Source organism: Phyllobates terribilis, unplaced genomic scaffold (assembly GCF_046119375.1).
Source record: "Phyllobates terribilis strain yellow unplaced genomic scaffold, ASM4611937v1 Scaffold_115__1_contigs__length_5345438, whole genome shotgun sequence".
NCBI classification, from domain to species: domain Eukaryota; kingdom Metazoa; phylum Chordata; class Amphibia; order Anura; family Dendrobatidae; genus Phyllobates; species Phyllobates terribilis.
This window is the reverse complement of record NW_027362875.1, coordinates 4,146,716-4,218,804: the sequence shown is the minus strand read 5'-3', so window position 1 is coordinate 4,218,804 and position 72,089 is coordinate 4,146,716. Positions and strand designations below refer to the sequence as shown.

The following is a 72,089-nucleotide window of genomic DNA, read 5'->3' as shown; positions in this document are numbered from 1 at the left end:
ACCTAGAATATAAGACATATTTACAGTTGCTTCACACTTTTTGTTAAGTATATAATTCCACATGTGTTAATTCATAGTTTTGATGCTTTCAGTGTGAATGTACAATTTTCAAAGTCATGAAAATACAGAAAAATCTTTAAATGAGAAGGTGTTTCCAAACTTTTGGTCTGTACTGTATATTTGCGCTGAAAATACTGCCATTTTTGGCCTCCACTCAAATTATTTTTCAGTGTCTCAGCAAAGTTTTTGACACCGGTTTGCTGTTCAAAATAGTTACCTACAGCCAGGTATTTAAAACTGTGGTTTCTCCGTCACACGGATCACATTCACATATAATTGCACTGAAAATACTGCCATTTTTGGCCTCCATTCAAATTTTTTTTCAGTGTGTCAGCAAAGTTTTTGGCACCTGTTTGCTGTTCAAAATAGTTACCTACAGGCCAGGTATTTAAAACTGTGGTTCCTCCATCACATAGATTACATATAACTTTGCTCCAAATTCAGCCATTTGTAGTGAGCGTGGAAGATATTGTCCTCCATTTAAAATGGGCAAGGCGCGTGGCAAGGGACAGGGAACTGGACGTGATGGTGATGGTGCATACCGAGGCCGTGGGCTAGCTGAAATTGTGCCACAACAAACACCCACACCTTCTTGCCCAACCTTCCTGTCCCAATTCCTAGGGGACTGCAGCACACCACTATTGAACCCAGAGCAGTGTCAAAAAGTTGTTGATTGGATAGCGGATAATGCTTCCACCACCACCACCCTGTCTTCCACACGGTCAAGTCTCAGTAGCCGTGAGTCTGGACCGCATATTCACCCTGATCCTCCTTCCTCCCACCAGGCCGAGTGCCCGAAAACAAATGATCCCACACTTGGACACTCTGCAGAGCTGTTTACTTTTCCATTTATAGATTCGGGCCTCTCGCCCGGTCCACTTGAAGTGGGGCAAGAGGAGATCACATGTAGCGATACCCAAATATTTGAGCAGCCACGGTCACATGAAGGCGACGGTGGGAAAGTATCACAAGAGGTGGACGATGATGAGACACAATTGCCAGAAAGTCAGGAGGAGGACCAGAGTGCGGAAGTGGAAGACGAGGTGATGGATGATATAGTAGTTGACCCAACCTGGCAGGAGGACATGCAGAGCGAGGACAGCAGCACACAGGGGGAGGGAGGCAGAGCACCCCAACAGGCAGGAAGAAGCAGTGTGGTGGACGCAGACAGAAAGCAGGCAACCATTTCCCATAAGACCAACATGAAGGAAGTTGCCAGTACAACCGTTAGGTCTTCCCGAGTATGGTTGTTTTTTAAAGACTCTGCTGATAACCCCAAAAAGGCCATTTGCACCACCTGCCAGGCCAGCATCAGCAGGGGTGGCAAAGCTAGCAGCCTGACCACCACTAGCATGATCAGGCACATGGCAGCAAAGCACCCCACTTTGTGGGCCGAACCCCAGGGTCCAGGAACAGTGTCTGCGGGTGGCACCATTGCTTCTTCCGCTGTTGTGCATGCAAGCCAATCCCCTGTCCATGGTGCATGCGAAGATGCCTCCTGCCCTGCACCTTTCGTTGCACACTCTCAAGTAGCAGCATCAGGAAGCACGTCCACATCCTTGTCCCAGCGCAGCATTCAGTTGTCCATACCTCAGTCCTTGGAACGCAAGCGCAAATACGCAGCCAACGCCCCACAGGCCACAATACTAAATTCCCACATTACACGTCTGCTTGCGCTCGAAATGTTGCTCGTGGAGACAGAAGCATTCCGCAACCTGATGGCGGCGGCCGTCCCTCGGTACTCGGTCCCCAGCCGCCACTATTTCTCCCGGTGTGCCGTCCCCGCATTACACAAGCACGTGTCCCAAAACATTAGTCGTGCCCTCAACAACGCAGTTACCGGGAAAGTCCACCTAACCACAGACACGTGAACAAGTGCTTGTGGGCAGGGATGGTACATCTCGCTGATGGCATACTGGGTTAATATAGTGGAAGCCGGGACCCAGTCGGACCTTGGACGGAACACGTCCTCCCGATGGAAAGGATTGCGGTCCCTAGGTCAATCAGGTTAGCTCCCACAGTCTACAGCTCCTGCACATCATCCTCCTCAGCCTCCTCTTCAGCCTCCATCTCCAAAATGACCACATCGGTCACAAGCTGGAAGCACTGCAGCACTGCCTCAGCCAAGCGGCAAAAAGCTGTGCTGAAGCTAATATGCTTAGGTGACAAACCACACAATGCTGAAGAGTTGTAGACAGCTCTGATAGAGCAGGCAGATGTGTGGCTCACACCGCTGAACCTACAGCCAGGAATTGTCGTGTGTGACAATGGCCGGAAGCTGGTGACGGCTCTGAGGCGAGGCGAGCTCACACACGTACCATGCCTGGCCCATGTGGTTCAGTGGTTTCTCAAATCCTACCCGTAGCTGCCTGTGACGGGAGCTAGTTACCCCATTCGCAGATGACCAATCTTCTTCTGCAGGCCCCTGGCATTGAAAGGCTTTTCTTACACTGGGATATATAAAATATGACTATCGCACAGTGTCTCCAAGATGAACTAAACTTTTATTCTCACAAGCAGGTTTTATAGAGAATCACACAAGCTATTTTTAGCACCCATTGTTCTCACCAGATAATACCCACAGTAGGCTCCCAGACAGCAGTTAGGCCAGGGCCGGCTCCAGGTTTTTCTGGGCCCCGGGCGAAAGAGTCTCAGTGGGCCACATTAATACATACCACGATTCATGATGCACAGATACCGCAGAGAAATATATATATATACTACAACCCAAAGATTTCACTTCTTACATTACATGAGCGATATCTATTGTAAATTCCACAATAGCTCAGAAACCAGCAAATCGTACCACACAGAATACTGCCCCCATACGGAATACTGGCCCCCATATAAGGCCCCATACGGAATACTGGCCCCCATATAAGGCCCCATACGGAATACTGGCCCCCATATAAGGCCCCATACAGAATACTGGCCCCCATATAAGGCCCCATACGGAATACTGGCCCCCATATAAGGCCCCATACGGAATACTGGCCCGTAATAAGACCCCATACGGAATACTGGCCCCCATATAAGGCCCCATACGGAATACTGGCCCCCATATAAGGCTCCATACGGAATACTTGGCCCCCATATAAGGATCCATACAGAATACTGGACTCCATATAAGGCTCCATACGGAATACTGGCCCCCATATAAGGCTCCATACGGAATACTGGCCTCCATATAAGGCTCCATACGGAATACTGGCCCCCATATAAGGCTCCATACAGAATACTGGCCCCCATATAACGCTCCATACAGGATACTGGTCCCCTTATAAAGCTCCATACAGGATACTGGCCCCCATATAACGCTCCATACAGAATACTGGTCCCCTTATAAAGCTCCATACAGGATACTGGCCCCCATATAACGCTCCATACAGGATACTGGTCCCCTTATAACGCTCCATACAGGATACTGGCCCCCATATAATGCTGCATGCAGGCTATTACCCCCCACATAATGCCCCATACAGGCTGTCCCCCCCTTATTATGCTCCATGCAGGCTGTTACCCCCCACATAATGCCCCATACAGGCTGTCCCCCTCTTATAATGCTTCATGCAGGCTGTTCCCCCCACATAATTCACTATGCAGGCTGTCCCCCCCTTATAATGCCCCATGCAGGCTGTTCCCCACCTTATAATGCCCCATGCAGGCTGTCACCCCTCCTCTTTATAATGCCCCTTGCAGGATGTCACCCCCCCCCTCTCTTTATAATGCCCCATGCAGGATGTACCCCCCCTCTTTATAAGGCCCCATGCAGGCTGTCACTCCCTCTCTCTATAATGCCCCATGCAGGATGTCACCCCCCATCTCTTTATAATGTCCCATGCAGGATGTCACCCCCCCTCTCTTTATAATGCACCATGCAGGATGTCACCCCCTTCTCTTTATAATGCCCCATGCAGGATGTCACCCCCTCTCTTTATAATGCCCCATGCAGGAGGTCACCGCCCCTCTCTTTATAATGTCCCATGCAGGATGTGCCCCCCCTCTTTATAAGGCCCCATGCAGGCTGTCACCCCCTCTCTCTATAATGCCCCATGCAGGATGTCACCCCCCCTCTCTTTATAATGCCCCATGCAGGATGTCACCCCCCCTCTCTTTATAATGCCCCATGCAAGATGTCACCCCCCCCATATTATGCCCCATGCAGGATGTCACCCCCCCATATTATGCCCCATGCCTCCATACATTTAAAAAAAAAAAAAAAATCAAATACTCACCTCCCTCCTTCTCACCTACTGCCCGCTGCTCGGGTCCGGACTCCAGCGTTGCCGGAGTCGTCCCGCTCTGCGCTCCCTGTGACGGTTCAGGGGAGCGCGCGGTGGAAAGTCATCACCGCGCCCTCTGACCTGAGACGTCACAGGGAGCGCAGAGCAGGAAGACAGCGGATCTGCGGAGGCACGGGGAGAGGTAAATATCCGGCTGCCGGGGCCCTGAGCAAGCGGCGGAGAAGGGCGGGCGCTGACACCGCTCTCCTCCGCCCATAGCCCAGCGGGGTGCGCGACCGCCAGTGGGCCCCCCTGCCTGCTCAGGGCCCCGGCATTTCCCCATGTGCGCCGGGTGCTGACATCGGCCCTGAGTTAGGCAACAACCCATTAATCAGCACATTGTCTGTTTGCCCCTGCTAAGTGAGCACAGGAAGGTGGGGGCCAGGATTGCTTCGGTCACATCACAGAATGTCCAACAATATGCGATCCACAATATTCACCCCACTTTATAACATTATGTCCCATTAGCTGCATAGGCGCTATGACAACCCCCATGTGGCAAAATCTTGGAGTACGGGGTTGATGAGTCACAATGCTCCCCCTTCCCGGACAGGATCGGCCTACCCAGTCTGCTCCCTGACAGATCAGCTGGAGGAGGTCCACGATTTATGAGGTTGGTAGCAGGTCAGCTTGTCGGCTTAGTCCATCGGCGTTACCATTTTGCTTGCCGGGTCTATAGTGGATGGTGAAGTTTAACGGTTGTAGCGCCAAACTCCACCGTAGTAGTCTGGCATTGTCACCGGAGACCCGATTAAGGCATACCAGGGGGTTATGGTCCGTTATGAGGGAAAACTGTCTTCCATACAAATATGGTTGGAGCTTCTTGGCAGCCCATACTACTGCCAGGCATTCCTTTTCGACGGCCACATAGCTGACTTCTCAAGGCAGTAATTTCCGACTCAGATAAGCTATTGGGTGTTCTTGGCCATCCGGCCCAACTTGGCTCAGTACTGCCCCCAACCCAAACGTAGATGCGTCCGTGTGAACCAGGAAACGTTTAGTTGGATCGGGTGCGGCCAATATCGGGGTATTTGTGAGAGCGTCCTTTAGCTGGCGGAAGCCTTCCTCACACTCGGGGGTCCAGGTTATCTGGCGGGGGAGGTTCTTACGTGTCAGATCAGTGAGGGGCTTGGCAATGCTGCTGTAATTAGGGACAAATTTCCTATAATACCCCGCTGTCCCTAGAAAGGCCATGACTTGGGTTTTAGTACGTGGGGTGGGCCACTTGGCTACGGCCTCAATCTTGGCGGGTTCCGGTCGTTGTTTTCCACCCCCCACCCAATGTCCTAAATACTGCACCTCTGCTTTGCCTATGTGACACTTGTTGGGGTTCAGGGTGATTCCAGCTTTGTGGATCCTATCCAATACTGTCTCTAGGTGATTTAGATGCTCATCCCATGTCGCGCTGTAGACGGTGATGTCATCCAAGTAGGCACAAGCATAGTACTGGAGACCATCCAGAAGCCGGTCAGCGAGCCTCTGGAAGGTCGCGGGGGCATTCTTCATCCCAAATGGCATAACTCGAAACTGGAATAAGCCAAACGGAGTGACGAATGCAGACTTGGGAATAGCATCAGGACTTAGGGGGATCTGCCAATAGCCTTTGCATAGATCGATGGTGGTCAAATACTTTGCCCCAGCCAGCCGGTCTAACAACTCGTCCACACGCGGCATGGGATACGCATCCGTCACAGTTTTCTCATTTATCTTGCGATAGTCTACACAAAACTGGGTAGTCCCATCTTTCTTAGGCACTAACACTACAGGGGACGCCCAGGGACTATCTGACTCCTCAATGACCCCTAAACTCAACGTCTCCTGTATCTCTTGTCTCATCCCTTCTCGTACAGACTCCAGGACGCGGAAGGGGGGTTGTCTCAGGGGGGTCTGATCTTGTGTCTCAACCTTGTGTTGTGCAAGTCAGGTGAACCCCGGTCTTTCTGAAAACATTCTCTGCGGCTGCCTCAGCAATGTCTCAGCCTGCTCTCTCTCCCGGGCCCCTAGGTTTTCTCCTAAGTGTACCTGGTCCCAGGTTTTCGACTGAGTCCTCTCACCTAAGACATCAGGCAAGGGGAGTTCGGCTAAATCCTCTGCTTCGGGTGCGCAGATGGCAGCTACCTCTTCAGGGCGCTCCCGGTAGGCCTTCAGCATATTCACGTGGAACATGCGGATAACCCTGGGGTCGTCACAATCGGAGACATTGTAGGTGGTGTCGGCTATTTTCCCCACTACCCGGTAAGGCCCCTCCCATGCGGCCTGGAATTTGTTCTGCCTAACCGGTTCTAGTACCAGGACCTTCTGTCCTATCTCGAAGGTGCGTCTATAGACTGTCCTGAGGAAGTGGTGTGATCACCACGAAACACGTAGAAATAAAGTCTATTTTATTATTACATTGACTTGGATTCCTCTGGTACATAATTCTGACAGGCGAGCAGCGGAGTTTGATGCCCCATTCTCTTCACCCAACAAAGGAGTATGTTAGGTAAGGCAACCGCTTCTGCATACCGCGTGGTGTAATCTATCACTGTCAATATATACCTTTTCCCTGACGGACTGGGTTTGACTAACGGCCCTATCAGATCGACCGCTACTCGGCTAAATGGCTCCTCCACAATTGGAAGGGGGTGTAATTTGGCCTTGCAGCGATCTCCCCTCTTGCCAATGCGCTGGCAACTGTCACAGGTCTGGCAATACTGACGAACATCATGGGATAACCCTGGCCAAAAGAAGTTTTGTGTCAGACGATGCCAGGTGCGGCTGACTCCGAGGTGCCCCGCCAAGGGTATGTCATGAGAGATTCGCAGCAACTCCTGCCTATACTTTTTGGGAACTACCAGCTGTCGTTGTACAGTGGGGCTCGTCCCTGAGTGAGTTTGCTCTGTAACCCTGTAGAGGAGTCCCTGATGCCATATAAACTGTTCACCTTCCAGTACCCCTCTCCCCTCTTGTGCCTTCCCGCGATACCCCTGCAATGAGGGATCCTCTAGTACCTCCCTCCTAAATTCTGCTGGGGTGTCCCATGAAATGTGTCTGGCTATGGGAATACGTGAAGGGCTGTAGTGTCTTACCTGGGCCTCCTCTGAGTGTGATTCCGCCTCCGCAGCTCGAGCTTGTCTCCGGGTAGTCACAGGATATGTCTCAGCCAGGGGGGCAACCGAGAAGGAAGACAACATGGGCCCCAAGTCATTTCCCAGCAGGACATCTGCAGGCAAATCCTTCATCATGCCGACCTCGACAAAGCCATCCCCGGCCCCCCAGTTCAGGTGAATCTTGGCCGTGGGCAGTCAATGTATGGCTCCCCCTGCTACACGGACCGCCACTGTTCGACCCGTCTTTTGGCCTTGGGCGAGATGCGACTTCACAAGGGTCAGAGTAGCTCCGGAATCTCTTAATCCCTGCAGCTGTTTCCCATTAATCCACACCGACTGTCAATGTTGTTGTCGATTATCCGCCTGGGCTGCCTGCACAGGGTCCACTTCATGCAGCACTCCCTCTTTCTCTTCCATCCCATAATTAGCCATAGCCACCGATGCCGGGTCGGCTTCGCCTTGGTAGCAGCGTACAGCGGCCCGGTTGAAGGTAGCCGTTTCCGGTTTTGGCCACTGGGTGCGCTGGGTCTGGTTGGGATAGTGTCTCTGCAGGTGACCCAGCTGATGGCAGGTGTGGCATCGCACCCCAGGAGGACTCTGGTAGGCCGGGGTATTGGTGGGTCCCCCGCCAAGCTTCTGTGGTTTAGGGGCCTCCAGACCCATGGGAGGGCCCCTTGAGACAGTTTTGGACCCTGACAATTGGGCCCTCCTGGCATCATAATGTTCATCGGTCAGCCGTGCAGCCTCCTCAAGAGTCGTCGGTCCCGAAGCCATTCTTGCGTCTCGGGAGTTAACCCAGTAAAGAATCGTTCTAACGCGATGAGCTGTTGGACGTCCTCCTTCATGTCTGCTTTGCTACCTTGTACCCACTGTAGCAGTGACCACCATAGTTTACAGGCCCATTCAGCGTGGGTATCCGTTTCCCGTTTTGTGGTTTTGCGGAACTTTTGACGGTATGCCTCTGGTGTTAGTGCATACCGGGCCAAGATCACTTCTTTGACTCGCTTATAGTCCATACAGTCCTTATCCGATACAGTGCGATAGGCATCCGCTGCCCGGCCTGTCAGCTTGCTGGCCAGAATCTGGACCCAATCCTCCGGCTCCACTTTATGAAGGGTACACTGCCGCTCAAAGTCCTGCAGAAAGCCATCAATGTCTTCCTCTGCCTCCCCCAACTGTCGGAAGGCATTGTATTGGATCTTTTTGTGGCTTACCCCTGCTGGAACCAGGGAGGAAGCCAGGGCTCCCCCTGCTCGCTGTATCTCCTCTCTCCGTTCCGCCATCTCCATCTTGGCTAGCTCTATCTTGGTCCTCTCTGGCATCTCCATCCTGGCTAGCTCCATCCGCTCTGCCCTCTCCATCTTTTCATCCAGATCAGTACGCACATCAGCCATCACCTTATCTATGATCTGTACTGCCGGGTTGGGAGCATAAAGTGCCAGTCTGCTCTTTACCTCCCTCTGGAATTCAGTCTCTTCCACGTTCCCGTTGGAGGTTGTTGCGTTGTCGAGCTCCATAATGGCTGCTATCAAATCCGCTTTTGTTTTGTTGCTGGCGGTTAACCCTCGAGCTTCCACAAGGTCCTTCAACGTATTCCTCTTTAGCTTCCGGTAGATGTCTTCCATTCAGTCCTTGGTTCCTGAAGAAGATGGACCGAATCCCACCGCTGCCACCAGTGTGACGGGAGCTAGTTACCCCATCCGCAGATGTCCAATCTTCTTCTGCAGGCCCCTGACATGGAAAGGCTTTTCTTACACTGGGATATATAAAATATGACTATCGCACAGTGTCTCCAAGATGAACTAAACTTTTATTCTCACAAGCAGGTTTTATAGAGAATCACACAAGCTATTTTTAGCACCCATTGTTCTCACTAGATAATACCCACAGTAGGCTCCCAGACAGCAGTTAGGCAACAACCCATTAATCAGCACATTGTCTGTTTGCCCCTGCTAAGTGAGCACAGGAAGGTGGGGGCCAGGAGTGCTTCGGTCACATCACAGAATGTCCAACAATATGCGATCCACAATATTCACCCCACTTTATAACATTATGTCCCATTAGCTGCATAGGCGCTACGACAACCCTCATGTGGCAAAATCTTGGAGTACGGGGTTGATCCGTCACACTACCGTATCTGCTTGTTAAAGTACGCCGCCTGTGTGCCCATTTTAGAAAGTCACCTACAGCTTCCGCCACCCTTGCCGTGTTTCAGCAGCATTTGCAGCTTCCGGCTCACAGACTGGTGTGTGATGCCCCACGCGTTGGAAATCTATGCAGCAGATGTTGGGTCAGATTTGTGAGCAGAAGAGGGCAGTTGTTGAGTACCAGCATCAACAAGGCCGTCGGTATTCAGTTCAGACTCAACACATAAGACCTCAGGAGTGGACATGGATATCAGACATATGTACCATCCTCCAAAACTTTGAGGACTCCACCAAGATGGTGAGCGGCAATGTCACCATAATTAGCATCACCATCCCGCTTCTCTGTCTTCTGAAACGCCCTTTGCTGACAATCAAAGAGGATGCATTGCAGGCGGAGCACGATAAGATGGAGCAAGGAACCATACAGTGTGATTACACACAACCCAGCCTCATCTCATCCCAACGTGGATTGGGTGACAAAGAGGAGGAGGAGGAGGAAGAACAGGAGCTAGTTTCATGCGCTATAGACGGTACTACCTGCACAACTGTAATACTGTCTGTTCAGCGTGGATGGCCAGAGGACAGACAGGAGGAGGAGGAAGAGAGCATGGTCAGTCATCCTTTTGGTGAGGACACGGTCTTGCCTGTTAGCAGTCTGGCACGCATGGCTAATTTTATGTTACGCTGCCTTTCTCATAATCCTCGCGTTCTCAAAATTTTGGGTGACAGTCATTACTGGTTGGTGACACTTCTAGACCCACACTACAAGGAGAACTTTATATCTCTTATTCCTGAGGCGGACAGGTCTACAAAAAATGGGGCTGTACTAGAAGGCCCTTGTTGCGGAACTATTAAAAAATTCCCATCTGAAAACGCCGGCGGCAGAGGTCACAGTTCGTTGGACAACGAAGGACAACAGGTGAGAGAGACACAACTTCAATCCAGCAGAGGCAGGGGAACACTGTCAAAGTTCTGGGAGAATTTTCTCAGCCCCTCGCATCGCACAGGCCCTGAGGTGCAGGGTACTCTCATAAGGAGTGCAAAGTTTGGGAAGATGCTGAGGGAGTACTTTACCGACCGTACCAACGTCCTCCGTGATTCCTCTGTGCCTTATAATTATTGGATATTCAAGCTGGATACGTGGAATGAACTGACTCTCTATGCCTTCAAGGTCCTGGCCTGCCCTGCCGCCAGCGTTTTATCAGAGCGTGTTTTTAGTGCCGCTGGTGGAATTATAACTGATAAGCGCATCTGCCTGTCAACTGAAAATGCTGACAGGATGACTCATAAAATTGAGCAAGGGCTGGATTGGGCCAGACTTCTCAACACCACCGAATGATAGCAGCGTAACATAAACTCAAATCCAGTGTCTCTTTTTGGGAGGTGTATTCCCATGCACCTTCTCACACCCACACATGGGTATACGCTTCCTGATTTTGGCTATTTGCTCTTGTCCTCCTACTTCTCCTCATCCTCTACCACCATATCACCAGGGTGACCGTGGTCCGTGATGCAACACCCACATAATTTTTTAAAGGGTGTTTATGATGCCCGTAAAAAATTTTTTTTATACAGTATGTTCATGTATACCCCCAGGGGTAAATGTTTGTCAGCCCATACATTTAGTGCATGGGCATTACAAGTAAGGAGGCCTGCTCCTTTCTAATGGGAACATTTTTTTATGAGGCCCTCCTCCACATCTCTTCCAAGGGGCATTGGAGTGCCTCCAAATTTTTGGCAACCTTTGCATTCACTGCATAGGCAAACACAATGGGAGACCTACTTCCTAATAATGGGAACATTGTTTTCAGGAGGCCCTCCTCTAAGTCTCTTCAAAAAGGGTATTGGGGTGCATCCAAATTTTGGGCAGCCCTGCCACTAACTGCATACGCAGCAACACTATAGGAGACCCAGTCTTCAGTAATGGGAACAATAAAACATAGCCGGCTGATGGCTCTCTAAGAATAGTGAGGGCCGATTGCTGGTCCTTTAAGAATAATAAAGGGCACCTGATGGCCCTATAAAAATAGGCTTTGTGACTTTCAGAGTCCCTCCATCATAAATGAAACACGATGTGTCTGATGATATCTCACACACCACATGGCCAGATAAGGTTGTAAAATGTTAAAATGACATTACCTGGTGAATGCATTTGTCACGGTTGAAAGCAATGCAAAAGTGCAAAAACGCATCAAAAAAGCTAAGTGTGAACATAGTCCAAGGTGTGGAGGAGTATTTTTGTTTTTGGTTATTTATTTTGCTTTATATACAAGTCATTACCCTGGAAAGGATGGTCCTTAAAATATTTACCAGGAAAATCCATTTTGGTTTTGTTTTTGTATGTTTTATTGTGAGTCTGTAAAAGTGGCGTAATACCTCTGACAACGTTGTTGACAGCAGTGACCTGGGAGTCAGAAATGCTTCCAGGGGTCTTCCCCATGCTGTTCCCATGTCATTTGAGCACTGTTCCCATCGAAACTCTGCAGACTGCCGGGGGGATCAGTCTTAAAAATGCTCGAGTTTCCCATAGACTTACATTGGGCTCGTTGCTCGGGTTGAGCACCCGAGTATTCCAATGTGCTCAACCCGAGCATCGAGCATTTTAGTGCTCGTCCATCATTACTCTGTATCTGTGTGAATAAAGTCCTCTGTATCTGTGTGAATAAAGTCCTCTGTAGCTGTGTGAATAAAGTCCTCTGTATCTGTGTGAATAAAGTCCTCTGTATCTGTGTGAATAACCTCCTCTGTATCTGTGTGAATAAAATCCTCTGTATCTGTGTGAATAACCTCCTCTGTATATGTGTGAATAAAGTCCTCTGTATCTGTGTGAATACAGTCAAGGCCCCGTCACACTCAGTGATGCTACAGTGATTCCGACAACGATACATAGTTACATAGTTACATACAAGCGTCCATCCAGTTCAGCCTATTTCTTGTGCACTGCAGCTATTCCGCAGCGTTGATCCAGGGGAAGGCAAAAAAATCCCATGCGGTATAGGCCAATTTACATCATTGAGGAAAAATTCACTTCCCGACTCCAATCTGGCAGTCAGATTAAATCCCTGGATTAATTAACTATCACTAAGCATAAGATGTAATTTTATTGTTCTCAAGAAAGGCGTCCAGGCCTCTCTTGAACTCATTAAGTGAGTTGGACATCACCACTTCCTCTCCCAGAGGATACGACCTGTCAGGGATCGTTGCTGCGTTGCTATGTGGTCGTTGGTGAGATGTCAAACAGTCAGATGTTCCCAACGACGCAGCAACGATGCGGCGACCCGTAACGACCTGTATAACGATGCAGGCCTATGTGTCTCTGTGTCTGAGTCGTCAACAAGGTCGTTGGTAAGGTGTCAAACACAACGATGCATGCTACCCAGCGGGGCCTCAACAATCAAAGAAATGTCCAGACCATTCTGACACGACCAGCGATCTCACAGCAGGGACCTGGTCGCTGCTAAGTGTCAAACATAGCGAGATCGCTGCTGAGGTCGCTGTTGCATCACAAAACTTGTGACTCAGCAGCGATCTCGCTAGCGATCTCGCTTAGTGTGATGGGGGCTTCAGACGTTGTCAGTACTTTCCCTGGAGCGCTGCTCCTGTTACTTGTTCTCTTTATCAGTGTTTACCGGGTTGCGTGTACAAGTCCTTCATCCACAAAAACAGGATTGTGCTGCTCTTCCTCCTTCCATGTCACATTCTTCTAGAAGCAGATATGTCAGGTAAGGCCGGAGTCACACTACCGTATAACATATAAAACATCGCACAGCACTCGGCCCAGTGTTATTCTATAGGGCAGCTCAGATAACCGTTTATTTTTCTCAGGCGTATTCGGCGTTCATGCAAAATCGCAGCATGCTGTGATTGTACGCATATATTGTGAGAGACTCGCCAATGCAAGCCTACGGGTGTGAGAAAAAAATTGGTCGCCACACGGACCATCCGTATGCCGTCCAATTTTTACGGATACATCACCATTCTGTAGCACAGAACACTGTAAATGGTCCTGTAAATGATTGGAGAAGAATAGTTGCAGAGAAGATAAACACGTTGCATATTGATGTCATACGGATACATGGGTGAGAAAATATCGCATCATCGCATTACACACGGATTACCATACAGAGAACTCGTGCGACTCTCATCAGTGAGAATCGGAACGATTTTGTCTACGTGTAGTGTGACTCCGGCCTGAAGCTTCTGTTCTGCTCCTATAGTCTCAGAGATTAGCAAGAACACATCCTTCACAATAAGACTTTATACACACAAGACTTGTTTTATTGCGGAAATTTATACCTCGAACCGTGCTTTCATTTGAACTTTATGTCTATATCCATAAATAGATGTATATATATTTAGAGATAGTTGTATATTTGCATATATCTATGTGAGGACCCAGCATTTCTTATTAATTCTGCCAAATGCATTGTTAGTCAGTGGGCACAGGGACAGGAGCTATTGTCCCTGACTCTAGTTGTAGATGTAATTAGTTGTTGGAATCTTGAATGGCTGCTGTGTACAGATTATAGCGCCCCCTACAGCTTATTGTCCTGCTGTCCTTGTGGAAGAAAGGCACAGGCTAACTGACCCATTGATCATTGTTAGTTTCCTGTCTACCTATTGTATTAGTGCATTCAAGGTTGTTCTCATGCAAATATTGAAGGACAAACTATGAACACTTGGACAATGAGAGACCACCTTCTCCCAATCCTGTGGGAAAATACCTGAATACAAGGTGTGACCTAGAAAAGTAGGATCTGCCTCTTTTTCCACACACTCTACAGAAAGCCACCGACCAGCTGGAGGAACACAGATCTGCTCCACTGACCATCACTGACCCCTCAAAAACGCTGGAGAATCCAGGTTGGAACAATCAGGTCACCTGGCCACATACCTCACTGCACTCACTCAGTTTCCTAAGCTTGCCGCTACCTCCTCTCTGGTTGCCAGCCAGAAGTTGGGGTAGTCGGCTCTGGATGCCCCAAAGTCACAGCTGCTCAGAGCCAGCGGAAAGGTGAGACTATGTCATGTGCACCATCTTATGTACTTGCTGGGGTTGTACTATATGTGACCGGCTGGTGTTGGTGCAATAAATTATTGGCGCACTGTGTTACCCTCACCCTGTCTGGTCTGAGTAGTGTCCACGGGAAAGGAGAGCGGGCGTTCAGTGGGGTGAGCCGTGGTCCATATGGTTTTCTAAAGATGAGACCACCCACTGACCCTCATGTCTCCACACTATCTATTTATTTCAAAATGTTTATGAATTTCTCTATAAAATGCTATATGACAATGATTATATAATGTACATTGTGGACCATTCAGCCTCAGATGCAGAGTGTGAACATTGCCAAAAATCTTTCTTCTACATTTAACTGAAATAAATGATACAATTCATCAGAAATATTAACCATTTAGACGCTTTTCCAAAGTTCCGGATAAATATTAACAAAATATAAATGTTCATTGATAAGCCGTGAATTCAGCGGGTCGTTCCTGAGGGAATTTACATCCCATGTAGGAATTCAGGGGATCTGGGAAGGGATTTCACACCATATGAACAACACCGGATGGAATGGGCCCAGATAACCCGGCACCCAGGCTGGAAAAGATCCATACGCTGGTTTTCTTCGATGCCTATATGAAAGAAATAAAAACAAATATTTTCTAACATTTTTCTTTTTTTTTTATAAATATTTGATATTAACCCCTTTACCACCTTGGGTTTCTCCATTTTTGCATTTTAGTTTCTCACTCCCATTTTTCCCAGAGCCATAACGTTTTTTATTTTTCCATCTATATGGCAGTGTGAGGGCTTGTTTTTTGCAGGACAAGTTTTACTATTGAACGACACCATTGGTTTTACCATATTGTGTACTGGAAAACGGGAAAAAAAATTCAGTGCGGTGAAATTGAAAAAAAAAAAGTGCAATTTCCCAATTTATTTTTCTTTACCATGTTCACTGACCTGCCATCATTATTCTCCAGGTCATTACGAGTTGTTAGACACCAAACATGTAGAGGTTCTTTCTTATTTAAGTGGTGAAAAAAAAATCCGAAGTTTGTTAAAAAAAAAAAAAAAAAAGTTGACATTTTCCAAGACCTGTAGCATCTCCATTTTTCGCTATCTGGGGCCGGGTGAGGGCTTATTTTTTGCACATTGAGCTGACGTTTTATTGATACCATTTTGGGGTAGATACAATGTTTTGATCGCTCGTTATTGCATTTTATTGCACTGTTGTGGAGACCAAAAAAACATACTTCTGGCGTTTTGATTTTTTTCTCGTTACACTGTTTACTGATCTGATAAATTATTTCTATATATTGATAGATCGGGCGATTCTGAACGCGGCGATACCAAATATGTGTATGCGTGATTTTTTTAGTTATCGTTTTATTTTGAATGGGGCGAAAGGGGGGTGATTTAAACTTTTATATTTTTTTATATTTTTAAAAACATTTTTTTTTTACTTTTCACTTCCTTCAATAGTCTCCATAGGAAATTAGAAGCTGCGACCATCAGATCACCTGTGTGTAGCAGAAATGCTCACTGGCTATGAGCCACGACCGCTGGGCAAGGCCGGCGTCAGCACCCGGGCAAGTGCCGGGGCCCTGGACAGCAGGGGGGCCCACTCATCTTGATTGGCTGCTATGTGAGCGCTGGTGCTGTCTGCTGCGTCCTGGGTTACCGCCGGCCGGCAGATCCTCTTCTGGACAGCGGGGTGCCCGCACTCACCTTGGTTGCTATGTGAGCACTCCCGCCGCGTCCTGGGTTACCGCCAGACAGCAGAGCCACAGATGCATCTTTAGCCTCCTGGTGCCACAGAGCGCGTGCGCGGACAGCGCACACATCCAGTCAGATGATGGCACCATCTATGTTCACCTGTCTACAGTGCATGCGCTGCCTTCAGCCTGGGTCCCTCCTCCGAGCTCCTCAGTATTCAAGCGCCGGCCACAGCCAGCAAACATGGACGGCCGGTAACTTTATCTGACTGACAGACACTGCATTTCTTATGTAATGTCTTTCTATATATAGATACAGTGACAATCACATGCATCATCATGTACAGTATCTATATATATAGAAAGACATAGATATATTATATATAGTCAGCACAGCACTGTCTGCAGCATCTTACAGGAAATCCTGGCCTGACCTGTCTGTCTGTGTGGAATGGCAGAGTAGGAAGTGGCAGGCAGGGGCAGGGATGATGGTGACAGTCTTCTCCGCTGTATGAGGGCTATACTGTAATGGTATGTGACCCTTTCTCCTGGCACTGTCTGACCACCTTGTGCCCATCTCTCCACTATGTGGGGTCACTGGGTGAGTTACTGCCATGGCTCCTGTCAGGACTATGTGGGGCTCATTATAGTGTATGGAGGACAATGTGGGGCCCATTATTCTGTATGGAGGACTACGTGGGGCCCATTATAGTGTATGGAGGACAATGTGGGGCCCATTATACTGTATGGAGGACTATGTGGGGTCCGTTATACTGTATGGAGGACTATGTGGGGCCCATTATTCTGTATGGAGGACTATGTGGGGCCCATTATACTGTATGGAGGACTATGTGGGGTCCGTTATACTGTATGGAGGACTATGTGGGGCCCATTATTCTGTATGGAGGACTACGTGGGGCCCATTATTCTGTATGGAGGACTACGTGGGGCCCATTATAGTGTATGGAGGACAATGTGGGGCCCATTATAGTGTATGGAGGACTATGTGGGGTCCGTTATACTGTATGGAGGACTATGTGGGGCCCATTATACTGTATGGATGACTATGTGGGGCCCATTATACTGTATGGAGTACTATGTGGGGCCCATTATACTGTATGGAGGACTATGTGGGGCCCATTATACTGTATGGAGGACTATGTAGGGCCCATTATACTATATGGAGGACTATGTGGGGCCTATTATACTGTATGGAGGACTATGTGGGGCCTTTATACTGTATGGAGGACTATGTGGGGCCGTAATACTGTATGGAGGACTTAGTGGTGCCCGTAATACTGTATGGTGGACTATAGTTCCCATTCTGCATTGTGTGCTCCGTGGATTCGCCGGTTTCTGAGCTATTGTAGAATTTAGATATCACTCATGTAATGTAAGAAGTGGAATCTTTGGCATTGATATACATATATATATATATATATATATATATATATATATATATATTTGTCTGCGGTATCTGTGCATCATGAATCATGGTATTTGTTAAAGGGGCCCACTGAGACTCTCTTTCGCCTGGGGCCCACGAAATCCTGGAGCCGGCCCTGCCGCTGGGCTCATAGCAATCTGGCAATGACAACTGCAGGGGTCTCCTGGAAACCCCGGGTTGTCATACCAACCCATCAGAGATCCGCGGTCATCTGATATGGGCGCTGATGGGCAGGACTTATGATGTCCTTAAAGAGATTGACAGCGGCATTTAACATGTTAACAGTCGCAGGAGGATCGCGATTTTTCTCAGGAGTGGGAGCTAAAACCAGGTGAGAAACAATCAGAGAAAAGGTATAATAGAAACAAGTCTGCATTTATCCCCCTCTCCTGAGAAAAAATACTGACCGAATACTGACCAAATACTGATAGTGGGGCCGGGGCCTTTTGTAGACTTCTGGACATAAAGCAGCTTCAGCCTCGGCTCTTTACCTCCTACAGACAACATGGGGGGAAAACAAAACACTTTTTATTAATCCGTTATATTTTATTACAGTTTTTATTACAGGGAAATTACAATAAAATGTCCCCAATCCCTTTTTCCCTTCTCCCTGATCCATAATGCTGGGGTAAGATTATCTCTACAGAGACCCCTGTACAGGAATATTAGGGCTCCAGCGACATCACATCTATTATACAGAGAATAGCGCTATCTCCATAGCTCTGTACACAAGGACATAGAGATCAGACAAGGTCCTCATATTCAGGCAGCTTCTATTCTACTCCAACCCTCTTTATAAGAACAAGATCAGAGTCTCATTATACCGAGCAGAGAAGCTCCAGGGACAAAGACCCCGTCTGGTCCTAACACGGCGGGGGCCCGGAGTATCCAGCCACGGGGCCCGGATTCTCTCATTTGTGGCCCCAGCGTTTCTTGTAGAATAAATCCCTTTCTCATCCAGTCCTGTAGTAATGACTTTGTTATCAGGTTTTGTAGGAGGGTTCGTCTGACTCCATCTTATGTTATCAATATCTGTGCGAGAAGCAAGAGACGTCCGAGCGCAGTTTTACCGAGTCTCTCCCACTGAACCTGGGGGGGTATACAGCAGTATACAGCATACACACGGCTCTGTACACACACGGCTCCGCACAAACGGCTCCGCTCCGTACGCCTCGTACACGCGCGGCTCCGCTCCGTATGCCTCGTACACACGCTGCTCCGCTCCGTACGCCTCGTACACACGCGGCTCCGCTCCGTACGCCTCGTACACGCGCGGCTCCGCTCCGCACGACTCGTACACGCGCGGCTCCGCTCCGCACGCCTCGTACACGTGCGGCTCCGCTCCGCACGCCTCGTACACGCGCGGCTCCGCTCCGCACGCCTCGTACACGCGCGGCTGCGCTCCGTACGCCTCGTACACGGGCGGCTCCGCTCCGTACGCCTCGCACACGCGCGGCTCCGCTCCGTACGCCTCGCACACGCGCGGCTCCGCTCCGTACGCCTCGTACACGCGCGGCTCCGCTCCGTACGCCGCGTACACGCGCGGCTCCGCTCCGTACGCCTCGTACACGCGCTGCTCCGCTCCGTACGCCTCGTACACGCGCGGCTCCGCTCCGTACGCCTCGTACACGCGCGGCTCCGCTCCGCACGACTCGTACACACGCGGCTCCACTCCGCACGCCTTGTACACGTGCGGCTCCGCTCCGCACGCCTCGTACACGCGCGGCTCCGCTCCGTACACCTCATACACACGCGGCTCCGCTCCGTACGCCTCGTACACGCGCGGCTCCGCACGTCTCGTACACATGCGGCTCGGCTCCGTACGCCTCGTACACATGCGGCTCAGCTCCATACGCCTCGTACACGCGCGGCTCCGCTCCGTACGCCTCGTACACGCGCGGCTCCGCTCCGTACGCCTCGTACACGCGCGGCTCCGCTCCGTACACCTCGTACACGCGCGGCTCCGCTCCGTACACCTCGTACACGCGCGGCTCCGCTCCGTACACCTCGTACACACGCGGCTCCGCTCCGTACACCTCGTACACACGCGGCTCTGCTCCGTACACACGCGGCTCCGCTCCGTACACCTCGTACACACGCGGCTCTGCTCCGTACACACGCGGCTCCGCTCCGTACGCCTCGTACACACACGGCTCCGCTCCGCACACCTCGTACACGCGCGGCTCCGCTCCGTACACCTCGTACACGCGCCGCTCCGCTCCGTACGCCTCGTACACGCGCGGCTTTGCTCCGTACACCTCGTACACGCGCGGCTCCGCTCCGTACGCCTCGTACACGCGCAGCTCCGCTCCGTACGCCTCGTACACTCGCTGCTCCGCTCCGTACGCCGCGTACACGCGTGGCTCTGCTCCGTACGCCTCGTACACACGCGGCTCCGCTCCGTACGCCTCGTACACGCGCGGCTCCGCTCCGTACGCCTCGTACACGCGCTGCTCCGCTCCGTACGCCTCGTACACGCGCGGCTCCGCTCCGTACGCCTCGTACACGCGCTGCTCCGCTCCGTACGCCTCGTACACGCGCGGCTCCGCTCCGTACGCCTCGTACACGCGCAGCTCCGCTCCGTACGCCTCGTACACGCGCGGCTCCGCTCCGTACGCCTCGTACACGCGCGGCTCCGCTCCGTACGCCTCGTACACACGCGGCTCCGCTCCGTACGCCTCGTACACGCGCGGCTCCGCTCCGTACGCCTCCGCTCCGTACGCCTCGTACACGCGCGGCTCCGCACGCCTCGTACACGCGCTGCTCCGCTCCGTACGCCTCGTACACGCGCTGCTCCGCTCCGTACGCCTCGTACACGCGCGGCTCCGCTCCGTACGCCTCGTACACGCGCGGCTCCGCTCCGCACGCCTCGTACACGCGCGGCTCCGCTCCGCACGCCTCGTACACGCGCGGCTCCGCTCCGCACGCCTCGTACACGCGCGGCTCCGCTCCGCACGCCTCGTACACGCGCGGCTGCGCTCCGCACGCCTCGTACACGCGCGGCTGCGCTCCGCACGCCTCGTACACGCGCGGCTCCGCTCCGTACGCCTCGCACACGCGCGGCTCCGCTCCGTACGCCTCGCACACGCGCGGCTCCGCTCCGTACGCTTCGCACACGCGCGGCTCCGCTCCGTACGCCTCGTACACGCGCTGCTCCGCTCCGTACGCCTCGTACACGCGCTGCTCCGCTCCGTACGCCTCGTACACGCGCGGCTCCGCTCCGCACGCCTCGTACACGCGCGGCTCCGCTCCGCACGCCTCGTACACGCGCGACTCCGCTCCGCACGCCTCGTACACGCGCGGCTCCGCTCCGTACGCCTCGTACACGCGCGGCTCGGCTCCGTACGCCTCGTACACGCGCGGCTCGGCTCCGTACGCCTCGTACACGCGCGGCTCCGCTCCGTACATCTCGTACATGCGCGGCTCCGCTCCGTACGCCTCGTACACACGCGGCTCCGCTCCGTACACCTCGTACACGCGCGGCTCCGCTCCGTACACCTCGTACACGCGCGGCTCCGCTCCGTACACCTCGTACACACGTGGCTCCGCTCCGTACACCTCGTACACACGCGGCTCTGCTCCGTACACCTCGTACACGTGCGGCTCTGCTCCGTACACCTCGTACACGCGCGGCTCTGCTCCGTACACCTCGTACACACGCGGCTCTGCTCCGTACACCTCGTACACGTGCGGCTCCGCTCCGCACGCCTCGTACACGCGCGGCTCCGCTCCGCACGCCTCGTACACGCGCGGCTCCGCTCCGCACGCCTCGTACACGCGCGGCTCCGCTCCGCACGCCTCGTACACGCGCGGCTCCGCTCCGTACGCCTCGTACACGGGCGGCTCCGCTCCGTACGCCTCGCACACGCGCGGCTCCGCTCCGTACGCCTCGCACACGCGCGGCTCCGCTCCGTACGCCTCGTACACGCGCGGCTCCGCTCCGTACGGGTCCTCATATTCAGGCAGCTTCTATTCTACTCCAACCCTCTTTATAAGAACAAGATCAGAGTCTCATTATACCGAGCAGAGAAGCTCCAGGGACAAAGACCCCGTCTGGTCCTAACACGGCGGGGGCCCGGAGTATCCAGCCACGGGGCCCGGATTCTCTCATTTGTGGCCCCAGCGTTTCTTGTAGAATAAATCCCTTTCTCATCCAGTCCTGTAGTAATGACTTTGTTATCAGGTTTTGTAGGAGGGTTCGTCTGACTCCATCTTATGTTATCAATATCTGTGCGAGAAGCAAGAGACGTCCGAGCGCAGTTTTACCGAGTCTCTCCCACTGAACCTGGGGGGGTATACAGCAGTATACAGCATACACACGGCTCTGTACACACACGGCTCCGCACAAACGGCTCCGCTCCGTACGCCTCGTACACGCGCGGCTCCGCTCCGTATGCCTCGTACACACGCTGCTCCGCTCCGTACGCCTCGTACACACGCGGCTCCGCTCCGTACGCCTCGTACACGCGCGGCTCCGCTCCGCACGACTCGTACACGCGCGGCTCCGCTCCGCACGCCTCGTACACGTGCGGCTCCGCTCCGCACGCCTCGTACACGCGCGGCTCCGCTCCGCACGCCTCGTACACGCGCGGCTGCGCTCCGTACGCCTCGTACACGGGCGGCTCCGCTCCGTACGCCTCGCACACGCGCGGCTCCGCTCCGTACGCCTCGCACACGCGCGGCTCCGCTCCGTACGCCTCGTACACGCGCGGCTCCGCTCCGTACGCCGCGTACACGCGCGGCTCCGCTCCGTACGCCTCGTACACGCGCTGCTCCGCTCCGTACGCCTCGTACACGCGCGGCTCCGCTCCGTACGCCTCGTACACGCGCGGCTCCGCTCCGCACGACTCGTACACACGCGGCTCCGCTCCGCACGCCTTGTACACGTGCGGCTCCGCTCCGCACGCCTCGTACACGCGCGGCTCCGCTCCGTACACCTCATACACACGCGGCTCCGCTCCGTACGCCTCGTACACGCGCGGCTCCGCACGTCTCGTACACATGCGGCTCGGCTCCGTACGCCTCGTACACATGCGGCTCAGCTCCATACGCCTCGTACACGCGCGGCTCCGCTCCGTACGCCTCGTACACGCGCGGCTCCGCTCCGTACGCCTCGTACACGCGCGGCTCCGCTCCGTACACCTCGTACACGCGCGGCTCCGCTCCGTACACCTCGTACACGCGCGGCTCCGCTCCGTACACCTCGTACACACGCGGCTCCGCTCCGTACACCTCGTACACACGCGGCTCTGCTCCGTACACACGCGGCTCCGCTCCGTACACCTCGTACACACGCGGCTCTGCTCCGTACACACGCGGCTCCGCTCCGTACGCCTCGTACACACACGGCTCCGCTCCGCACACCTCGTACACGCGCGGCTCCGCTCCGTACACCTCGTACACGCGCGGCTCCGCTCCGTACGCCTCGTACACGCGCGGCTTTGCTCCGTACACCTCGTACACGCGCGGCTCCGCTCCGTACGCCTCGTACACGCGCAGCTCCGCTCCGTACGCCTCGTACACTCGCTGCTCCGCTCCGTACGCCGCGTACACGCGTGGCTCTGCTCCGTACGCCTCGTACACACGCGGCTCCGCTCCGTACGCCTCGTACACGCGCGGCTCCGCTCCGTACGCCTCGTACACGCGCTGCTCCGCTCCGTACGCCTCGTACACGCGCGGCTCCGCTCCGTACGCCTCGTACACGCGCTGCTCCGCTCCGTACGCCTCGTACACGCGCGGCTCCGCTCCGTACGCCTCGTACACGCGCAGCTCCGCTCCGTACGCCTCGTACACGCGCGGCTCCGCTCCGTACGCCTCGTACACGCGCGGCTCCGCTCCGTACGCCTCGTACACACGCGGCTCCGCTCCGTACGCCTCGTACACGCGCGGCTCCGCTCCGTACGCCTCCGCTCCGTACGCCTCGTACACGCGCGGCTCCGCACGCCTCGTACACGCGCTGCTCCGCTCCGTACGCCTCGTACACGCGCTGCTCCGCTCCGTACGCCTCGTACACGCGCGGCTCCGCTCCGTACGCCTCGTACACGCGCGGCTCCGCTCCGCACGCCTCGTACACGCGCGGCTCCGCTCCGCACGCCTCGTACACGCGCGGCTCCGCTCCGCACGCCTCGTACACGCGCGGCTCCGCTCCGCACGCCTCGTACACGCGCGGCTGCGCTCCGCACGCCTCGTACACGCGCGGCTGCGCTCCGCACGCCTCGTACACGCGCGGCTCCGCTCCGTACGCCTCGCACACGCGCGGCTCCGCTCCGTACGCCTCGCACACGCGCGGCTCCGCTCCGTACGCTTCGCACACGCGCGGCTCCGCTCCGTACGCCTCGTACACGCGCTGCTCCGCTCCGTACGCCTCGTACACGCGCTGCTCCGCTCCGTACGCCTCGTACACGCGCGGCTCCGCTCCGCACGCCTCGTACACGCGCGGCTCCGCTCCGCACGCCTCGTACACGCGCGACTCCGCTCCGCACGCCTCGTACACGCGCGGCTCCGCTCCGTACGCCTCGTACACGCGCGGCTCGGCTCCGTACGCCTCGTACACGCGCGGCTCGGCTCCGTACGCCTCGTACACGCGCGGCTCCGCTCCGTACATCTCGTACATGCGCGGCTCCGCTCCGTACGCCTCGTACACACGCGGCTCCGCTCCGTACACCTCGTACACGCGCGGCTCCGCTCCGTACACCTCGTACACGCGCGGCTCCGCTCCGTACACCTCGTACACACGTGGCTCCGCTCCGTACACCTCGTACACACGCGGCTCTGCTCCGTACACCTCGTACACGTGCGGCTCTGCTCCGTACACCTCGTACACGCGCGGCTCTGCTCCGTACACCTCGTACACACGCGGCTCTGCTCCGTACACCTCGTACACGTGCGGCTCCGCTCCGCACGCCTCGTACACGCGCGGCTCCGCTCCGCACGCCTCGTACACGCGCGGCTCCGCTCCGCACGCCTCGTACACGCGCGGCTCCGCTCCGCACGCCTCGTACACGCGCGGCTCCGCTCCGTACGCCTCGTACACGGGCGGCTCCGCTCCGTACGCCTCGCACACGCGCGGCTCCGCTCCGTACGCCTCGCACACGCGCGGCTCCGCTCCGTACGCCTCGTACACGCGCGGCTCCGCTCCGTACGCCGCGTACACGCGCGGCTCCGCTCCGTACGCCTCGTACACGCGCTGCTCCGCTCCGTACGCCTCGTACACGCGCGGCTCCGCTCCGTACGCCTCGTACACGCGCGGCTCCGCTCCGCACGACTCGTACACACGCGGCTCCGCTCCGCACGCCTTGTACACGTGCGGCTCCGCTCCGCACGCCTCGTACACGCGCGGCTCCGCTCCGTACACCTCATACACACGCGGCTCCGCTCCGTACGCCTCGTACACGCGCGGCTCCGCACGTCTCGTACACATGTGGCTCCGCTCCGTACACCTCGTACACACACGGCTCTGCTCCGTACACCTCGTACACGTGCGGCTCTGCTCCGTACACCTCGTACACGCGCGGCTCTGCTCCGTACACCTCGTACACACGCGGCTCTGCTCCGTACACCTCGTACACGTGCGGCTCCGCTCCGCACGCCTCGTACACGCGCGGCTCCGCTCCGCACGCCTCGTACACGTGCGGCTCCGCTCCGCACGCCTCGTACACGCGCGGCTCCGCTCCGCACGCCTCGTACACGCGCGGCTGCGCTCCGTACGCCTCGTACACGGGCGGCTCCGCTCCGTACGCCTCGCACACGCGCGGCTCCGCTCCGTACGCCTCGCACACGCGCGGCTCCGCTCCGTACGCCTCGTACACGCGCGGCTCCGCTCCGTACGCCGCGTACACGCGCGGCTCCGCTCCGTACGCCTCGTACACGCGCTGCTCCGCTCCGTACGCCTCGTACACGCGCGGCTCCGCTCCGTACGCCTCGTACACGCGCGGCTCCGCTCCGCACGACTCGTACACACGCGGCTCCGCTCCGCACGCCTTGTACACGTGCGGCTCCGCTCCGCACGCCTCGTACACGCGCGGCTCCGCTCCGTACACCTCATACACACGCGGCTCCGCTCCGTACGCCTCGTACACGCGCGGCTCCGCACGTCTCGTACACATGCGGCTCGGCTCCGTACGCCTCGTACACGCGCTGCTCCGCTCCGTACGCCTCGTACACGCGCGGCTCCGCTCCGTACGCCTCGTACACGCGCGGCTCCGCACGACTCGTACACACGCGGCTCCGCTCCGCACGCCTTGTACACGTGCGGCTCCGCTCCGCACGCCTCGTACACGCGCGGCTCCGCTCCGTACACCTCATACACACGCGGCTCCGCTCCGTACGCCTCGTACACGCGCGGCTCCGCACGTCTCGTACACATGCGGCTCGGCTCCGTACGCCTCGTACACATGCGGCTCAGCTCCATACGCCTCGTACACGCGCGGCTCCGCTCCGTACGCCTCGTACACGCGCGGCTCCGCTCCGTACACCTCGTACACGCGCGGCTCCGCTCCGTACACCTCGTACACGCGCGGCTCCGCTCCGTACACCTCGTACACACGCGGCTCCGCTCCGTACACCTCGTACACACGCGGCTCTGCTCCGTACACACGCGGCTCCGCTCCGTACACCTCGTACACACGCGGCTCTGCTCCGTACACACGCGGCTCCGCTCCGTACGCCTCGTACACACACGGCTCCGCTCCGCACACCTCGTACACGCGCGGCTCCGCTCCGTACACCTCGTACACGCGCGGCTCCGCTCCGTACGCCTCGTACACGCGCGGCTTTGCTCCGTACACCTCGTACACGCGCGGCTCCGCTCCGTACGCCTCGTACACGCGCAGCTCCGCTCCGTACGCCTCGTACACTCGCTGCTCCGCTCCGTACGCCGCGTACACGCGTGGCTCTGCTCCGTACACCTCGTACACACGCGGCTCCGCTCCGTACGCCTCGTACACGCGCGGCTCCGCTCCGTACGCCTCGTACACGCGCTGCTCCGCTCCGTACGCCTCGTACACGCGCGGCTCCGCTCCGTACGCCTCGTACACGCGCTGCTCCGCTCCGTACGCCTCGTACACGCGCGGCTCCGCTCCGTACGCCTCGTACACGCGCAGCTCCGCTCCGTACGCCTCGTACACGCGCGGCTCCGCTCCGTACGCCTCGTACACGCGCGGCTCCGCTCCGTACGCCTCGTACACACGCGGCTCCGCTCCGTACGCCTCGTACACGCGCGGCTCCGCTCCGTACGCCTCCGCTCCGTACGCCTCGTACACGCGCGGCTCCGCACGCCTCGTACACGCGCTGCTCCGCTCCGTACGCCTCGTACACGCGCGGCTCCGCTCCGTACGCCTCGTACACGCGCGGCTCCGCTCCGCACGCCTCGTACACGCGCGGCTCCGCTCCGCACGCCTCGTACACGCGCGGCTCCGCTCCGCACGCCTCGTACACGCGCGGCTGCGCTCCGCACGCCTCGTACACGCGCGGCTGCGCTCCGCACGCCTCGTACACGCGCGGCTCCGCTCCGTACGCCTCGCACACGCGCGGCTCCGCTCCGTACGCCTCGCACACGCGCGGCTCCGCTCCGTACGCTTCGCACACGCGCGGCTCCGCTCCGTACGCCTCGTACACGCGCTGCTCCGCTCCGTACGCCTCGTACACGCGCTGCTCCGCTCCGTACGCCTCGTACACGCGCGGCTCCGCTCCGCACGCCTCGTACACGCGCGGCTCCGCTCCGCACGCCTCGTACACGCGCGACTCCGCTCCGCACGCCTCGTATACGCGCGGCTCCGCTCCGTACGCCTCGTACACGCGCGGCTCGGCTCCGTACGCCTCGTACACGCGCGGCTCGGCTCCGTACGCCTCGTACACGCGCGGCTCGGCTCCGTACGCCTCGTACACGCGCGGCTCGGCTCCGTACGCCTCGTACACGCGCGGCTCGGCTCCGTACGCCTCGTACACGCGCGGCTCGGCTCCGTACGCCTCGTACACGCGCGGCTCGGCTCCGTACGCCTCGTACACGCGCGGCTCGGCTCCGTACGCCTCGTACACGCGCGGCTCCGCTCCGTACATCTCATACATGCGCGGCTCCGCTCCGTACGCCTCGTACACACGCGGCTCCGCTCCGTACACCTCGTACACACGCGGCTCCGCTCCGTACACCTCGTACACGCGCGGCTCCGCTCCGTACGCCTCGCACACGCGTGGCTCCGCTCCGTACACCTCGTACACACGCGGCTCTGCTCCGTACACCTCGTACACACACGGCTCTGCTCCGTACACCTCGTACACGTGCGGCTCTGCTCCGTACACCTCGTACACGCGCGGCTCTGCTCCGTACACCTCGTACACACGCGGCTCTGCTCCGTACACCTCGTACACACACGGCTCTGCTCCGTACACCTCGTACACACACGGCTCTGCTCCGTACACCTCGTACACACGCGGCTCTGCTACATCCACACTGTAAACCCCTCCTGACCCCACACATAAACTTCAGCTCATCCAGCACCATGACAACCAGCACAGCAGAGTCCTGCATCCACTGAGGCCCCTGATCATGTGACCCCTGACTCCTCCCCTCCTGTGACCTCATCACAGCTCCTGTGCGCACAGAGCAGCCATATATGTGGTGGCGGCTCTGCAGGTGGAGGTATGTGGAGACCCCCATTACTGGGCGCAGGGGGCATTAACCCCTTCAGCACGGAGGCTCTTTTGGGGTCTTGTGTTGCCCATTTATAAGAATCATAAGGTTTTTGTTCTGTTTCCTGTAATAGATACATACGACCCAACTATGGAGACAGGAAGGGAGGAAACGTATTGTTCTCATAGTACAGGACCCCTTTACTGGCCCACAGTGTAATGCCCCCATTATTCCCCTTATGCAGGATGTATGATGCCCCCACACAGTGTAATGCCCCCATTATGCCCCTTATGCAGGATGTATGATGCCCCCCACACAGTGTAATGCCCCCATTATGCTCCTTATGCAGGATGTATGATGCCCCCATTATGCCCCTTATGCAGAATGTATGATGCCCCCCACAGTGTAATGCCCCTTATGCAGGATGTATGATGCCCCCACACCATGTAATACCACCATTATACCCTTTATGCAGTATGTATGATGCCCCCACAGTGTAATGCCCCCTCATTATGCTCCTTATGCAGGATGTATGATGCCCCCACACAGTGTAGTGCCCCCATTATGCCCCTTATGCAGGATGTATGATGCCCCCACACAGTGTAATGCCCCCATTATGCCCCTTATGCAGGATGTATGATGCCCCCCACACAGTGTAATGCCCCCATTATGCTCCTTATGCAGGATGTATGATGCCCCCATTATGCCCCTTATGCAGGATGTATGATGCCCCCCACAGTGTAATGCCCCCATTATGCCCCTTATGCAGTATGTATGATACCCCCCACAGTGTAATGCCCCCATTATGCCCCTTATGCAGGATGTATGATGCCCACACAGTGTAATGCCCCCCTTATGCAGGATGTATGATGCCCCCACACCATGTAATACCACCATTATACCCTTTATGCAGTATGTATGATGCCCCCACAGTGTAATGCCCCCTCATTATGCTCCTTATGCAGGATGTATGATGCCCCCACACAGTGTAGTGCCCCCATTATGCCCCTTATGCAGGATGTATGATGCCCCCACACAGTGTAATGCCCCCATTATGCCCCTTATGCAGGATGTATGATGCCCCCACACAGTGTAATGCCCCCATTATGCCCCTTATGCAGGATGTATGATGCCCCCACACAGTGTAATGCCCCCATTATGCCCCTTGTGCAGGATGTATGATGCCCCCACACAGTGTAATGCCCCCATTATACCCCTTATGCAGGATGTATGATGCCCCCACAGTGTAATGCCCCCATTATGCCCCTTATGCAGGATGTATGATGCCCCCACACAGTGTAATGCCCCCATTATGCCCCTTGTGCAGGATGTATGATGCCCCCACACAGTGTAATGCCCCCATTATACCCCTTATGCAGGATGTATGATGCCCCCACAGTGTAATGCCCCCATTATGCCCCTTATGCAGGATGTATGATGCCCCCACACAGTATAATGCCCCCATTATGCCCCTGTAATCAGGTGACTGGATACAACGCACAGACATACACAATGTGGGAGTAACAAATATAATTATTTATGTCCCTGATATGGGGGAAATGTTATAACTATAGCAACCGTGAATAATGCAGAACAGGGAGATTACAAGGTGAAATCTAGAATATCAGATATACAATGAATTCTCCAGCTCACTCTAACTGTAATCACAGCCTCTGACCGTATGTTACTTTAGCTATTGACAAGGGTGATGGTCCCGACAAATAAATATATATATATTTACACACACACACGTTCATTTTTTTCTCAGTAAAGTACACTCTAACCCCATCTTGACTGAAAAAAATGTAGAAATTTTTGCAAATTTATTAAAAAAGAAAAACTGAAATATCACATGGTCATAAGTATTCAGACCCTTTTCTCAGTATTGAGTAGAAGCATCCTTTTGAGCTAGTACAGCCGTGACTCTTCTTGGGATTGATGCAACAAGTTTTTCACACCTGGATTTGGGGATCCTCTGCCATTCTTCCTTGCAAAAAAGAAGCAAGACAAAAATATATCTCATACCCTACCATAATTATATATAAATGTAAAGCAAAATTGCATAATAAATATAGGGTACTTAGTGAACTATTTTTGATCAAAAAAAGTATACAAGCCGTCCCACCAGCGGCAAGGTGACCCTAAATTGGGACGGTACCTATACTGCCTATATTAAAAACCTTACTGTATATCAAAGTTGAAGTAATGCATATAAAAGGGTAGACAAATAGGACCGGGTCCCAACTCCAGACCACCTAGGCCCGTGGTAAGCTACCCGGTCCTTTTTGTCTACCCTTTTATATGCATTACTTCAACTTTGATATACAGTAAGGTTTTTAATATAGGCAGTATAGGTACCGTCCCAATTTAGGGTCACCTTGCCGCTGGTGGGACGGCTTGTATACTTTTTTTGATCAAAAATAGTTCACTAAGTACCCTATATTTATTATGCAATTTTGCTTTACATTTATATATAATTATGGTAGAGTATGAAATATATTTTTGTCTTGCTTCTTTTTTGCTAGTGTGAACATGCCTCTGTTTCTTGTATGTCTGCCATCTTAGACCTCAGTTCACATTGTCTGGTTTTTTGACTTGTTTGCATTCTGTGCAATTTAAGGGTGTGGCATGCCCTTTGTTGAGCTGATTGGTATATATGTAGCTTACCACGGGCCTAGGTGGTCTGGAGTTGGGACCCGGTCCTATTTGTCTACCCTTTTATATGCATTACTTCAACTTTGATATACAGTAAGGTTTTTAATATAGGCAGTATAGGTACCGTCCCAATTTAGGGTCACCTTGCCGCTGGTGGGACGGCTTGTATACTTTTTTTGATCAAAAATAGTTCACTAAGTACCCTATATTTATTATGCAATTTTGCTTTACATTTATATATAATTATGGTAGGGTATGAGATATATTTTTGTCTTGCTTCTTTTTTGCTAGTGTGAACATGCCTCTGTTTCTTGTATGTCTGCCATCTTAGACCTCAGTTCACATTGTCTGGTTTTTTGACTTGTTTGCATTCTGTGCAATTTAAGGGTGTGGCATGCCCTTTGTTGAGCTGATTGGTATATATGTAGCTTACCACGGGCCTAGGTGGTCTGGAGTTGGGACCCGGTCCTATTTGTCTACCCTTTTATATGCATTACTTCAACTTTGATATACAGTAAGGTTTTTAATATAGGCAGTATAGGTACCGTCCCAATTTAGGGTCACCTTGCCGCTGGTGGGACGGCTTGTATACTTTTTTTGATCAAAAATAGTTCACTAAGTACCCTATATTTATTATGCAATTTTGCTTTACATTTATATATAATTATGGTAGGGTATGAGATATATTTTTGTCTTGCTTCTTTTTTGCTAGTGTGAACATGCCTCTGTTTCTTGTATGTCTGCCATCTTAGACCTCAGTTCACATTGTCTGGTTTTTTGACTTGTTTGCATTCTGTGCAATTTAAGGGTGTGGCATGCCCTTTGTTGAGCTGATTGGTATATATGTAGCTTACCACGGGCCTAGGTGGTCTGGAGTTGGGACCCGGTCCTATTTGTCTACCCTTTTATATGCATTACTTCAACTTTGATATACAGTAAGGTTTTTAATATAGGCAGTATAGGTACCGTCCCAATTTAGGGTCACCTTGCCGCTGGTGGGACGGCTTGTATACTTTTTTTGATCAAAAATAGTTCACTAAGTACCCTATATTTATTATGCAATTTTGCTTTACATTTATATATAATTATGGTAGGGTATGAGATATATTTTTGTCTTGCTTCTTTTTTGCTAGTGTGAACATGCCTCTGTTTCTTGTATGTCTGCCATCTTAGACCTCAGTTCACATTGTCTGGTTTTTTGACTTGTTTGCATTCTGTGCAATTTAAGGGTGTGGCATGCCCTTTGTTGAGCTGATTGGTATATATGTAGCTTACCACGGGCCTAGGTGGTCTGGAGTTGGGACCCGGTCCTATTTGTCTACCCTTTTATATGCATTACTTCAACTTTGATATACAGTAAGGTTTTTAATATAGGCAGTATAGGTACCGTCCCAATTTAGGGTCACCTTGCCGCTGGTGGGACGGCTTGTATACTTTTTTTGATCAAAAATAGTTCACTAAGTACCCTATATTTATTATGCAATTTTGCTTTACATTTATATATAATTATGGTAGGGTATGAGATATATTTTTGTCTTGCTTCTTTTTTGCTAGTGTGAACATGCCTCTGTTTCTTGTATGTCTGCCATCTTAGACCTCAGTTCACATTGTCTGGTTTTTTGACTTGTTTGCATTCTGTGCAATTTAAGGGTGTGGCATGCCCTTTGTTGAGCTGATTGGTATATATGTAGCTTACCACGGGCCTAGGTGGTCTGGAGTTGGGACCCGGTCCTATTTGTCTACCCTTTTATATGCATTACTTCAACTTTGATATACAGTAAGGTTTTTAATATAGGCAGTATAGGTACCGTCCCAATTTAGGGTCACCTTGCCGCTGGTGGGACGGCTTGTATACTTTTTTTGATCAAAAATAGTTCACTAAGTACCCTATATTTATTATGCAATTTTGCTTTACATTTATATATAATTATGGTAGGGTATGAGATATATTTTTGTCTTGCTTCTTTTTTGCTAGTGTGAACATGCCTCTGTTTCTTGTATGTCTGCCATCTTAGACCTCAGTTCACATTGTCTGGTTTTTTGACTTGTTTGCATTCTGTGCAATTTAAGGGTGTGGCATGCCCTTTGTTGAGCTGATTGGTATATATGTAGCTTACCACGGGCCTAGGTGGTCTGGAGTTGGGACCCGGTCCTATTTGTCTACCCTTTTATATGCATTACTTCAACTTTGATATACAGTAAGGTTTTTAATATAGGCAGTATAGGTACCGTCCCAATTTAGGGTCACCTTGCCGCTGGTGGGACGGCTTGTATACTTTTTTTGATCAAAAATAGTTCACTAAGTACCCTATATTTATTATGCAATTTTGCTTTACATTTATATATAATTATGGTAGGGTATGAGATATATTTTTGTCTTGCTTCTTTTTTGCTAGTGTGAACATGCCTCTGTTTCTTGTATGTCTGCCATCTTAGACCTCAGTTCACATTGTCTGGTTTTTTGACTTGTTTGCATTCTGTGCAATTTAAGGGTGTGGCATGCCCTTTGTTGAGCTGATTGGTATATATGTAGCTTACCACGGGCCTAGGTGGTCTGGAGTTGGGACCCGGTCCTATTTGTCTACCCTTTTATATGCATTACTTCAACTTTGATATACAGTAAGGTTTTTAATATAGGCAGTATAGGTACCGTCCCAATTTAGGGTCACCTTGCCGCTGGTGGGACGGCTTGTATACTTTTTTTGATCAAAAATAGTTCACTAAGTACCCTATATTTATTATGCAATTTTGCTTTACATTTATATATAATTATGGTAGGGTATGAGATATATTTTTGTCTTGCTTCTTTTTTGCTAGTGTGAACATGCCTCTGTTTCTTGTATGTCTGCCATCTTAGACCTCAGTTCACATTGTCTGTTTTTTTGCCATTCTTCCTTGCAGATCCGCTCCAGTTTCGTCAGGTTGGATGGTGAACGTTGGTGGACAGCCATTTTCAGGTCTCTCCAGAGATGCTCAAATGGGTTTAGGTCAGGGCTCTGGCTGGGCCAGTCAAGAATGGTCGCAGAGTTGTTCTGAAGCCACTGCTTTGTTGTTTTAGCTGTGTGCTTAGGGTCATTGTCTTGTTGGAAAGTGAACCTTCGGCCAAGTCTGAGGTCCAGAGCACTCTGGAAGAGGTTTTCATCCAGAATATCTCTGTATTTGGCCGCATGCATGTTTCCTTCAATTGCAACCAGTCGTCCTGTCCCTGCAGCTGAAAAACACCCCCATAGCATGATGCTGCCACCACCATGTTTCACTGTTGGGATTGTATTGGGCAGGTGATGAGCAGTGCCTGGTTTTCTCCACACATACCTCTTAGAATTATCACCAAAAAGTTCTATCTTAGTCTCAGACCAGAGAATCCTATTTCTCATAGTCTGGCAGTCCTTCATGTGTTTTTGAGCAAACTCTATGCAGGCTTTCATATGTCTTACACTGAGGAGAGGATCCGTCGGGCCACTCTGCCATAAAGGCCCGACTGGTGGAGGGCTGCATTGATAGACTTTGTGGAACTTTTTCCCATCTCCCTACTGCATCTCTGGAACTCGGCACAGTGATCTTGGGGTTCTTCTTTACCTCTCTCACCAAGGCTCAGTTTGGCTGGATGGCAAGGTCTAGGAAGACTTCTGGTGGTCCCAAACTTCTTCCATTTAAGGAATATGGAGGCCACTGTGCTCTTAGGAACCTTGAGTATTGCATAAATTCTTTTGTAACCTTGGCCAGGTCTGTTCCTTGCCACAATTCTGTCTCTGAGCTCCTTGGGCAGTTCCTTTGAGCTCATGATTCTCATTTGGTCTGACATGCACTGTGAGGTCTTATATAGACAGGTGTGTGCCTTTCCAAATCAAGTCCTATCAGTTTAATTAAACACTGCTGGACTCCAATGAAGGAGTAGAACCATCTCAAGGAGGATCACAAGGAAATGGACAGCATGTGACTTAAATATGATTTTCTGAGCAGAGGGTCTGAATACTTATGACCATGTCATATTTTAGTTTTTCTTTTTTAATAAATTTGCAAAAATTTCTACATTTTTGGGGTTTTTTTCAGTCAAGATGGGGTGAAGATTGTACTTTAATGAGAAAAAAAATAAACTTTTTAGTATTTACCAAATAGCTGCAATGAAACAAAGAGTGAAAAGTTTAAAGGGGTCTGAATACTTTCTGTACCCACTGTATATAATATTTTCCCAGCGGGGGTTTCCGGTTCTTCCCCATAGGATGCAAGTCCTCCTGACAAAGTTTATCAAGGCTCGCTGGGCCGCCATCACTTCAACCAGCCTTGCCCTGCTTGTTGTAGTAGCCTGGACCAACCCCTGTAGCATACGTCAGTGCTGGAAGCAGCAGCCTGGCTCACTTGCGCCTCCCACTCTTCACTGTAGCCGTATACTCCCGAGAGGAATCTCTTCGCGGATCTTCGGTGCTTATCCAACTGTGGGCATACCCGAAGTACTGGGGTCTAGTTCTCTGGCCTTGACTGGCGTAGCTGCGACTTCGGCTCTTGATCGGCGCAGGTCTGGTTCTTGGGCTTTAGCTAGCATAGACTGGATTCTGGGACTCATCTGGCACCGGCCGGGTTCTGCTACCCGGCGCACCACAACGCGCTGCCTTGGGTTTTACCACGGCCTGGTTCCTCAGCTTCAGATTCCCCTGCACATATCGTGCTCGATTCTTTGCTTGGCAACAAATCTGCTACCATTTTGGGGAGCTGGCCTTTTATGTCAAGAAACTGGATCATCAAAGTCACCTTACCTGGTGAACCATCTAGACTCCTTCCTGAAACTCGATCTCTTCCAATTGGTTCTGGAGGGTTCCGCTTGGACGACAGATGGCAGTCTTCTTCTACAAATGCTGCATAACACTGAGGATTTTCTCTTTTTATGGCGCACAATCTTACACTTCTTATGCAGTATGTATGATGCCCCTCACACAGTATAATGTTCCTACAGTACTGCCATCTCTCATACAAAAGATAATATTTCAACAGTTCCACCATCCTCCGCACACACAGTATGTTTCCACTGTACCACCATCCCTCACACACATTATAATATTCCCACTGTACCACCATTCCCACCACACACAGTATAATGTTCCCACAGTACTAGCATTCCCCTAGCACAAAGTTTAATGTTCCCACAATACCACCATCCTTCCATGCACATTATAATGTTTCCAGAGGACTGCCATCCCCCACTAACAGTATAATGTTCCCACAGTACCACCATTCCCACCACACACGGTATAATGTTCCCACAGTACCACCATCCTTCCATGCACATTATAATGTTTCCAGAGGACTGCCATCCCTCACTAACAGTGTAATGTTCCCACAGTACTGCCACCTCCCCACACACAGTAAAATTTTCCCACAGTACTGCCTCCTACATACACAATATGGTACTATCTACCCCATGGCTAATTAATAAATACTTACTTAGCCCCATTTTTGTTGCAGATGCTAATAAACCCAGGACCTATGAGATATTTACGTATTACCAAATTACCGTAGGGGTAAATAAACCCTAATTAAAGGATTAAAAGCAATAAAACATTAATTATCTTTAAAAGTGGTAGATCAATTTAAAATTTCGCCATATTATCTCCACTATGACTGCAGGAAGAAAGAGCAAGAAGCTGTTAAGATTTTGGACATAGAAGTGGCCAATTTATTGGTGCCTATTGGACCTATGGTGCTAAAGCAAAGGCTTTAAAAGGTAAGTGACTCCATTTTTTATTGCATTATAACTAGTGTTGAGCGATACCTTCCGATATCGGGAAATATCGGATCGGATTGGATCGGACCGATACCCAAAAAGTATCGAATATCGCCAATTCCGATACCGGAAACCAATGCAAGTCAATGGGACAGAAATATCGGAATGAAAATAAACCCTTTCTTTCCTTGTAGGTTAATTCTACATGAAGGAAAACAACTAAGAATAATGTAGAATGTATTGGGGGAGGTTGGGGAGACAATAAAGGCATAGAGGTTTAGCCCAATCAAATGGAATAGCAGGAATTAATATTTTTTTTTAAGACGTTCTGAGTTACGGAAATATTGACTATGTTAAGTATTTTTATATTTTGTCAGATATTTATGTTTCACTACTTCCATGCTCTTCACCTTCTTTTTTACTTCTCCCACACTTTCTCCTTCATCATCCTCAGCATCAGCATCTTTTTCATCAACTTCTTCACCTTCTTCATCTTCTTCTTCACCTTCTTTTTATTATTCTTTTTTTTTACATTCTTCATATTCTTCTTATTCAACTATTATTCTTCTTCATATTCTACTTCATCTTCATCATATTCTTATTTGTGACAGGCATTCCTGTAGTTATCTATAAAAGTTTGAACATTACACCTTTCGTTCTGCTTGTCACAAAAGATTTACAACAGGATTTGTCCGCGTTCAGTTTGGCCTGCAGCAGCAGGTCTTTTCCAGGGGCACCACGAGGAGGAACGGACTCACCCCCATACACTGCTTAGTCATCTTCTGCTTATAATTTCGATATTATCTTTTGCTCTGATTTTTAGTCTTATGCTTAATGTTCTTCCGCTTTTTGTTCTCCAGCTTCTTGTACTTCTGCTTCTTGGTTTTCTGTCTCTTGTTCTTCTGTATCTTGGTGGTTGTCTTCTTCTTCTTTGTCCTCTTGTTCAACTTCTTCAGGGTCATCTTCTTGGTCTTCTTCGGGGTAGTCTTCAGGGTCGTCGTCTTCGGGGTCCTTGTCTTCTTCGGGTTGGTCTTCGGGGTCCTCGTCTTCGGGGTCCTCGTCTTCGGGGTCCTCGTCTTCGGGGTCCTCGTCTTCGGGGTCCTCGTCTTCGGGGTCCTCGTCTTCAGGGTCCTCGTCTTCAGGGTCCTCGTCTTCGGGGTCCTCGTCTTCTTCGGGGAGGTCTTCAGGGTCCTCGTCAGGGAGATCCAGAGTGATTACCAAGAACCATTTCAAAAAACTTGAACTTGGGAAATGTAGCAGAAGGTACAAGAAGGCTGAGGAACTACCGAGGACCAGCTGACGGTACTGGAACCCGGATGGGTAGTAGAAGGTACAAGAGCAAATGGAACTAACGAGGACCAGCTGACGGTACTGGAACCCGGATGGGTAGCAGAAGGTACAAGAGCCAATGGAACTACCGAAGACCAGCTGACGGTACTGGAACTCGGTTACTAAGCCGGAGGTACTTGTGCCAGAAAGCACTACGAAGGACCAGCAGACGTTGGTGGAACTTGGATACCGAGAAGGAGGCACCTAAGCCAAAGGCACTGCCGAGAACCAACTGACGGTACTGGAACCCGGATGGGTAGTAGAAGGTACCAAAGCAAATGGAACTAACGAGGACCAGCTGACGGTACTGGAACCCGGATGGGTAGCAGAAGGTACAAGAGCCAATGGAACTTCCGAAGACCAGCTGACGGTACTGGAACTCTGTTACTAAGCAGGAGGTACCTGTGCCAGAAAGCACTACCAAGGACCAGCAGACGTTGGTGAAACTTGGATACCGAGAAGGAGGCACCTAAGCCAAAGGCACTGCCGAGAACCAGCTGACGGTACTGGAACCCGGATGAGTAGCAGAAGGTACCCATGTAAAAAAAAGTTTCAAGGCCGCGAGCTGGCCGCAGTTACCAAAACCCACAGTCCTACAGGGGGTGCTTGTCCTATTGGCACTATGGAACCAGCCTTCATTGCCAGATCCCGCAACCCACATAGGAGTCACCTAAACTGCAGGCACCATAGAGTCGGCTAACCCGACCGCAACAGGACAACGCATTGGAGGCAAAGTGACGTTGACACTACCCAGAAACAGCTGGCGTGCTGGAACCAGGCTGGGCAGGAGGGAGTACCCGTGCCGAAGACACTGTTGGGAAACAGCTGGCGGTGCTGGAACCCAGGGTAAATACTAAAAACAGAGTGGAGCCAGAGGCGTAATTGGAGCAACTTTAAAATCTGTAGTAGTGTGAATGTGGACAGAGCAGGAGAAATTGCCGGACACACAGCTAGGGATCAGCTGACGTTACTGAACCCCAATAACACTGGAGCAAGCGTTGACTGTGCAGACGGCACTTCTGAGCAGTAACTAGCGGTATTGGAGCCCAGGGTAAATACTAGAAACAGAGGAGCCAGAGGTGTAATTGGAGCAAGTTTTAAATCAGTAGTACAGTGGATGTGGAAAAAGCAGGAGAATTTGCCGGACACACAGCTGGGGATCAGCTGACGTTACTGAACCCCAATAACACTGGAGCAAGCGTTGACTGTGCAGACGGCACTTCTGAGCAGCAACTAGCGGTATTGGAGCCCAGGGTAAATACTAAAAACAGAGGAGCGAGAGGTGTAATTGGAGCAAGTTTTAAATCAGTAGTACAGTGGATGTGGACAAAGCAGGAGAATTTGCCGGACACACAGCTGGGGATCAGCTGACGTTACTGAACCCCAATAACACTGGAGCAAGTGTTGACTGTGCAGACGGCACTTCTGAGCGCCAACTGGCGGTGTTGGAGCTCAGGGATTACAGTTCAGGTGGTAGAAACATGAACACAACAGGAGACCTGGATACTGTTGCCAACCAATTATTTATTCTGGAAGAGGACTGGCAAATTCATGAGAGATCCAGGCCTTGTTCATTTTGAGAAAAGTAAGCCGGTCAACTTTATCGGACGATAGTCGCATGCGACGGTCTGTTAGTACACCACCTGCGGCACTAAAGACGCGTTCCGATAATACACTAGCAGCAGGGCAAGCTAGCACCTCCAATGCATACTGACTAAGCTCTGGCCATGTATTCAGCTTACAGACCCAAAACTTGAAGGGAGAAGAGCCGTCTGGGAGTACACTGAGAGGGCAAGACATGTAGTCTGTCACCATCTGACGGAAACGTTGCCTCCTGCTGACTGGAGCCGTCTATGATGGTGTAGACATTTGTGGAGGTGGGGACACAAAACTTTGCCACATTTGGCCATACTGGTCTTGCCTTGTGCTGAGGCGCTGCTTCTGCTCCCTCTTTGTGCAGAGCTTCCTCCACTGCCTCGACGCACTGAGCTGCTTTGTAAAGCACTAGCAGCACTGCTCTCGGTTGGAATGGAGAACATGATGGAATGCACCAGTGGGTCTTGGTACTCCCGCATTTTACGCTCCCGGTTCAACGGTGTTATGAGGCTTTGTAAGTTGTCCCGGTAGCGAGGATCTAGGAGGGTGGACACCCAATAATCAGCCGTGTTGAGAATGTGGGCGATGCGGCGGTCGTTTCTCAGGCACTGCAGACTGCCAACTGGCCAAGAAACGCTGTCCCCTGCTTGAGGCATGATCTCTGCCTGCTCTGCATCACCCCACCCTCGCTCTAGATACTGACTACTAGAGCATTGTGTACCTCCCTCCTCTGGACAGATGTCTTCCTCATCCATTGACTCCTCCTCATCCTCCTCACAAAGTGTCCCCTGCCTAGGTCTTTGTGAGGAACCACGTTGCGCAGACTGTAGAGAATCAGATGGCATTTGTGACTCCTCATCCTCCACCTCTTCCAAAACCTTGTCCCTTAGTGCTTGCAGTGTTTTTTCAAGCAGGCAGATAAGGGGGATAGTCATGCTGACTAGTGCATCATCTGCACTCGCCATCCGCGTGGAATAATCGAAGGCACGCAAAACGTGGCAAATGTCCTTCATAGAGGCCCACTCAGTGGTGGTGAAGTGTGAACGGCGCGCACTGCGACTTGTTTGCGCCTGCTGCAGCTGGTATTCCATTACTGCTGCCTGCTGCTCACACAACCTCTCCAACATATGTAACGTTGAATTCCACCTGGTGGGTAGGTTACATATGATGCGATGTTCCGGAAGACGTAATCGGCGCTGCAGAGCTGCAATGCGTGATCTTGCGTTGCTAGAACGCCGCAAGTGAGCGCACTCTATGCGGACCTTGTGAAGCAGTGCATCAAGATCCGGATAGTCCCTCAAAAAACTCTGCACGACCAAGTTGAGCACAGGTGCCAGACATGGGATGTGAGTGAGGTTGCCTAGGCCCAGAGCTGCCACCAGATTTCGGCCATTGTCACACACTACCATGCCTGGCTGGAGATTCGCTGGCACAAACCACACGTCGCTGTGCTGCTTGATGGCATTCCAGAGCTCCTGCGCTGTGTGGCTTCGATTCCCAAAATAAATTAATTTTAATACGGCCTGTTGACGTTTGGCCACGGCTGTGCTCATATCGGTCATCATAACAGGTAACCGTTCACGGGTCGATGTGGAGGTAGACCGTGATGGCTCCTGCAGCGCTGATTCAGAGGAACTGGAGTATGAGGAGGAGTCAATGTGTACAGACTGGATTCCTGCAATCCTTGGAGTTGGCAGAACACGTACAGCGCCACTCTCAAGATCTGTACCCGGCTCCACAACATTTACCCAATGGGCAGTGAGGGAAAGGTATCGTCCCTGTCCATGCTTACTGGTCCATGCATCGGTGGTCAGGTGGACCTTGCTACTGACGGCATTTTGTAGCGCATGTTTAATTTCTCCCTCCACATGATGTTGCAGGGCAGGGACGGCTTGCCTGCTGAAATAAAAGCGGCTGGGTACGTTGTATTGTGGGACTGCCAATGCCATAAAGTTACGGAAGGTGTCAGTCTCCACCAGCCTGAATGATAGCATTTCAAGGGCCAGTAGTTTAGCAATGCCAGCATTCAGAGCCTGTGCTCGGGGGTGGTTTGCCGAGTATGAGCGCCTTTTCTCCCATGCCTGTGCTAACGATGGCTGTAGACTGGCCTGGGAGTGTGAGGATAACTGGGAAAGTGGTGCTGTGGGTGGAATTACACTGTGTCTCTGTACAACAGTGCCAGAGATTCTTCCATGGCGATCCTGTGAGGAAGCCGAACCAGCTGTGTGTGAGCTGGAGGAAGAGGCTACAACACGAGCTGAAGAGGTGGTAGGTGGCGCTGTAGGTTGGCCTAGGTCTTCAGTGTGTTTTTGTAACTCCACCATGTGCTTAGTCCGCACATGTTTCCACATATTTGTGGTATTGAGGTTGCTGACACTTTTCCCTCTTTTCACCTTCTGATTACACAGCTTGCATTTGACAAAGCAAATGTCATCTGCAACTGTGTCAAAAAAGGACCAGGCACTGCAAGTCTTGGGAGCGCCCGCTTTGGATTTTGGAAGAGCCATGCTCCTAATGGGTGCCTAAGTGGAGGCTACAGGCAACCAAGTCTGCCCCCTCCCTCTCCCTCCTTTTTGGGCTGTTCGGGGAATCTCTTCCTCAGAGCTGCTCCCACCACCTTCCTGTCCCTCACACCATGATGGGTCAAGGACCTCATCATCTACACCACCCTTTTCAAACAACTGCTTCTCCTGGGTAGTCTCGACAGCACAGTACGCACCAGAAAGTGGCACCTGAGTCTCATCATCAGATGCGTACTGAGGTGTGCTGCTGACCATAGGCACTGGCCCACCCGCCTCTTCAGATTCAGAGAGACAAAACGGTTGCGCATCATTGCATACTACCTCTTCTTCAAATTCTCGAATTCTGCTTGGCTGGCTCCCTCTTTACAAGCCAAGAGATTCAGAGAACAGAAGTAGAGATGGCTCCTGTCCAGGGCTCTCTGACTGCCTGGGCAATTTGGCAGGTGGTGAAGAGACAGATGGGTGCTCTTCAGTGCTCAGGACCTGAGAGGATCTGGAACTAATTTTAGTCGATGCGTTAGCTGCCATCCATCCGACAACGGCTTCAATTTGGTCCTCCAGTGGGGTTCGGCTAGCTCCTACAAAGCTGCGCATAAAGGACTGTTCCCTGGTAAAACTGGGGGATGCTGAGTCACTGGTGCCCGCAGCAGGCACAGAATCCCCACGTCTTCTCCCTGCAGGCACAGAATCCTCACGTCCTCTCCCTGCAGAAACTCCATGCCCACGACCACATGCCTTACTCCCTGCTTTCTTCATCTTAGTACTTTTCTGCCTATCTTTATCTGTGTACCAAGGGCTTAGTGTGCTTATTCCTGAACAGCTGCTAACAGGTATAAGAAACACTAATTTTATAAAGTGTGGACTAGACTTTAATAAGAGCTAATGTGGCCTACACAACTGTAAAGTTGAGTGTTTGGTGAACTTTATTTAGGTTTTTTTTTTTGTCACAAAAAGACACTGGATGTGCCCAAAGATGTAATACCGATAGTATCACAAACTTTTTGTAGCTATTACAATGTAGGAAGGTAACCTACAATGCAATAGATGAGGCTACAAAAAATAGGCTAATACTAATCTGGCTGGGGCTGCAGGGCACAATGCTGCAGAAAGGCTCCTCTATCTTCTCCTATATAGTGTGTTTGGAACCAATGTAGCTGAATACGGATGGAACCACCACACTAATGGGAGATATCAGGAAAAATTATGAATTGGCAAAAAAGGACAATGTATGAGGCAGTGACACACACTGAGTGCACTACAACCAGACGTGGCTGAAGCACACACTACAGGGTGAGCTGCACTCACACACACAGACCTTGCAGACAGCGGTGAACAGCACAGAGAACTGTGCACTAGCACTGCAAGGCACAGCGATTTATAAAGTAGCTTGGGTAAAGCAGAATAGACCAAATAGGTAGCTAAAACTGTCCCTCAGAACAACAGCGTCCTATCCCTAACTGAATTCACAGCAGAGTGAGCTCAAAATGGCGGCGGCGGCTTTTATAGTGCATCATGACATCATTTCAGCAGCCAATCACAGCCATGCCATTAGTTAAGATGCCTACATGCCTAACAGGATGTGCCCACACTTCTTAGGATCCTCATTGGCTGAATAAAATGAAAATGGCTCATTGCATTATGGGAACTTCCGATTCCGGTATACGATATTGCAAAAGTATCGGAATTCCGATACCGCGAATATTGGCCGATACCCGATATTTCAGTATCGGAATGCTCAACACTAATTATAACCCCAGCCCCCTGAGGAAGCCAGTCATCGAATGAACATAGAGAGTACTACTGAGAAGTTGTACCGATGGACCTCAGCCAGTGAGGTCCTGACAAATCAACTGGGAGCATAGAGTAGCTCTCAGGGGCCGTAGTGACACAAGGGATGATGGGCCTTCCCATAATGGTTTGCTGGACTGTTGTGGCTTGTAACAAAAGTTATATACTGCTACATGAAACCAGAAAGTTCCGGACTGCTTCTTCTGCATTATGCATTAATACGTTGCATTCAATCACGCAGTTAAATCTGCATGTGTTCATTGAACAATGCGGATTTACCACATCTAATACTTTCTATTGTGGAAATTTCTGTTTGCGGAGACTAGTGTCTCCACAACAGAAATTAACATGCTGTGGCTCGTAAACCCGCACCACCGGTGAGTTTACGCAACGTCAAATAGAAGCACCTTGGGCATGGGATTTCTATAAATCCCATCTACTGTGCTTGTAATGTGGAATGTAGCGTTTTATACGCAGCACAGGTGAGCTGCATCCAAAACTCTGCTATTCCTGATCGTGGGCACGTACCCTTGGACATTCTTCTTCCTCATTCATCTCCACATCATCTGGTCCAGACTTGCAGAATCAGGAGATATGAGTTCTCTATATACATATTTACTTCCTTTTGAGGTTGGGGGGTCCACATATAGCTATTGTTGTTATGGACGTGACTTACCTAACATTGCGCAGTGAATCTGTTTTCACTATAGTGACTGATATTTCTTGTTGATAAAACTGTAATATTTTTTTCACTTTAAACCTTTTTTTAAACAACACTGATTAGTGCGATCATACAACATACAAGCCTCTGATCGCTCCGGTGATGCACTGTACTACTGTAGTGCCGTGTATTATCCCTGCCTGTCAGTGTAATACTAATTACTCCATACACATGAGATAAGTGTTGCCTAAATGGTCATTTGGCAGACGGCTATCTCTCCCGACTCCCCCATACACACAAATATTCCAGCTTTCCTGTGGTCTGTATGAGAGAGTCGCCTCCGGACTCCTATAGCGGAGGATTATCTACAGGAAGAACAAACGAAATAGCCTCTGAAATTCAGGATGCCAGATCCTTCTCTGCCCTGACATTATATGTCGGTAGGCCCCAAATACATTGTATAGTCGACTAAACCCCACTGAAATCAGTGCTTTAATGCAACTTTAGTCTAATGTGTTTGGGGGTGTTAAAAGGTAACTTATTACTATTGAGTACTTGGGTGAGGAGGGGAATTGAGCCGAACTTTGTCAAACCTTCATAGATGCCATGTTTCCTTTTGACAGCAGCAAGTGGTTAAACTGCCAAGGTTTCTGTTGCAGCCGCACTTGTGCCATCCCTGCGGTGTACATCTATGTTCTGGTGCCCAAAAGAGTTATTTTTTTAAAAAAAAAAATGTTTAACTTCTTAAGAAATAACAATGGGCCTAATACGTTTTGCAAGTTTCTTTCTTTTTACAAGAATTGTTGGTGCCAGTTTTCTTTTGAAACATTTTAATATCTGATTTTTTTTCTGGTGTATTTCTTGTAATATAGGAAAGCCTAAGGCCATAAATAAACCCCATAAAAAACTGTATATGGAGACTTTGGTATCAAATAATTTCTGTCCGCGGTGTTTGTGCAAACAAAAAAGCTTTTATAAAAGCCTCAAACTTCTGTGTGTGAATCAGTGATGAGATCCAACATGGTAGAGCCCGGGGAAGACGGGAAACATTCATATAGACGGCTGGTGGTGATGTAGTCAGTGACAGACTTTGGCCAAAAATGTTTCTAGAGCTGTAGTAGAAATGAATATGTCGTCCTCACCATGAAATAATTATTTCTCATGTCACGTGTAATGAATATCTCCTGCAGTATTACTAATGCTGATTCCAGTGTCAGTAAATGAGACGACAATTAGTGTTATGGAAGATGAGTCTATGAGAAACATATTCAACTGGAGAGGAAGAAACTGCTTGCTGTCTGTGGCCTAAAATATATAGGTTTTATTAGTAGATGTAAAGAAGAAAACTGAATACTGTAAAATAATAAATCTCCTCAAATGTTTCCCTTATTATCTCCAGTAATTGTATTATTACACAGGCTTTTTATGTTACATTGTCTCATCTTCTTATTCAGGTTTCTACAATATCGGATCCTCTCAGTGAAGATCTTCTAGATAAGAGAATTTTCCTGATTTACCCATCAAAGATGGATATGGACAGAGACAAGCTGGCGGAGAGGATATTACACCTCACCCTAGACATCCTCTTCCGTCTTACTGGAGAGGTGAGAGATTCTGATGACGTCACATTACATCATTCTTATCTATGGGAATAACAGATGGACAGAACTGGATAGGTGAGGACTCTGGAAATGTCTGTAGTGAGATTTATTAATGAGTTTCTCCATTACCAGGATTACATAGTAGTGAAGACCTCTAGTGAGCGCTGTCAGGACCCTGTGTCTGAGGGATGGGGAAGACCCCTGAGCCCAATCACAAGGCCTCCACCTTACACCCTGATGCATGAGGACATCAATGACCAGAAGATCCTAGAACTCACCTACAAGATGATTGAGCTGCTGACTGGAGAGGTGACACTGCTGGGAATTCTGGGACATTATACAGTAATGCTATGAAGGGATCGGGGGGATGACGGTATCATTGTATGTGTCAGGTTCCTATAAGGTGTCAGAATGTCGCTGTCTATTTCTCCATGGAGGAGTGGGAGTATTTAGAAGGACACAAAGATCTGTACAAGGACGTCATGATGGAGGTTCCCCAGTGCCTCACATCGCCAGGTAATAAACAGGACTAAATACACATGGCCTATAATTATCTGTATATAAAGGATGAATTCAGTCCCTGTATGTGTTTCCTCCAGATCGATCCAGTAAGAGGACAACACCAGAGAGATGTCCCCATCCTCATCTTTCACAAGACTGTAAACAGGAAGACCCCAATGTTCCTCAGGATCATCAGGTAGATGGAGAGAAGGTGTCATGAGATCTCCCCTATGATGTGTAGACGGCTGTGAAGGTCTTGTGCTCAGTCTTGTTTTATCCACCAGGATTATATGTTTTATATTTCTGTAATGAGAACGGTTGAGATGGCAGGATTAAAGCTGATCATAGATGGGACTTCTCCATCTGTCTGTGACTTTTACAATATTTGTTTCAGGGTGAAGATCTGACCCATATTAATACTACAGAGACATATGTGAGAGGTGATGAGCGGTGTAAAGAGGAGATTCCTACAGATAACCATCCAGGTGAGTAGTAACCACTAAATGCAGAGAAGTCACAGAGTCTTCTCAGTCACCAGCTGTGGCTGCTCTATTGATAGTGCAGTCCGGTAGTATCACAATCGTGTGATCACCATTTTGCCGCTAGAGCATAACATTCTCCTCCATCCGAAAATGTTCAAATTACTTTGTGAATTGGGAAAGACCTTTTCTAGAGAACTTACAACCTGGAGGATCCACCTACCCCCTGGGATTAGGAGACGCTGTCCGTTACCTGCCCAGATCTGTAACAAAGCCAAATGACAGCGTACGTAGAATGTGCTGACACGTTAGAAAATCACTTGAAGAAAAATATTATGATGGGTCTGTAAGAGAAAGCGGAGGGTAATGATGGTGTTGGCTTCCTAGATCCCTGATATCTTATTGGATGAATCTACCTTCTCTCCCTTCTGTGCTGCTGAATGTGCTCATATGGTTCCTACAAGACCAGGTCCAGTCTTTCTGGACAAACTTCGCTTTTATGATCAACATTAAATGTGCAGTGAGGCCAAGTGTGAATTTCTGTACAATAACAACAGAGTTTCCCTTTATCTTGACTTTTCAAACCAATTAACTTCAAACAGGATCGTGATAAACTACATAAAAACATTACACCTGTGCCATGATATATCTCTAAGCTGTGCTTGGCTGAAGGCTGTAATATACATATATTCACGCCTGCAGAAGATGTGTTGGCATGGCTCGAGCCCTGGTTTCATGGATTCAATCCACATCATAAATTCCATTATGTTTTCAATCCTAAAGAATTCAGATTACTGCACAATCTCTCCTGAAATGGGGAGCTGTCACGAAAACACCAATTGGTCAGACCTTGCAGCTCTCTGGTGCCCCCTTATCCTGCTGATCAAACACGGTATTGACCGAGGATAAGCACGGGCTCAGCTGCTCTAATTTATGTCGACTATTGCGGCACGTGATGTGACAGGACGTATATATATACCACCAGTTCCTTCCAGGAATATATATATACCTCCGACCAGCCACCCTCAAACCACAATATCACATAAATACTGGTATACTGCCACCACCAATCGCTTAACAGGTGGATCGGGTACCCATTAGGTAACGTGAATTAGCGGGTGCTCGACATAGGACAAGAAGAACGAAGCTGGTAAATAATAATGATTTACTCCCGAAAGTGGGCAGTATTTACAAAAGATATACAAGATATTATAAAAGAGACAATGTACATATATGCATAAACAGTTATTAAAATAAAAGGGATAAGTAATAGCAAAACCTGTGCCACGTGGTGATGGTCTCAGATTCTGTGGGGGGACGGCTCCCCGGAAATTAGATGCGATTCTTCCACGCAGCATGGTGTGCATGCATCTGACGTCCCGGGGCAAGAATGACTTAAAAAATGGCCGTTCTGGTTTTTAGTAAAGGAGCCAAAACATTAGGAGACACCCATGGTGCTTACCTCACACGGGGGCTCGGCTTTGTGAACCCACCCAGCTGCAGAAGACCTAAAACTCCTTCAGATTTCATATCTTGGTGTGGGGGGGTCCCACATCCAAGATGGAGACATCATGTTTGCCCTCAACACTATTCATGAAGATGGATTTCAAATATGAAATCTCTATGATGCTCAGAAGCTCAGAACCCATTTCCCGGGCTTCCGGTGGTCTCCTAGTCACGAAAACCACACCATCACAATTGGAAAAAGTTGACGATCTCAAAAATGTGGTCCCTGTGTTTGTGACAGTCATGTGCATTATTAAAATCGACATTAAACGTTTGTACAGCTAAACAATAGGATTGGAGGGAAAAATCCAGGGTATACCAGTGCTTTTTCTGAGCTGAGGCTTTATGACGCTCTTAAAAATTCCTGAGGTTTGGGGGAAAAGCAACAGTGACTTCTATGTAAAACTCTTACAAATGGACAGGGGGGGTGGAGATTTGAGACAGCTCTCATTTTTTAAAACTATGACCAAAAATACATTTTGCCTGACAGGAGCACTAATACTTTCTCTACTCTTCTCATCAGGATTCATAGTAGCTCCAATGGTTCACCATAAATGACTGCAATTCCGGTTTAGTGTTGTAGTTCTCCCCTGATACATATATTGTTGTTGGGGATGTAACATATCTTTTATTCTGTCTTTTTTTACAGGTTCATTTTGTATGATAGTTTGAGTGTGGTGGAATCGGCCTGACTCACTTATGTGACTCTGTAACTCCCTCGTTGTCTTTAAAAGAAGGTCTCCATTATGTCTTCCCAATGCCCGAGGTCTAAATTTAAGACACCTCAGCTCTGCACTATTATGAAAAGTTCTCTTTAAATGTCTAATATTTCTTCTTGAAACTCATCTGACAGAAAATATTGTCCCTTACGATAGTTTAGATTGCTAAGAGCCACCGAGCCCCATACTCTTAATTACCCCAGAGAGGTTTCACCGCTAGTTACTTGTTTTTAACTGATGGAGACTGTTGAGTTTGATCATTTCAGTAGATGTGTTATTGTCTATAGTCACAGTTTTTGACTTCAGTGATCCTCTGATTTAACCTCTTCCTGCAGCCAGTTTTATGTTTCTAGTCAGGCTCCATTTTCACATCTGACGTGTGTCACTTTATGTGGAGATAACTTTGGAATTCTTCACAAAGGATAATAGGAAACAAATGGACCTTACAAATTATTTTCCAACTTCTCTTGAATTTGACAATACCCTATATACAGCTGTACACTACTGTCTGGGCACATGGCAGGTTAAGAAGGGAAGGAGCGACATTTAGCTATTAGGAATGCAGATCTTGCTGGAATAGTTCCCAGACACAATGTATTGGGGGCACTGTATGAACTGTATGGTCACCTGGCAGCTCAAAAGATGGCCACCACGAACAGGCTTGGTGCTATATAATCCATTTATCACCAGAGGAGATGGGACACACCATTTACAGATGCCTTAATATAATAAAATGACAGAAAACCAGAGCAGTAGAAATCACCATTAAGTAACTTCATTTTGAAAATTATAACCCTCAGTGAATTAACTATTGGTGCAGTGAATATTTTGACTCCACAATCACTTTCCAGAAATTAGCACGCAGTGGATGTTGGAGAGTGAAAATTACGCATTTGCCATTTTATTACCCAACACATAGTGCCCAGATTGTGCTCCAGCAGACACACACTGTAGATTAAGTGGGTTCTTCTCACTATAATAATGCCAAATACATGGTTGCTAAATATTGTTTAGGCACACTTCAAGGCTTAGAAGAAAGGGGGAGATTTGACTTTGGGAGACCGGATTTTGCTGCATTGGTTTATGGATGAGAAGACGTTTTTATTGATATTATTTTTGTCTACATAACATTGTTTGGTGGCTTCTTATTCCATATTTTGGAGACAGAATGAACAAACAGTTCAACATCACGCTCTACTGGTTCATCCTATGAGGTTTTCACGTTTCACTGTCATTCTGTCAATAACTTGCCATTTCTACAGACATTTAAGTAGAAATGTTCAAAAATATAAATTCAAGGATATTTCATTCAAAATTATTAATTGTTTTTTTTTCTTGGCAGATGACTGTACCAGGAGATCGGAGGGACAGGAGATTTTTAAATTGAATGATCTTGAGATCTTACAGGATACAATTGAAGTGAATGCCATTTCTCCGGATATACCATCATCCCTTCAAAGCAAAGATCTATCATCTAAGCCTATGGAACAGGTCCTGTCTTCTGATTCATTACCGACTATGAAGGAAAAAAATCAAAATAAAAAAATAAGCATTAAAAAACGAACTGCTCCTAAAGGAAAGAGGTCATTTTCACGTTCAGAAAATGGAAATAGTTTTACCCTCGAAAAATCTATTCTTAAGCATCAAAAAATACACACAGCAGACAATAGATTGCTTTGTTCCAAATGTGGCAGAAGTTTTAACCAGAAATCAGATTTTGTTGCGCACCAGCGAACTCACACAGCGGAGAAGCGTTTTTCATGTTCAGAATGTGGCAAATGTTTTAACCGGAAATCCACTTTGGTTGATCACCAGAGAACTCACACAGGAGAGAAGCCTTTTTCATGTTCAGAATGTGGCAAATGTTTTAACCAGAAATCAGCTTTGATTAAGCACCAGAGAACCCACACAGGGGAGAAGCCTTTTTCATGTTCAGAATGTGGGAAATGTTTTAACCGGAAATCCACTTTGGTTGATCACCAGAGAACTCACACAGGAGAGAAGCCTTTTTCATGTTCAGAATGTGGCAAATGTTTTAACAAGAAATCAGCTTTGATTAAGCACCAGAGAATTCACACAGGGGAGAAGCCTTTTTCGTGTTCAGAATGTGGGAAATGTTTTAACCATAAATCAGATTTGGTTAGTCACCAGAGAACCCACACAGGGGAGAACCCTTTTTCGTGTTCAGAATGTGGGAAAGGTTTTAACCAGAAATCAGCTTTGGATAGACACATGAGAACTCATACAGGGGAGAAGCCTTTTTCCTAATCTTTTTTTTTTTTTAATCCAATAAATTTTTATAGTTATTTTTTTATTAGTTTTTTTTTACAAACCAAGAAACCAGTACATACAGTAATAAAATAACATACCATAGAGATGACATACATGCATCTCTCCTATATATCCTTTCAGCTTGCCCATTACCGTCTGATAACTTGCAGTCACTATATCTTACAATTAACATTCCACATTCTTGAAATTTCTTATATAACCATAATATTGTAATAAACATTATAATCCTATACACTTCTAGGTGTGCTATATTACTGTTAAATATGAATTATGGATGCAAACCGCGTGCATTTTGAAGCTTTTTTTTGAAGCTTTTTTCACTGTTTTCAGAACATTAACAGTAAGAACATGGAAGAGTCCAGGAGCCATTTGGTGAGCTGCATATCCTGCTACATGTTCACAGACTTGCCAGTGGAAAAGCCAAACTTCACATGCCAGAAATGCAAGCTTGTGTCCCTGTTGGAGGAAAAGTTGCGAAATCTAGAAGAGAGGTTAACTACCTTGAAAATCATTAAGGAAGGTGAAGAGTTCTTAGACAGAGCAGAATTATCTCTTCATGATTCAGAAAGAGAAGAAATTCGAACTGCACCTGACGAAACAGAGGAATGGAAGCATGTGACCCAGAGAAGCAGGAGGATCGAGAGGCAGTCAGCACCCATACTGCTCAGGAACCAGTACCAGGCTCTCACGCAGGAGAACCATGAAGAAATACAGCAAAATAAGACTTTGCCAGCAATGAATAACCTTGTAAGCCCTCAGAATCCTCCTGGATGGAGAAAGAAGAATGTTGTGAAGAAAAAACGGAGAGTGGTGGTCATGGGGGATTCCCTGTTAAGAGGAACAGAGGCCGCTATCTGCAGACCAGACATAACCTCAAGAGAAATGTGCTGTCTTCCAGGAGCAAAAATTAAAGATGTGTCTGACAGGATATCAAGACTCTTCAGACCTACAGATCACTACCCATTCCTGCTAATACATGTGGGGACAAATGACACCGCAAGAAAGGACCTGGAAACCATCTGCAGTGACTTTGAAGACTTAGGCAAGAAAGTGAAAGAATTGGGAGCGCAGGTGGTCTTCTCATCCATCCTCCCAGTGGATGGCCATGGAACAATGAGGTGGAATAAGATTCTACAGGTGAACAACTGGCTACGTCGATGGTGCCGTCAACAAGGATTTGGATTTCTGGATCACGGAATGAATTACCTATACGATGGACTACTTGCTAGAGATGGGGTGCACCTTACAAAGACTGGAAAACATGTATTTGGAAGTCGCCTTGCTACACTCATCAGGAGAGCTTTAAACTAGAACAATGTGGGAAGGGAAGCAAAAGGCCAGAAAAAGCCATACAGCTGACAAATACTATTGAGATCTCTGCTACTGGAAGTGGAAAGGAAGAACAAAGACAAAACAATTTAAATAATAAAAATATGGGAGGAAGAGAAACCAATCACAAACTAAAATGTTTTTATACAAATGCACAAAGCATGGGCAACAAACAAGGAGAATTGGAACTACTAATGCAGGAAAAGAAATATGATGTCATTGGAATCACTGAAACTTGGTGGGACGATACACATGATTGGAATAAAAGGCTAAAAGGATACAACTTATTTGCAAGAAACAGACTTGATAAACGAGGAGGAGGTGTCGCATTGTATGTTAGAAAAGCGTATATCTGCACAGAGATTGAAGCTTCAGAGACTGGGAGTTCTGTGGAAACTGTTTGGGTAAGAATACAAGGAGAGAACAACGGAAAGGACACCATTGTAGGCATTTACTACAGGCCACCTGGGCAAGCTGAAGATATGGATGAACTCTTTATGTATCAAATGACCAAGTTCTCAAAAAAATATGACGTAGTGGTCATGGGAGATTTCAACTATCCAGACATTTGTTGGGAATCTCTCTCAAGTAAAACTAACAGGTCAAGCAAATTCTTATCCTCTCTTGCTGACAACTTTATCTTCCAAAAGGTAGGGGAGAAAACAAGGGGATCTGCTACTTTGGATCTAATCCTTATAAACAGGGATGAAATGGTTGAGGAGGTAAAGGTGGCTGGGACCCTAGGAGGCAGCGATCATGCTATTATAGAATTTTCGATAACTAGAGGAGGAAGACATGTGAAGACTCAAACTTCAAGGTTAGATTTTAGAAAGGCAGATTTTAAGAGACTCAGAAAGAGAATAGGAGGGATCCAATGGCTGGATGTCCTTAAGGACAAAAATGTCCAGGAAGGATGGGAAATTTTTAAAACTGAGATTCTCAAAGCACAATCGTTAACAATCCCGAAAAGTAGGAAGAATGGGAAGCATTTAAGGAAACCAGGATGGATGAACACAGAACTTAAACACATGCTAAAAAGAAAGAAAGAAATGTTTATTAAATGGAAAGAGGGAGGCATATCTAAAGAAGATTATAATGCAGTCTGCAGATCCTGTAGGGCACGTATCAGGTTAGCTAAAGCTGACAATGAATTAAGGCTTGCAAGAGATGTCAAAAGCAACAAAAAAGGATTTTGGGGGTATGTCAAAAGTAAAAGAAAAGTCAAAGATGCTATAGGATTTTTACAGGATGAAAATGGAGAAATGGTAAGAGAGGATGTTGAGAAGGCCGAACTTTTTAATTCCTATTTTGCATCTGTTTTCTCTCAGAAAGAAAATGTAACATCAACTGATCTTCACTGTCGTTTTAAAGGAATAGAAGAATCCAAGTTATCTGTAAACAGAAAGATTGTGAGGGAATATTTAGCTAACATAAATGAGTTCAAGTCTCCAGGTCCAGATGAATTACACCCCAGAGTACTGAAGGAGATCGTAGAAGAAATTTTAGAACCACTCTCCATAATCTTTGAAAATTCTTGGAGAACAGGAGAAGTCCCAGAAGACTGGAGAAGAGCAAATGTTGTTCCTATCTTCAAAAGGGGGAAGAAGGTGGACCCAGGGAACTATAGGCCGGTGAGTCTGACTTCTATACCAGGAAAGATCTTTGAACAAATTATTAAACAACATGTAGGTAAGTACATGGATAAGAATGAAGTGATTAACCAGAGTCAGCATGGGTTTGTAACTAACAAGTCATGTCAGACAAACTTAATTTCCTTCTATGACAGAATCACTGACTGGGTGGATCAGGGAAATGCTGTAGATATAGTATATCTTGACTTCAGCAAAACATTTGACAAAGTATCTCACACCATCCTTATTGAAAAAATGACCAAGTATGCAATGGACCAGGCAACTGTTAGGTGGATTCATAACTGGCTTAGTGATCGGACTCAAAGGGTGGTTGTAAATGGCTTCACATCCAGCTGGATGAATGTCTCAAGTGGGGTACCACAGGGCTCCGTCCTGGGACCTGTATTGTTCAACATCTTTATCAATGATTTAGATGAAGGAATTGAGGGTAAACTGATTAAATTTGCTGATGACACAAAGCTAGGAGGGATAGCTAATACTAGAGAAGAGAGAGAGAGGATTCAAAAAGACCTAAATAAACTGGAGCAGTGGGCAGCAACCAACAGAATGGTTTTTAACAGGGAAAAATGCAAAGTACTACATCTGGGCAATAAAAATGAAAAAAGCATATACAGAATGGGAGGAATAGAGCTAAGCAACAGTACATGTGAAAAAGACTTATGTTCAGTCTATGATCTATTAGTATACCTGAGTCAACAGTGTGATGCAGCAGCAAAAAAGGCAAATACAATTCTGGGATGTATTAACAGAAGCATACAGTCTAGATCACGTGAAGTCATTATCGGACTTTACTCCTCTTTGGTCAGACCTCATCTGGAATACTGTGTACAGTTTTGGGCACCACATTTTAAAAAAGACATAGACAAACTGGAGCAAGTTCAGAGAAGAGCGACCAGAATGGTGACTGGTCTGCAAACCATGTCCTATGAGGAACGGTTGCAGGATTTGGGAATGTTTAGCTTGCAAAAAAGAAGACTGAGAGGAGACTTAATAGCTGTCTACAAATATGTCAAGGGCTGTCACATTGTAGAAGGATCATCTTTATTCTCATTTGCACAAGGAAAGACTAGAAGCAATGGGATGAAAATAAATGGGAGGAGACACAGATTAGATATTAGAAAAAACTTTTTGACAGTGAGGGTGATCAATGAGTGGAACAGGCTGCCACGAGAGGTGGTGAGTTCCCCTTCAATGGACGTCTTCAAACAGAGGCTGGACAGACATCTGTTTGAGATGATTTAGTGAATCCTGCTTTGAGCAGGGGGTTGGACCAGATGACCCAGGAGGTCCCTTCCAACTCTACATTCTATGATTCTATGATATTCATTTTTTAATCTGAATTCTATATAGATCAGCCTCGAGCTAGGTTTTGCTGACAAGACATTCAGGCTATTCTTGTCTTTTTAGCTCAGTGTAAGTTAGTGCCATAAGCAGAAGAACAGGTGCTGTGAGGGGCCAATATAACCCATACAGGGTGGGGGGCTCGGGGTCTCTTTTCCATTCTACATTACATGGCTCAGTGCTAGGATCTAAGAGCTGAAGAGGCAGCTGACATGTAGGCCCTGACACACGTGCTGGACACAGACAGACGCAACCTACCATTCAGGATCCCAGGAAAAGATGGGTGAATCTCAACTAATAGGCTAATTATGGACAAATGGAAAATCATTTTGTAACTATTTCACCTATTTTATGTAACTGCTGGAATTATTATTTTTAATGGACAACCCAAAAATAAAAAATATATTCTTTGAACAATCGCATCTGATAAACAGTCCTATCTATATATAAATATATGAAAATAAGTATATTTAACATTTTGGCGAGCCCCCATTCCTGATTTTTTTGTGCTTTCAAGTGGCTTCCTTCTCCTTGAACAAGGTGGGGGAGAGGAGGAAAGCTTTTGCTGAACACCTGTTGTCCAAGTGTCGGGAAATCCACTAACTTTGTCACAAGAATCAGAAAGAACCTACAGAAGATTGAGGACTGATATATTCTCAAGATGGATTGACAGGCACCAGAAGTACTACAAGGATCAGATGTACACTGATGACCAAACCCCAGTGTAAAGGAGAATCTGAGAAATCTGAAGTTAAGGAAAAATATGGATATTATTTCTTCTTTTCTAAGCAAAGTAAACTAAAATTTAAGGCTACTGACGAGACTGACTTAGACGTTTTTGTGGCTTAGCTTATGCGCAGAATGTGAAATGGAGAATTTAAAAATAGATTCTAAGCTGGTGTCCTTTTATAGAGACAAAGAAGTTGAAAAATATTTTACAATTCATTGACGTATTTCACAAACTTGTGTCAGAAAAGTCTAAGCATGACTGTAATAGTGTCAGAAAAGTCTAAGCATGACTGTGTAATAGTGTCAGAAAAGTCTAAGCATGACTGTGTAATAGTGTCAGAGGATACTAATGATGTTACTGATTCTGACTGTAATGTGGAAATTGAACAAGATGACAGCTACGGAAGGTGACCTTGTGTCTATTGACAAAGAGACTGACATGGGAACGGATGAACGAGAAACTGACATAATAAGTGATGTAGGAGACATGATAATTGACTTAAGTAATGTAGGAGGAGCTTATGTACAAAGACCATTAAAATTAGAAGAAAACTTAAAAGCTACACAGCCCAACTCCAAATTAAAGTTTGGAAAAATTTGTTAAAATGATAAAAAATCATTCCAAAAATCCATGTCTGTAGAAATTCCGAGATATTTGAGAGCTTTGGTGATAAGTTTAATTTAACTAATGAGGAGAGGAATCAATTATTTAAAATGTGGATTCCTGTGACATTTTCCAGACGTCTATTGTTAATGTTCTGTGAACATGACTCTCCTAATCAATGGATAAATGATTCGGACAGATTAAAATATTTGATTTACTGTTCAACCAAGAGTTTCCCAGACATAGATGATCTTCAAAAATTAAGGATTGGTAGGAAAGAATGTAAGTTTACATTCATGTCCATATTTAAATGGTTGTACAATACTCATCAAAAATGGAAAATGACAACAAATGCTAACAAATTTTGTACAAAAATTCAAATTCTTAAATCCAGCATCTCGAGTTATTGCTTCACAATAAGAATCTTTATTTAACCCTGCTGTTCTGTTCGGTCAAAAATGACCAAAGTTGAAATTTGATATTTTTTAAAATATTCATTATGCGGTTCTGAAACTTGTGGTTAATTGACGTTTCCTCATTTGAGGGGTTCTTACTGTGGGTAGTAGGTGTTTTTTTTTTTACTTCTTGCTCCAGGTTTTTTTTTACACTTGTACTGTTTGGTCAAAAATGGCCGATAGCCTTTTATACTAATCTTCAGCCATTTTTTGAGTAAAATAAAGGAGTTATAATCTCATTTTGGACTATATGTATATTGCATCTACTACTGTTTATCGACTTATCTAGGTCCTTTTGGTCCATGCTGATTTACACGTACATACATTTTCAAATTACGATACAGCAGATGGATTCGCTTCCAGTATAGTTATGTGCAAAATTTTTGCTGTATCTTATTTATGGGTAGAGATTCTACCAACATTTTATAATACTGGTGAAAATGTGACTGTAGATGAACAACTGGTGTCATTCAGAGGTAGGTGCCCATTCACACAGTATATTCCAAGTAAGCCTGCAAAGTACAGCATCAAAATATGGACTCTGTGCGACAGCAAAAGTTCATACGCTGTAAACGCTCAGGTATACATAGGGAAAAACACTGGAGAAAGAGCTGAAAAAAATCAAGGCATGCGAGTAGTTTTGGATTTGACACACGGACTCAAAGGACAAAATGTTATATTTTTTCACATCATACCAACTGGGGGAGATGTTGCTGAACAGAAAAATGACCATGCTGGGTACTGTTAGAAAAAATAAGCCAGAACTGCCACAAGGTATCCTCAGTAAGAGAGACATTTATAGTTCTATGTGTTATTTTACTAAGGATACCACAGTAGATTCTTACGTTCCCAAAAAACACAAACGGTCATTCTGATGAGCACAATGCACCATGATAGTGCAATCAGTAATCGAGAGGACAGAAAGCCGGACATGATTTTACATTACAATGCCACAAAAGGGGCAGTTGATACTCTAGATCAGGGGTCTCAAACACGCGGCCCGAGGGCCCGCAAGCATTGGAGCACCAGTAATGACTGCGGCCTAGTCCTGAGGGCAGCCGAAGTCAGTGATTCTTTTCAGTTGAATGTTCTGTAAGTTAGGGACCAGCATTGGCCACTACTACAAGATGGGTTACCAGGATAGAGGACATTACTACTATATGGGGACCAGGATGGGGAACATTACTACAAGATGGGGACCAGGATGGAGAACATTATTACAAGATGGGGACATTACTACAAGATGGGGATCAGGATGGGGGGACATTACTACAAGATGTGGACCAGGATGGGCACATTACTACAAGATGAGGACAAGGATGGGCACATTACTACAAGATGGGGACCAGGATGGGCACATTACTACAAGATGGGGCCCTGAAGGGCACATTACTACAAGATGGGGACCAGGATGGAGAACATTACTGAAAGATGGGGACCAGGATGGATAAAATTACTACAAGATGCGGACCAGGATGGAGAACATTACTACAAGATGGGAACATTACTCTAAGAAGTTGATCAGAATTACTATATGGTGCTAATTGTAAGAAGAAAAAAAATCACTGTATGTCGCCAATTAGTGGACACAAAAAGGAAATAAAAATTGTAAAAAAAATTCAAAACTGTACCATAGCCCATAAAATGAGTGCCATTGTAAAGAATAAAATAAAACAGCCAAAAATGTTGAAAAAATTATCCAAAATGTGTATAGAAAAAAACAATATGGTATCATTAAAAATATCATATCATATCCTGCAAAGAATGTGGCCCTTCAAATTTGCATTCTTTCTATGTGCGGCTCATATACTTAGCCGAGTTTGAGACCCCTGCTCTAGATCAACTCATAGGCACTTACACCTGTAAACGCAAAACAAATAGGTGGCCAATAGTTGTCTTTTACAACATTCTTGATGTGTCGGCATACAATGCATTCGTGTTATGGCGTGAAATACACCCAAATTGGAACAAAAACAGACTATATAAAAGAAGAATTTTTATAGAGGAGTTGGGAGAATCACTGGTTAGCCCATATATCGAAGAAAGAAAAGTAACACCGAGAAATGATGGAGCAGTAGCCATTGTCCACAGGATCCAACAGCATGCTAAGAAAAGTGAACCAACAGCTTCCAATGGCACTGCTACGATACCCACGGCCTCAACCAGCCTAAAACTGAAACAATGTGCCTTCTGACCAACATCAAGTAATCACAAAACAAATGTAATATGTTGCAGTTGTGCAAAGTACTTATGCAAAAGACTTGTAAATTATACTTGTGACGAATGCAAACAGTAAATTCAGCACCGTGAACCTTATTTACCATTTTATATAGAAAAAAATGAACTTTTTATTTTTTAATTTTTAAAAAAATATTTATACAGTACAGATCAAAAGTTTGGACACACCTTCTCATTTAAAGATTTTTCTGCATTTTCTTGACTATGAAAATTGTACATTCACACTGAAGGCATCAAAACTATGAATTAACACATGTGGAATTATATACTTAACAAAAAAGTGTGAGACGACTGAAAATATGTGTTATATTCTAGGTTCTTCAAAGTAGCCACCTTTTGCTTTGATGACTGCTTTGCACACTCTTGGCATTCTCTTGATGAGCTTCAAAAGGAGGCACCAGAACTGGTCTTCCAACAATCTTGAAGGAGTTCCCAGAGATGCTTAGCACTTGATGGCCCTTTTGCCTTCACTTCACTACAGCTCACCCCAAACCATCTCGATTGGGTTCATGTCTGGTGACTGTGGAGGCCAGGTCATCTGGCGTAGCACCCCATCACTCTCCTTCTTGGTCAAATAGCCCTTACACAGTCTGGAGGTGTGTTTGGGGTCATTGTCCTGTTGAAAAAGAAATGATGGTCCAACTAAACGCAAACCGGATGGAATAGCATGCCGCTGCAAGATGCTGTGGTAGCCATTCTGGTTCAGTATGCCTTCAATTTTGAATAAATCCCCAACAGTGTCACCAGCAAAGTACCCCCACACCATCACACCTCCTCCATGCTTCACGGTGGGAACCAGGCATGTAGAGTCCATCCGTTCACCTTTTCTGCGTTGCACAAAGACACGGTGGTTGGAACCAAAGATCTCAAATTTGGACTCATCAGACCAAAGCACAGATTTCCACTGGTCTAATGTCCATTCCTTGCATTCTTTAGCCCAAACAAGTCTCTTCTGCGTATTGCCTGTCCTTAGCAGTGGTTTCCTAGCAGCTATTTTACCATGAAGTCCTGCTGCACAAAGTCTCCTCTTAACAGTTGTTGAAGAGATGTGTCTGCTGCTAGAACTCTGTGTGGCATTGACCTGGTCTCTAATCTGAGCTGCTGTTAACCTGCGATTTCTGAGGCTGGTGACTCAGATAAACTTATCCTCAGAAGCATAGGTGACTCTTGGTCTTCCTTTCCTGGGGCGGTCCTTATGTGAGCCAGTTTCTTTGTAGCGCTTGATGGTTTTTGCAACTGCACTTGGGGACACTTTCAAAGTTTTCCCAATTTTTCGGACTGACTGACCTTCATTTCTTAAAGTAATGATGGCCACTCGTTTTTATTTACTTAGCTGCTTTTTCTTGCCATAATACAAATTCTAGTCTATCAGCTGTGTATCCACCAGACTTCTGCACAACAGAACTGATGGTCCCAACCCCATTTATAAGGCTATAAATCCCACTTTTTAAACCTGACAGGGCACACCTGTGAAGTGAAAACCATTTCCGGTGACTACCTCTTGAAGCTCAGCAAGAGAATGCCAAGAGTGTGCAAAGCAGTCATCAAAGCAAAAGGTGGCTACTTTGAAAATTGTACATTCACACTGAAGGCATCAAAACTATGAATTAACACATGTGGAATTATATACTTAACAAAAAAGTGTGAAACAACTGAAAATATGTCTTATATTCTAGGTTCTTCAAAGTAGCCACCTTTTTCTTTGATGACTGCTTTGCACACTCTTGGCATTCTCTTGATGAGCTTCAAGAGGTAGTCACCAGAAATGGTTTTCACTTCACAGGTGTGCCCTGTCAGGTTTAAAAAGTGGGATTTATAGCCTTATAAATGGGGTTGGGACCATCAGTTGTGTTGTGCAGAAGTCTGGTGGATACACAGCTGATAGTCCTACTGAATCAGCTAAGTAAATAAAAACGAGTGGCCATCATTACTTTAAGAAATGAAGGTCAGTCAGTCCACAGAACACCAGGATTGGCAAAGTCGCCACTGGCGCCCTGTGCTCTTCACAGATGAAAGCAGGTTCACACTGAGCACATGTGACAGACGTGACAGAGTCTGGAGACGCCGTGGAGAGCGATCTGCTGCCTGCAACATCCTTCAGCATGACCGGTTTGGCAGTTGGTCAGTAATGGTGTGGGGTGGCATTTCTTTGGAGGGCCGCATAACCCTCCATGTGTTCGCCAGAGGTAGCCTGACTACCATTAGGTACCGAAATAAGATCATCAGACCCTTTGTGAGACCATATGCTGGTGCGGTTGGCCCTGGGTTCTTCCTAATGCAGTACAATGCCAGACCTCATGTGGCTGGAGTGTGTCAGCAGTGCCTGCAAGATGAAGGCATTGAAGCTATAGACTGGCCCGCCCATTCCCCAGACCTGAATCCGATTGAGCACATCTGGGACATCATGTCTCGCTCCATCCACCAACGTCACGTTGCCCCACAGACTATCCAGGAGTTGGCGGATGCTTTAGTCCAGGTCTAGGAGGAGATCCCACAGGAGACCACCCGCAACCTCGTCAGGAGCATGCCCAGGCGTTGTAGGGAGGTCATACAGGCACGTGGAGGCCACACACAATACTGAGCCTCATTTTGACTTGTTTTAAGGGCATTACATCAAATTTACATCAGCCTGTAGTGTGTTTTTCCACGTTAATTTTGGTGGTGACTCCAAATCCAGGCCTCCATTGGTTAATAAATTTGATTTCCATTGATGATTTTTGTGTGATTTTGTTGTCAGCACATTCAACTTTGTACAGAACAAAGTATTCAATGAGAATATTTCATTCATTCAGATCTAGGATGTGTTATTTGAGTGTTCCCTTTATTTTTTTGAGCAGTGTATATATACAGTTTTGCTCAAAAGTTTACATACCCCGGAAGAATTTTTCCTTTCTCGGCCTTGTTTCAGAGAATATGAATGATAACAAAAAAACTGTTTCTCCACTCATGGTTATTGGTTGGGTGAAGCCATTTATTGTCAAACTACTGTGTTTTCTCTTTTTAAATCTTAATGACAACCAAAAACATCCAAATGACCCTAATCAAAAGTTTACATACCCCATTTCTTAATACCGTGTATGGCCCCCTCTAGCATCAATGACAGCTTGAAGTCTTTTGTGGTAGTTGTGGATGAGGTTCTTTAATTTCTCAGATGGTAAAGCTGCCCATTTTTCTTGGCAAAAAGTCTTCAGTTCCTGTAAATTCCTGGGCTGTCTAGCATGAACTGTGCGCTTGAGATCTCCCCAAAGTGGCTCAATGACATTGAGGTCAGGAGACTGAGATTGGCACTCCAGAACCTTCACTTTGTTGTGCTGTAGCCAATGACAGGTCGACTTGGCTTTTAGTTTTGGATCGTGGTCATGTTGGAACGTCCAAGTACGTCCCATGTGCCGCTTCCGGGCTGATGAGTGCAAATTTGCCTCCAGTATTTGCTGAAAACGTGCTGCTTTATTTATTTATTTATTTTACTCACTTATATAGCGCCATTAATTCCACAGGGCTTCACAGACAATATCGGCACTGTCCCCATCGGGGCTCACAATCTAGATTCCCTATCAGTATGTCTTTGGAGTGTGGGAGGAAACCGGAGAACCCGTAGGAAAACACACAAACACAAGGAGAACATACAAACTACTTGCAGATGTTGTCCTTGGTGGAATTTGAACCCAGGACCCCAGCGCTGCAAGGCTGCAGTGCTAACCACTGAGCCACCGTGCTGCATTCATCTTTCCTTCAACCCTTACAAAGTTTTCTGGGCCTTTGTAGCTCACACATCCCTAAAACATCAGCGATCCACCTCCGTGCTTTACTGTAGGAATGGTGTTCCTTTCATCATAGGCCTTGTTGACCTCTCTCCAAATTTAAAGTTTATGGTTTTGGCCAAAAAGTTCAATTTTGGTCTCATCACTCCAAATTACCTTGTACCAGAAGTTTTGAGGCTTGTCTCTGTGCTGTTTGGCGTATTGTAGGCGAGATACGTTGTGGCATTTGCGCAGTAATGGCTTTCTTCTGGCGACTCGACCATGTTAGAACCCTCCTGTTTGTTTTTTCCATCTTGTGTTTTGCGGTCACGTGACCATCTGCCTTTATATTCCTGTTCCGCCCTTCTGGCTGTGCTGGACTTCAGTGTTTGACTGTTTCTCTAGCCTGGTGCTTCGGTGCCTTTCTCTGTCAGTTCATTTAGTCCTTCTGGGACCTCTAGTACCTTTTGTCAGTTTGTGTTTTTGTGTTCTGTAACAACTTCTCTGTTTAGGAGGTGTCCCATTTTTGTCCCAGTTCTTAGTTCTTTTAGGGACCCCTCCCTTAATGCTATAGGTCTTCGTTCAGACTAGCCGAGGACTAAGGTTGATCTGTTCGCTAGGAACAGGCAGCCCGCTACATCGTAGGGATTCAGCTTAGTCTTACTGTAGTGACAGCTTTCCCCTATCTTTCCTTAGTACATGTTGCAGATCATAACAGTAAGTCCAGCCCAAAAAACTAAAAGGAAAGAAATTTGGGGATCAGTATGGTTTCCGTCCAGGATTTGGCTCAACGCCTGCAGGGATTGTCTCTGGAGGTGGCCGAGCTTCAGCAACATGGGAGTAGCTGTTCTGGAGCGCATTTTGTCAAACCCAAGGTAGGACTGCCTGATGTTTTTTATGGTAAACAGCAAGATTTTTTTTCCTTTAAAAATGCTTATTGGTTATATTTTCGTTTGAGACCAAGGTCCTCTGGGAATGAATCACAGCGCATTGGTTTTATTATGTCACTTTTGCGCAATGAACCACAGGGGTGTGCCTTTTCTCTCCAACCTAATGGTCCGTGTTTAAGGTCTGTTGAAGATTTTTTTTTCTGCTATGGGGCCATTATATGATGATCCTGATCGAATCTGATCTGCTGAAGCAGAGCTCAGGCGTTTGAATCAGGAGTCAGATGATGTTGAAAATTATTGCACACACTTCAGGAGATGGGCTTCAGAAGTTAAATGGAATGATCCTGCGCTGAGATGTCTATTTCTTGCTGGTCTGAGTGAAAGAGTTAAGGATTTTCTAATTGCATTCCCTGCACCTGAGACTCTGCAGGATGCCATGCAGTTAGCTGTTCGTGTAGACAGGAGACTGAGGTGCAGGCTTAATGAGGGAAAGACTCCTGTAATGTCTGTTCCTAGTCCCCAGAAAATCTGCTCTGACGACGGAGAACCGATGGAGGTTGGGGCGATGCCACTCCGCTCTCAGGAAAGAGACCGGAAGTTTTCCGAAGGATTGTGTCTTTATTGTGGTAAAGCTGACCATTTGATTAAGTATTGTGAGTGTCGTTTAAGTAAAGAAAAAAAAAGGTCAGTTAGGCCCGTATAGCTTGTTTACACTCTGCAGGAGTATTTCTTTATGGGAGTACTACTTTGCAGGAAGATTTAATTGAATTTCAGGTATTTGTGGATTGTGGTTCAACACTTAGTGTGATTGATAAAGGGTTTTTGGAAAAACTTAAATTGAAATCCAAACCTTTGTCATCACCTATTTCTGTGGTTGCAATTGATAACACTCCCTTGAAATATATTACTCACAAGATTGCTGCATTTCCCCTCACTATCAATGGAGTTCACAAAGAAATTTTGGACTTGGTTGTTTTAGATAATTTACCCTCTCGGGTTGTTCTAGGATTGCCTTGGTTAAAAAGGCACAATCCTTTATTGGACTGGTCTACTAATGTGATTAAGTCTTGGAGTCCGAAGTGCTATGATAAATGTTGTAATGGTCGCATTGCGTCTGTGGAAAAAGGGGAATTACCTGTACCTATTCAAGATTTTTGGAGGGTTTTTTAAGAGGAGGAGTCACAAATTTTACCTCCTCATAGGGATTATGATTGCGCCATTAAGGTCGTTTTGTTTAATCTGACTATCCCTGAAAGAAAGGCCTTGGAGGAGTACATACACACTAGCCTGGCTGCTGGTCACATTAGACCTTCTAAGTCGCCTGTGGCAGTTGGATTTTTCTTTGTTAAAAAAAGGATGGGGGTTTACATCTATGTCTGGATTTTCGTGAAATTAATAAGATTACCGTACGCAATTCCTACCCATTGCCGTTAATTCCTGACTTGTTTAACCAGTTAATTGGGGGCCAAGAGGTTCTTCAAAATTGATCTCCGGGGGACATACAAGTTGTTACGAGTGAAAGAGGGTGACGAATGGAAAACTGCTTTTTACACCCCGGTAGGTCATTTTGAGAATCTGGTGATGCCTTTTGGTCTTACCAATGCACCTGCATTTTTTTAAGAACTTTATTAATGACATCCTGAGTCCTTTGATTGGTAAGAATGTGGTTGTGTATACTGTTATGATCTGCAACATGTACTAAGGAAAGATAGGGGAAAGCTGTCCCTACAGTAAGACTAAGCTGAATCCCTACGATGTAGCGGGCTGCCTGTGCCTTGCGAACAGACCCGCTTTAGTCCTCTGCTAGTCTGAACGAAGACCTATAGCATTAAGAAAGGTCCCTAAAAGAACTAAGGACTGGGACAAAAGTGGGACACCTCCTAAACAGAGTAGTAGTTGCAGAAACACAAAAATACAAACTGACAAAAATGTACTAGAGATCCCAGAAGGACCAAGCGAACTGACAGAGAAAGGCACAGAAGCACCTGGCTAGAGAAACAGTCAAACACTGAAGTCCAGCACAGCCATAAGGGCGGAGCTGGAATATAAATGCAGATGGTCACGTGACCGCAAAACACAAGATGGAAAAAACAAACAGGAGGGTTCTAACACAAACAAGTCTCTTCTGCTTGTTGCCTGTCCTTAGCAGTGATTTCCTAGCAGCTATTTTACCATGAAGGCCTGCTGCACAAAGTCTCCTCTTAACAGTTGTTGAAGAGATGTGTCTGCTGCTAGAACTCTGTGGCATTGACCTGGTCTCTAATCTGAGCTGCTGTTAACCTGCGATTTCTGAGGCTGGTGACTCGGAGAAACTTATCCTCAGAAGCAGAGGTGACTCTTGGTCTTCCTTTCCTGGGGCGGTCCTCATGTGAGCCACTTTTTTTGTAGCTCTTGATGGTTTCTGCAACTGCACTTGGGGACACTTTCAAAGTTTGCCCAATTTTTCGGACTGACTGACCTTCATTTCTTAAAGTAATGATGGCCACTCGTTTTTCTTTACTTAGAATTTGTATTATGTCAAGAAAAAAGCTGCTAACAGTCTATTCAGTAGGACTATCAGCTGTGTATCCACTTGACTTCTGCACAACACAACTGATGGTCCCAACTCCATTTATAAGGCAAGAAATCCCACTTATTAAACCTGACAGGGCACACCTGTGAAGTGAAAACTATTTCCGGTGACTACCTCTTAAAGCTCATCAAGAGAATGCCAAGAGTGTGCAAAGCAGTCATCAAAGCAAAAGGTGGCTACTTTGAAGAACCTAGAATATATGACATATTTTCAGTTGTTTCACACTTTTTTGTTAAGTATATAATTCCACATGTGTTAATTCATAGTTTTGATGCCTTAAGTGTGACTGTACAATTTTCATAGTCATGAAAATACAGAAAAATGTGTGTCCAAACTTTTGGTCTGTACTGTATATACATATATATATATATATATATATATATATATATATATATATATATATATATATATATATCTACTACATAAGTATGCTATATATATATATACATATATATATACACACACACACAGTACAGACCAAAAGTTTGGACACACCTCATTTAAAGATTTTTCTGTATTTTCATGACTGTGAAAATTGTACATTCACACTGAAGGCATCAAAACTATGAATTAACACATGTGGAATTATATACTTAACACGAAAGTGTGAAACAACTGAAAATATGTCTTATATTCTAGGTTCTTCAAAGTAGCCACCTTTTACATTGATGACTGCTTTGCACACTCTTGGCATTCTCTTGATGAGCTTCAAGAGGTAGTCACCGGAAATGGTCTTCCAACAATCTTGAAGGAGTTCCCAGAGATGCTTAGCACTTGTTGGCCCTTTTGCTTCACTCTGCGGTCCAGCTCACCCCAAACCATCTCGATTGGGTTCAGGTTTGGTGACTGTGGAGGCCAGGTCATCTGGCATAGCACCTCATCAATCTCCTTCTTGGTCAAATCACCCTTACACATCCTGGAGGTGTGTTTGGGGTCATTGTCCAGTTGAAAAATAAATGATGGTCCAACTAAACACAAACCGGATGGAATAGCATGCCGCTGCAAGATGCTGTGGTAGCCATGCTGGTTCAGTATGCCTTCAATTTTGAATAAATCCCCAACAGTGTCACCAGCAAAGCACCCCCACACCTTCTCCTCCATGCTTCACGGTGAGAACCAGGCATGTAGAGTCCATCTGTTCACCTTTTCTGCATCGCACAAAGACACGGTGGTTGGAACCAAAGATCTCAAATTTGGACTCCTCAAACCAAAGCACAGATTTCCACTGGTCTAATGTCCATTCCTTGCATTCTTTAGCCCAAACAAGTCTCTTCTGCTTGTTGCCTGTCCTTAGCAGTGGTTTCTTAGCAGCTATTTTACCATGAAGGCCTGCTGCACAAAGTCTCCTCTCAACAGTTGCTGAAAATATGTCTTATATTCTAGGTTCTTCAAAGTAGCCACCTTTTGCTTTGATGACTGCTTTGCACACTCTTGGCATTCTCTTGATGAGCTTCAAGAGGTAGTCACCAGAAATGGTCTTCCAACAATCTTGAAGGAGTTCCCAGAGATGCTTAGCACTTGTTGGCCCTTTTGCCTTCACTCTGCGGTCCAGCTCACCCCAAACCATCTCGATTGGGTTCAGGTCTGGTGACTGTGGAGGCCAGGTCATCTGGCGTAGCACCCTATTACTCTCCTTCTTGGTCAAATAGCCCTTACACAGTCTGGAGGTGTGTTTGGGGTCATTGTCCTGTTGAAAAAGAAATGATGGTCCAACTAAACGCAAACCGGATGGAATAGCATGCCGCTGCAAGATGGTGTGGTAGCCATGTTGGTTCAGTATGCCTTCAATTTTGAATAAATCCCCAACAGTGTCACCAGCAAAGCACCTCCACACCATCACATCTCCTCCTCCATGCTTCACGGTGAGAACCAGGCATGTAGAGTCCATCCGTTCACCTTTTCTGCGTCGCACAAAGACACGGTGGTTGGAACAAAAGATCTCAAATTTGGACTCCTCAGACCAAAGCACAGATTTCCACTGGTCTAATGTCCATTCCTTGTATTCTTTAGCCCAAACAAGTCTCTTCTGCTTGTTGCCTGTCGTTAGCAGTGGTTTCCTAGCAGCTATTTTACCATGAAGGCCTGCTGCACAGTCTCCTCTTAAATGTTGTTGTAGAGATGTGTCTGCTGCTAGAACTCTGTGTGGCATTGACCTGGTCACTAATCTGAGCTGCTGTTAACCTGTGATTTCTGAGGCTGGTGACTTGGATAAACTTATCCTCAGAAGTAGAGGTAACTCTTGGTCTTCCTTTCCTGGGGCGGTCCTCATGTGAGACAGTTTCTTTGTAGCGCTTGATGGTTTTTGCAACTGCACTTGGGGACTCTTTCAAAGTTTGCCCAATTTTTCGCACTGACTGACCTTCATTTCTTAAAGTAATTATGGCCACTCCTTTTTCTTTACTTAGCTGCTTTTTTCTTGCCATAATACAAATTCTAACAGTCTATTCAGTAGCACTATCAGCTGTGTATCCACCAGACTACTGCACAACACAACTGATGGTCCCAACCCCATTTATAAGGCAAGAAATCACACTTATTAAACCTGTGAAGTGAAAACCATTTCCGATGACTACCTCTTGAAGCTCATCAAGAGAATGCCAAGAGTGTGCAAAGCAGTCATCAAAGCACTGTAACGGGTCTGGGAGGTGGAACCTCTGAGCAACAATACAAGGGGGCAGTCCTTGTAAGGAAGCGGGTGGCTCCCAGGGAAGGTGGGCAGGTAGTCACGGCTAGTGACGGGGACAATCTCTGGGTAAGCGGGCAAGGCGGGCAAGTGGTCACGGCAGGTGACGGGGACAGTCTCTGGGAAGATAGGCAGGTGGTCACGGCAAGTGACCGGGACAGTCTCTGGGTAGATGGGCAGGTGGTCACGGCAAGTGACCGGGGCAGTCTCTGGGTAGATGGGCAGGTGGTCACGGCAAGTGACCGGGCAGTCTCTGGGTAGATAGGCATGTGGTCACGGCAAGTGACCGGGGCTGTCTCTGGGTAGACAGGCGAGGCGGGTACCTGATAGGTAGCTGGCGGGCGCTCCCAGGTGAGCGGGCTGACGGAGACAGCAGGTAACAGGCAGGTAACTGGTGGATGCTCCCAGGTGAGCAGTCAGCAGACAAGGCAGGTAACAGGCAGGTAACTGGTGGACGCTCCCAGGTGAGCAGTCTGACAGATGAGGCAGGAGACAGGCAGGTGACTGGTGGACGCTCCCAGGTGAGCAGTCTGACAGACGAGGCAGGAGACAGGCAGATGACTGAAGGACGCTCCCAGGTGAGCGGACTGGCAGGCAAGGCAGGTAAGTAGGAGACGCTCCCAGGTGAGCGATCTGACGGACAAGGCAAGTAACAGGCTGGCAGGCAGGATGAGAAGTCAGGCTAGCAGCGGGACCTGAGGGCTGAAGCACAGGTGAGACACAGTGCAAACAACATTGCTCGGGCACCTCCATTTTGGAGGAGGTGCCTTAAATATGGGAGGTCCTCCGGCAATTGGCCGGGGACTCCTTAGGACGGCGCGCGCGGTCCCTTTAAGAGAGGGGGAGCGCGCGCGCGCCCTAAGCACACTGCCGGGGAAGGAGCGCGTGCCGGAAGCAGCGGGGAGAGAAGCGCTGGAGGACGCCGCGCCAGGAGTGGGGAGGTGAGAGGGACGGCGTCTCTGCCTAGTACGGTGCAGAGACGCCGATGCTACAAGCAAAAGGTGGCTACTTTGAAGAACCTAGAATATAAGACATATTTTCAGTTGTTTCACACTTTTTTGTTAAGTATATAATTCCACATGTGTTAATTCATAGTTTTGATGCCTTCAGTGTGAATGTACAATTTTCAAAGTCATGAAAATACAGAAAAATCTTTAAATGAGAAGGTGTGTCCAAACTTTTGGTCTGTACTGTATATACACTACGAAAAAAAGGATACAACTTTGCCAATTACGTGCTGTTTATATGGAACATTTTTTTAAAGGAAAAAAACAATGATGTGGATATACGTATTGTGTCTTATGATGTAAGAAAATGCAGGTTATGCAGACATAATGTTTTCAGGTTTGTCATTAAACTCATCTCCTCTCCATCATGTCAGGTTCCCCAGGCTTCCTAAACTACCACAGTTATGATTCAGAGACTTATGTACACATTACCTTCCTATCAGTTTTTTTCGGTGAATTAAATAAACAATTGGTGTGTGGGGACTTTACTAAGACCCTCATGTAATGTTCACTATTGTTATCACAATGCTGCTTGAATGCAGCACAATTAGGACGGCAGTTTCCAAACCACACTCTTTTTATTATATAATTGTTGTGGTACCAATGTAGCAAGCTTGATTGTGTTATTGTATCAACATAACGAGTATGGATCTGTTATTATTTCTACGCAGTAAGTTTTTGCTGATCCCATATATATACAGTAACCTTCCTTTGTAAATGTATATCAGCAGTAATCTAGGTTCTGTTACAGTTTGCTTCTAATAGGCATGGTTCTGTTCCTGTAGCTATGTAGTAACCTAGGTTCTGTTCCTGTTGATGTGTAGTAAGCTTGGTTCTGGTACTGTATCAAAGTAGTACACTTGGTCCTGGTACCGGATCTAGATACTATGCTTGGTCCTGGTACCGGATCTATTTAGTACGCTTGGCTGTCATATATTTATTCAGTAGACGTTTTTTTACCATGTCTGTGTAGTCTGTTCAATCATGGGTTTGTGACTACATTACAAATACAATCCCAACATGAACACACAACCCCTGCTCCTTCTTTAATCCTTTAAGGGCCAGATGACATTTTGTTTTTACCTATCTGTTTTTTTCCTCCCCTTATTCC

General features: G+C 48.0%; 1 protein-coding gene across 1 annotated transcript; it reads left to right on the top strand.

Moving 5' to 3' along the window:
- Nucleotides 1-28,311: 28,311 nt before the first annotated feature.
- LOC141201421 (uncharacterized) lies at nucleotides 28,312-52,166 on the top strand. The gene is made up of 8 exons (XM_073663409.1): nucleotides 28,312-28,382; nucleotides 36,648-36,744; nucleotides 46,095-46,244; nucleotides 46,374-46,550; nucleotides 46,634-46,757; nucleotides 46,841-46,938; nucleotides 47,137-47,227; nucleotides 50,789-52,166. The coding sequence occupies exons 3-8, from the start codon at nucleotides 46,167-46,169 to the stop codon at nucleotides 51,712-51,714; spliced, it is 1,494 nt and encodes a 497-aa protein (XP_073519510.1). The 5' UTR covers nucleotides 28,312-28,382; nucleotides 36,648-36,744; nucleotides 46,095-46,166; the 3' UTR covers nucleotides 51,715-52,166.
- The last annotated feature ends 19,923 nt before the right edge of the window (nucleotides 52,167-72,089 follow it).

Coding starts and splice junctions, on each gene's coding strand:
- LOC141201421 (XM_073663409.1), top strand. CDS start 46,167: ATGGATATGGACAGAGACAAGCTGGCGGAGAGGATATTACACCTCACC. Junction 46,939..47,136: donor ATGTTCCTCAGGATCATCAG/GTAGATGGAGAG, acceptor TATTTGTTTCAG/GGTGAAGATCTGACCCATAT. Junction 47,228..50,788: donor TCCTACAGATAACCATCCAG/GTGAGTAGTAAC, acceptor TTTTCTTGGCAG/ATGACTGTACCAGGAGATCG.